Raw genomic sequence first — 71367 nt, 5'->3', positions numbered from 1 at the left:
ACAACCTTCTGAATACCCTGCAAAAAGAGTTTAAAATGAAATAATTAGAGTAGGAAATAAACAAATAGGCTGTTCAGTCCAATTACTCTGCTGTTTTTATGTTTTCCCTTTCATTTCATTCACCTCATCTCAGTTTTCCGACATATTTTTCTAATCCCTTCTTCTCAGACCATTCTCGTTTACTTTTGAATACACTATTTGCTGAATTCCACATTTTAATCATTCCAAGTGAGGAAATTTCACTTGGAAACATTCTCTACATATTGGCCCCGTCCAAAACACTTATCATTTTAAACTGATGACCCTTCCTCAAAGGCCCCAATCTGTTCAGTCTTTCCCAACGGCTGCATTATTTTAAGTTTATAAACCCCCATCTGCGTCGTTGCAGAATGGAGATTGGGAAGAGACAAACATTTCTCCGGATTGCAGTTTGAAGATCCTCCCCTTCTCGCCTCCTACAAAAGGAGTTTATAAAACCCATCTATGTCAGTCCAGTTTCCCCCTTGCAGCTCACTGTCCCCGCTCTTCACAAACTCCGATACCGGGAGTTCCTTCCCCGGCCTTTGCGGCCACACACCCTGTTCCCAAAGGAAGCCGCCCCGTCCAGCTGCCGGTTCCATCGCTCCTTCCGCCCGGACCGCAAACTCAGCATCAGGACTGCGCATACTCCACGCATTCCGTTTGCGCATCACTCGCCTGTGAGATAGATAGGGGACCATTAGCACCGCGAGGGATGGTGGGTAATGATACCGCCATTCATCCCGCCTAATTGTAGTTTGTAACCTGTTTCGAAGTTGTGGGATGGAGACGAGGGGGAGGAGGTACAAATAATAAATGAAACAATTTTTACATAAATCCAACTCCTTGATTTTTTTCATCATCCACCAATAAGGAAGAGAATGTGAATATGCGGAGGAAGAATACACCATCCAAACAGCAGCAATGACAGCAGAATTCAAACCTACAGTCACATCTGAACTCAGCAGTGTCTCAGCGGATTGGATGAACAGCCCATGCAGAGAAGATAGAAACAGCTTCCGTTTGGTGTTATTGCAATGATCATGTAACCTTCCCTGTAAACTTTCAAACAAAGTAAATACTCACATTTGTGGAGAATCTAGAATGAAGAACAAAGAACAATACAGAAAAGGAACAGGCCGTTCGACCCTCCAAGCCTGTGCTGACACATTTTGCCATTGCATATTAAAATTGTCTTTAATTACAGGATCTGTATCTCTCTATTCGCTTCTTATTCATGTATTCATCCAAGTATTTCTTGAATGCTGCTATTGTGTCTGCTTCCAACATCTCCCCTGGCAACACGTTCCAGGCAGTCACCACCCCTTGTGTGAAAACCTCGCCTCTCAAATCTCTTTTAAACTTTCTACTTCGCACCTTGAACCCATATCTCCTCGTAATTCACCCCTCCACCCTGGGAAAAAGCCTCATACTTTTCACTCCATCCATGTAATTTCCAACCATATAAACATCTGGCAGATCGCTCCTCAACCTTCTGCAGTCCAGTGAAGAACCCAGTTTGCCTTTCTTTTCTTCATACACTGTATCTAAAATCCCTCATTCCAGGCAACATCCTAGTAAACATTTTCTATACCCTCTCCAAAGCACCTACATCCTTCTGGCAGTGTGGTCATGTGTTGTACGCAATATTCCAAGTATAGCCTAACTATAAGTTCAATAAGGCTGCACCATAACTTTCCTACTCTCATACTCAGTGTCATAGAGTAATACAGCATGGAAACAAGCTCTTCGGTCCAAACTGGTCCCTGTTGACCATAGTGCTCTCTCAGCTAGTTCCAATTGCCCGTATTTATTCTGTGTCCCCTCTCAACTCTTCTCATCCATGTACCTGTCCAAATGTTTTTTTTTAATGTAGCTATTGTACATGTCTCAACCTTTTTCTCTGGCAGCCCATTCCATATACACACTACTCTCTGCGTGAAGAAGTTGCTCCTCAGGTCCTTCTTAAATCTATCCCCTCTCATGTTAAACCTATGCCCTCCAGTTTTCAATTCCCCATCTCTGGAAAAAAGACTATATGCGTTCATCCTATCTATGCCCCTCATGATTTTTTACACCTTAATAAGGTCACCTCTGTGAGATAGATAGGGGACTTTTAGCACCGCGAGGGATGGTGGGTAATAATACCGCCATTCATCCCGCCTAATTGTAGTTTGTGACCTGTTTCGAAGTTATGGGATGGAGACGAGGGAGAGGAGGTACAAATAATAAATGAATAAAGTCCTATCCTGGCCAACCTCTCACAATCACTCAGTCCCACTAGTCCTGGCAACATCCTCGTAAATCTTCTTTACATACTTTCTAGTTTAAATATGTCTTTCCCATAACAAAGGGAGCAAAACTGTACACAACACAACAAGAGATAGTAGGAACTGCAGATGCTGGAGAATCTGAGACAACAAGGTGCAGAGCTGGATGAACACAGCAGGCCAAGCAGCATCACAGGAGCAGGAAGGCTGACGTTTCGGGCCTAGACCCTTCATCAGGAGTGCGCCCTCGGCATTAACTTATACGACGGTAACATTAATTCCCTACTCTTATACTTAATGCCTCGACCGATGAAGGCCAGCATGCTAAATGCATTCTTCACTGTCCTGTTCACCTGTTACGCTGCTTTCAATGAACTATGTACTTGTACTCCTAGGCCTCTCTGTTCCACAACACTCCTTAGGACCTTACCATTTACTGTATAAGTCCTACCTTAGTTTGACTTTCAAAAATGCAACACCTCACACTTATCTGTAATGAACTGCATTTGTCAATCCTCAGCCCAATTCTCCATTTGATCAAGATCCCCCTGTAAGTTTTGACAACCTTCCTTGCTATCAGCAATATCTCCTAATTTTGTATCATCCGCAAACTTACTAATTATGCCTTGAGCACTCATATCCAGATCACTTATGTAAATAACAAATAACAAATGTCATGACACCGACCCTTGTGGCACATTACGAATTACAGGCCTCCAGTCCGAAAAACAACGTTCATCCATCACCTTTTGCTTTCTACCATTGAGCCAATTTTGAATCCAATTAACTAGCTCTCTCTGGATCCCATGTGACCTAACTCTCATGACTAGCCTGCAATGCGGGACTTTGTCAAAGGCCTTACTAAAGTTCTTATTGACAACATTCACTGCCCTATTATCATCCATCGTCTTGGTTACCTCTTCGAAAAACTCTAAAAGATTTTATCAGACATGACTTCCCGCACACAAATCCATGCTGACCATCCCTAATCAGACCTTGACTATCCAAATGTTGGTTGATCCTGTCCCTCAATATCTTCTCCAATAACTTGCCTACCACTGATATCAGGCTCACTGGCTTGTGGTTCCCTGGCTTGTCTTTGCCACCTTTCTTAAACAATGGAACAACATTAGCCACCTTGCAGCCTTCTAGAACTTCATCAGTGGCTAAAGATGAAGCAAAGATCTCTGCAATTTCTTCCCTAGCCTCCCACAACATCTGAGATGAACTTTATCAGGCCCCAGGGGATTTTTCCACCTTAATACACTTTAGGCTGCAAACACCTCCTCTCTGTTAATGTGTATGTGGTCCAAGATATCCCCACTTGTTTCCCTTATTTCCTCATTATCCATGATTCTGTCCTCAGTAAATAATGAGGGGAAATATTCATTAAAAATCGTCCCCAACTCCTGTGGCTCCACACATAGACGGCCGTGTTGATCTTTAAGGGACCTGTTCTCTCTCCAGCCGCCCTTTTACTCTTAATATAGCTATAGAACCTCTTGCGATTATCGTTAACATTATCGGCCAGATCCATCTCATACCCACTTTTTGCTCTTCTGATTTCCCTCTCAAGTGTTCTCCTACACTTTCAATAGGCATCTAGGGATTCACTTCAGCCTGACAGCTTAAACCCAACGTATGTCTTCTTTTTCCTGGCCATAGCCTCAATATCCCTTGTCAGCCAGGGATTCATAAACCTGCCAGCTTTCCCCTTCACCCTAACAGGGACATACTTTCCCTGGACTCTTGATATGACACTTTAAAAGCATCTATTTGCCAGTTGATCCCTTCCCTTCCAAGTTAAGTAGAGCAACATCACTTCATCAGGGGCCTCGCCGATGATGTTACCTAGCATGGTGACGAAACATCTGAATGAAAGCAAGCCAGTTCGACGAGCAAGTCAGCAATCTCACCCACAACCCGAGCTAAGAATCTTTGCTAAAACCTTGAAGGGTATAAAGATGCTGTCAATGTTCCAGCAATTTGTTATCTTGCCTCACTCAACTTTCTGGGATAGATCCCATCAGGACCTGGTGAGTCTTCTATCTTAATACTTTTGAAGACGCACACCACCTCTCCATTTTTAATAGCAACTTGGCTTCAAAATTCGACACTCCCTTCCCTGAGATAATCCTCCACAAATTCCATGTCTTTGGTGAACACTGACAGAAAGTATTCGTTTAGGACCTTGCCTATCTCTTCTGGTTCCTCACATAGATTCCATTCTTTGTACTTATCTATTCCCTGGCTACTCTTTTCATACATGTATAAAATGTCTTGGGATTCTCCTTAATCCTGTTTTCTAACGACATTTTGTGACCCGTTTTTGACCTTCTAATTCCTTGTTCAAGTTCTTTCATACTTTTCTTAGATATTTCAAGTGCTTTGCCACTTCCCATCCTCCCAGACCTTATGTATGCTTTTATTTTTCTTTTTGCGCAAGGTCATAACATCCCTGGTCATCCAAGGTTCACGTAATGTGATTCACCTATCCTTCACTCTCGCACGAACTTGCTGCTCCTGAACTCTTATCAACTGCTGCACATGTCCAATTTGGATTTACCCTCTAACAACCACCACCAATCAACATTCTCCAGTTCCTGCCTAATATTGTTATGGTTCCCCTTCCCCCAATTTAACACGTTCACCCAAGGGCTGCCGTTATCCCGATGATAAGTATCTTAAAATTTATAGTATTATGGTCACTACTCTCAAAGTGTTCCCCGACTGAAACGTGACTCACCTGGCTGGGCTCATTTCCCAAAACCAGGTCCAATAAAGCCCTTCCCTGGTTGAACTGTTAATGGTCTTTACATATTCTGTGCCATCCAAGACCCTAGAACGAAGTGAGTTTCAGTCAATGTAGGAGAAGTTAAAATCAACCAACACAACAACCCTGTTTTTACATCTTTCCAAAATCTGTCTGCATATTCTGTCGTCTACCTCCTGCTGGCTGTTTGGAGGCCTGTAGTATGTCCCCAGCACTGTGATTTCACCTTTCCAATTCCTGAGTTCTATCCATATTGTCTCACTGCACGAGTCCTCTGATGTATCCTCCCTCAGTACATCTGTGAGATATTCCTTTACCAGCAATGCAATTTCTGCACCGTTTACATCCCTTTCTGTCACACCTGAAACATTGAACACCTGGGACATTCAGCTGTCCCTCTTTCAGCCAAGTCTCCATAATCGCAATGATGCCATAGTTCCAACTACTAACCAAATCTCTGAGTTCATCTATCATGCCCATTATGTTTTTCACATTGAAACACATGCATTTCAAACCACCATCCCTGTTCTTTTTCAGCAACGTTTCCCTGTCTGTTCTTGTTGTTAGATATGTTTGCCTTGGTTTCTACCTCCCCCTCAATTTCTTCATCTACTGCCCTATTCTTCTGGTTCCTCTGCCCCTCCCCAATCAGTCTACAAAGTATCCCCTTGAAGATAGCAATCCGGTCCTGCCCAGGTATAACCCGTCCAGTTTGTACAGGTCCCATCTCCCCCGTCTGAATAAAATGATTGCAGGGTACAGATGCTGTTGGAATTCTGAAATAGAAATTGTGCTGAAGAAGTTCAGCAGGTCTGTGGAAGCTCTGAAGTAGTCAAACTGGATTTGAAATGTTAACTCTGTTTCTCTCTCCACAGATGCTGCCAGACCTTCTCAGTTTCTCCAGCATTCTGTTTCATTCCGAGGAAACAACCACCACCAACCATAGCAGCAACATTCCATGATTTCACAACATCCATTTGCATATTTCCCCTATTATGGGCTGTATCTCTTTTTGTTCTGATTTGCTTATGTATTATATCTAACCTGTGTCGTATGAACAAAAGGATCATGACTTGAACCCCTTTTTAGGTAGTCTGTGACTGCCAGATATATACCTTACATTTATCCAACAGAGGAACCAAAGATCTGAGAACTGAAATAATCTCGAGTAATAATGGGGCCTTAGTCATGGCTCAGTGGTTGCATTCTCATCTCTGAGTCAGGAAGTTGTCAGTTCAGATGATGCACATGAGCACAAGAATTAGGTTGTTATTCTGATGCATCAATGACAGCGCTCTGGACTGTCTCTTTGGACGCAAAGTTCAACTATGACCCTGTCTGTCCTCACAATTGGGTGTAAAAGTTCCCATCATGTTATTCTGAAGAGCAAGGAAGCCCTCTCTGGTGAACTGCTGAATACTCATCCTTCAACAAACACAACAGAACATAACACCTTGTCAGAATCACGGTTCTCTTTGTGGGATGTTGCGATTTTATTGTGAATTATTTTAATTTAGAAAATGCCACAATACTTCAAAAGATGCTCACTGGTTATAAACCACTATAGTGCATTCTGAAGTGTGAAAGGTAATATAAAAAATACATGTCTTCCATTGGAACAGTCGGTAACAGGACACCAATCAGCTTCCTTTTTTTCTTAGAGAAATCAAAGACTCTAGCAGTCTTAATTTAAAAGTGATTTATTTAATCTATTTCTATAATATTAACCAACAGCCCAGCTACAGGGGCTATTAACATCAACTGAAAGAAGATGCAACTATAAAAGTGAACCTGGTTCTCTCCTGGATGTGATTACCAGTTGTAACAACAGCTGAATCCAACACCCGCAGTCACTTGTGAACTCACTGATGCCTCAATAGGGGGTGATGAATGAGTGCACCCCTTCCCACAATGGGAGCAGATGAATGGTTTGTCTCCCAATGTGAACAAGGATGGAAAATTGTGTGAATGTCTTTCCACATTCAGAGCAGGTGAAGGGTTCCTTCCCTGTGTGAACTCTCTGATGTATTATCAGGTTGGAAAACTGAGAGAATCCTTTCCCACTCTCTGAACAGGTGAATGGCCTCTCCCCATTGTGAACCCGCTGGTGCATTAGCAGATTCTCTTTGCTTCTCTTTTTTTTTTTTCTCACTGTTGAAACATTTAAAAGGCCCGTTGCCAGAGTGAACAATTTGGTGTGAAGTGAGGTTGAAAATTGAGTGAATTCCTCCCACACTTGGAACAGGTGAACAGCCTCTGCCCAATGTGACCGTGACAGTGAATTTCCAACTGGGATGGGGATCTGAATCCCTTCCCACACTCCTCACATTTCCACATTTTCACCATAGTACTGATGTCCTTGGCTCTCTCCAGATTGGATGATTTGTTGAGAGTCACGTCTGCATAAAAATACATGAACAGTTTCCTCCTGCTGTTAGTGGTGCAATGTATTTTCAGGTTTTTATCTGGTTAAATCTCTTTCCATAGGCAACGCCCTGGAAGACTCTCACTGCAATGTGTGTGCGTGTCTCAGAGCTTGTCCAATCCCATTTTAAATAGTCACTTTCCACAGACAGAACATTTCTCCCTCTGCAGTCAAAGGATCATGATTTTGAGGTCCTGCAGAAGAGTCATTGTCAGATTTTGATGTGATGTTTATTTCAATCTGGATAATAATCTCGAACCAAACCCTGTAAAAAGAAATGACAGCGTCAGGATCACAAGCAGCATGGCACAAAAACAAACGATTTGAGGTTTTTGTGTGTGTGGAACATTCTTTCCTCTCATTTCCCCAAATGTGACAACAAGTGAAACTAAAAGAAGTTAAAATCAGCATAAGGTTCCCCAGAAAGCTGCCTCTCCAAGGTTACCCGTGCAAAGACATGACCAGGACAGAGAGGCTGATAGGCAGTGCACCTCCATCTTGGGCCCGCGCTTTCTGCTCTACAATTTTCTGTTTGAACCAGGACCAAGAGTTGATCCAGGTGACAAGCTTTTAAGTTACACAGCTTCCTTCCTCCACACTTTATATCCTCCTGGACTCAGCATTGAGTTCAACAATTTAGGAGCTTTAACTTAGCATCCTGTTTTCCTTTGTTTGTTTCATTTTGTTTCTTTCAGTCGGCAGCACATCTGCTCCTAACACATCTTTTGTTTCTTCGTTTCTTTTCCAAGGGACTAACGTTTCTGTCATTTAATTGCTCATGTCTTCCACCCTTTGCCAGACCCACCATTTGTCATGGTCCCACCCATTAGTTGTACAAGGCCCATTCAAGGTCCGTCATTCTCCAGATCTGATGAAAGCACATAGACCTGAACCTTTTACTCTGTTCCTCTCTCTCTGCACAGAAGCTGCCTGACGTAATGTGTGCTTTCCAGCATTTTCTGGTTTTGAAGATTCGAATTTTGCAACAATTAACTCAGTGTTGAAGTTTTCAGCTGATAACAAGCTGTGTATCTAAACTGAGAAAGATGTAATACGACACAAGACAACGTTACAAAACTCCCAATTTGGGCAATTCAATAACAAATAACTCAAACAGAGAATAGGCTAGAGTGCACTTTGGTGTAAACATCACCTGGTCCTTGGAGAAAAAGGAAGTGAATAGAAAAGTAGAAACAAACCTCAACTGTGCTATGACAATCAGACTTCGTAAACTCTACTTTAAACTGTCTGCTCGAACTACAATACCACATTTATGCTTTGTTTATCCATTCACAGGATGTGGAGATTGTTGGTTCGGCCAGCATGTACTGCCCACCCTAATCGCCCAGATAGTCAATTAAACGTCAACCACATTGTTGTGGGTCTGAAATCACATGTAGGCTCGATTAGGTAAGGCCAGCGGATTTCCTTCCCTAAAAGGCATTCATGAACCTGATGGTTTATTAAACAAATTCAAACTTCGCCAGCTACAGAGGTGGGAATTGAACCCATGCCCCCAAAATGCTAAGCTGGGGTTCATAGACTATAAACCTAGTGACATTATCACTACGCCACAACCTCCCAAGCAATTGAGTTAAGGACTGGTAACTTTCATTTTCAAAGTTGACAGGCTGTGAGCTCCAGGAGAATTTCAAAGAGAATAAGTCACAGGATTTAATGATTTTGAATAAACAGCAACAGACTTGACTATTGTAGGTAAGTTTAGACAGAGAGGACTAACTGAAGCTAACATCGCTAAACAAAAAAAAAGGTCCTTTAAGAAGTAACACATGATTTCATGATAATAAAAACCTGATTTAATTTCAATTTAATGCTCGAAGCTATGTATCAAGGCCACAAAGCACTAATGATAAAATATAAGGCTGCCAATAACCATAGCAATATAATTGGATACTAGCTAGGAAAACAAATAAAATGTCACTGCACTCTAAATTCAATTTGACATATATTTCAAAGATAACAATATTCGTTAGTTCCATTATAAAAGACTAAATTTAAACTCACACAAATTTATGTAAAATATATTTTATAAAGTGTTTTGTGTTAAATATTAATCCAGAGCCTCCTTCCAACCTTTGAAGCTAGAAGTCAAGTTAGAATTTGCGAACAATACCACAAATAATATAATTCAATAAACATAATAATCATCTTCAGCAATAAATTAAATGAAGATGTATTCAAACTCAGATTAAGGAAAGGAATTTAACAGCTTATTGTTGTATTATCAGGGATAATTATGCCCAAATGTAAGGCCAATTAACCTCAATTAAACAGATTGCCAGCCAAAGTGTGACAGGATTCCGCTAGTACATGCAGAGGGAAGGTCTTGAACTTTTGTTGAAGGATAAAAGTCTCTGCTGCTTTCCTCCCTTCCCTTGAGCACTGGCCAAACTGCCCCGAATGTTTCCACTTGCCCAAGCCCTCAGTTTCTCTCCCAGCTCTCCCATTCCTCCTCAGGTCTCACCCTGTCCATGAGCCCCACCTCCTGCACCATTGACATTATTCTCACGAAACTGCTGAAACCAAACCTTGTCGAATGCCTTACTGATGTCCACATAGATCATGTCAACTGCTCTGGTCTAATCACTCTTCTTTGTTACTTCTTCAAAAAACTCAATCAAGTTAGTGAGACACAATTTCCCAAGCTCACAGTCATGCTGACTATCCCCAATCGGTTCTTGTCTTTCCAAATACGTGTAAATCCTGTCCCTCAGGAATCCCTTCAATAATGTGCCCACCACGAATGTCAGAATCACTGGCCTATAGTTCTCTGGCTTTTCCTTACCACATTCCTAAAATAGTGGCACCACTTTAGCCAACCTCCAGTCTTCCGACACCTCATCTGTGGCTATCGATGATAAAAATATCTCAGCAAGGGACCCAGCAATCATTCCCCAGCTTCCTACAAAGTTCGAGGGTACACCTGATCAGGTTCTGGGGATTATTCACCTTTATGCATTTTAAGACGTCCAAAACCTCCTCCTCTGTAATAAGGACACTTTTCAAGATATCGTTATTTATTTCCTCAAGTTTTCTAGCTTCCATGTCCTTCACCACAGTAAACACTGATGTAAAATACACGTTTAGTATGTCACCCATCTCCTGTGGTTCCATATATAGGCGGCCTTGCTGATCTTTAAGGGGCCCTATTCTCTCCTTAGTTACCTTTTGGTATTTATATATTTGTAGAATCCCTTTGCAATCTTCCTAACTGTATTTGTCAAAACTATCTCATGTCCCCTTTTTGCCCATCTGCTTTCCCTCTTGAGTATACACCTCATGCCTTTATACTCTTCTAGGGATACACTCAATTGCTGCAGTCTACACCTGAGATATGCTTCTTTCTTTTTCTTGACCATGACCTCAACGTTTCTAGTCATCCAGCATTCCCCGCACCTCCCAGCATTGCTGTTCACCCTTACAGGAACAAACTGTCTCTGGACTCTCGTTATCTTATTTTTGAAGGTTTCCCACATTCCAGCCATCCCTTTACGTGCAAACATCCACCCCAAATCAACTTTTGTAAGCTCTTGCCTAACACTGTCAATATTGGCCTTCCTCTAATTTAGTATTTTAAATTTTATATCTAGTCTATCCTTTTCCATCATAATTTTAAAACGAATAGAATTATGACTACTTGCCCCAAAGTGCTCCCCCACTGACACCTCAGTCACCTGCCCTGCATTATTTCCCATGAAAAGGTCAAGGAATGTTTTGCTCCTTCTCTAGTTGGTACATCCACAAACTAAATCATAAAATTTTCTCATGCACACTTAACAAATTCCTCTCTATCCAAGCCCTTAACACTATGGCAGCCTCAGACTATTGTTTGGAAAGTTAAAATGTCCAACAATTACCACCCTATTATTCTTACAGATAACTGAGATCTCCTTAAAAAAATTTAAACCAAAAGAACGGCGGATGCTGTAAATCAGGAACAAAAACAAAGTTGCTGGAAAAGCTCAGCAGGTCTGGCAGCATCTGTGAAGGAGAAAACAGAGTTAACGTTTCGGGTTCGATGACCCTTCCTCAGAAATAACGGTGGCTGGGAAAACGTCAGTCTATATGCAGAAAATAGGGAGGTGGGTGGGGTAGAGAGGAAACGATAGGATAGAGCCCAAAGAGAGAGAAAGACAGTTGGACAGACAAAGGAGTTGCTAACGATCAGGCTGGGAGGGTGAATAGTTGTTAACGGGGACTGTCGGTGACTAACAACAGGGGGTGTGTAATGGCAGGCTATGTGGTAACAAGGCCTGGTGTGTGGGGTGGGGAGTGGGACATGGGAGAGTTTAGGCCCTAAAATTATTGAACTCAATATTGAGTCCGGAGGGTGCAGGGTCCCCAAGTGGAAAATGAGGTGTTGTCCCTCCAGCTTGTGTTGGGCTTCACTGGAACACTGCAGCAAGCCAGAGACAGAGATGTTGGCCAGGAAGCAGGGTGGCATATTGAAGTGGCAGGCACGGGTAGTTCAGGGTCTTTTTTGCGAGCAGAACGTATATGTTCTGCGAAGTGGTCGCCAAGTCTACACTTTGTATCCCCACTGTAGAGGAGGCCACATTGTGAGCAGCGAATGCAGTAGACTAGATTCTGGGAAGTGCAGATGAAGTGTTGCTTCACCTGGAAGGTATGTTTGAGGGAGGAGGCAAATGGGCAGATGTTGCACCTTCACCAGTTACAGGGGAAGGTGCCGTAGGGCTGTGGGGAGGTGTTGGAGGTGAAGGAAGTGTGGACCAGGGTGTCCCACAGGTAACGATCCCTGCGGAAGGTGGACAAGGGAGGGGAGGGGAATGTGTGTCTAGTAGCGGCATCTTGCTGGAGGTGGCGGAAATGGCGTCTGATGATCTTCTGGATGTAGATGTTGGTGGGATGGTAGGTGGGGATAAAGGGAACCCTATCGCTGTTGCGGGATGGAAGAGAAGGGATGAGAGCGGAAGTGCAGGAGATGGTTCAGACCTGGTTGAGGGCCCCATTGACAACAGAGTTGGGGAATCCTCGGTTGCGGAAGAAGGTGGACATTATTTTTTCTCCTTACAAATTTTTTGTCAATTTTCAGGGAGTCTAAAGTACAATCCCAATAAGGTAAGCATTCCTTTCTTATGTCTCAGTTCCACCCAAATAACTTCCCTGGAATGTTATTGCTAATTAAAAATGCCACTCCGTCTCCTTTCTTGCACCCCTTTCCCTTCCTGTCCTTTCTGTTCCATCTATAGCCTGGAACATTAAGCTGCCAGTCCTGTCAATCCCTGAGCAACATCTCTGTAATAGCTGTGGTATCCCAGTTCAATGTTACCAAACATGCCTTGAGTTCACCTGCTTTACCTGTCAGGCCTCAAGCATTTAAATATGTGCAGTGTAATTTATCAGTGCTACCTCGTTCTCTGCTTTGCTCCTGCCTGCCTTGATTATTTGACATGTTCCTATTTTCAACCCCACCAGGCTCAGACTGATCTCGTTTCTCACTATCTCGCTGGGTCCCACTACCACCCACCCACCAACCCCCAACCACCAACTTACTAATTTAATTCCTCTCAGGTAGCTCTACCAAATCTCCTCGGTCGTATATTAGTGCCCTTCTAATTCAGGTGCAACCCCTCCTCCTTATACAGCTCACTGCCACCCCAGAAGAGATTCCTATGATCCAAAAATGTGAATCCTTCTCCCGTGCACCTGCTCCTCAGCCATACATTCATCTGCTCTGTCCTCCTATTCCTACTCTAACCAGCACACGGCACCGGGAGTAACACAGATATTACTACCCTCAAGGACCTACTTTTTTTTTAAATTCCCGCCTAACTTCCTATATTATCTCTCAAGAATCCCGTCCTTTGCTCTTCCTAGGTTGTCAGTTCCAATGTGTACAATGTCCACTCGCTGCTCTCTCTCCCCTTTGAGAATATTTTGCACCCTCTCCAAGACATCTTGACCGTGGCATCCGGGAGTTAGCATACCATTTCGATACCTCATTGTCGGCCACAGGAATGTCTGTCTGTGTCTGTGACTAGAGAGTCCCCTATCACAATCGATTACTTGGAATTTGACATAACTTTCGTCACAGTGGAGTCAGTCTTGGTACTAGAAACTTGGTTGTCAGTGCCCTGAGAGTCCATCACACCCTACATTTTCCAAAACAGCATTCTTATTTGAGATGGAGATAGCCACAAGTGACTCCTGAACTACCTACCTACCTCTCTACCTTTCCTAGAGGTAACCCATCTACCCAACTGCATCTGCAGTATTTCTACCTTTTTGGAACTGCCATCCATCATATCCCCTAGCTCCTGTAAATTCCTCACTGCTTCTAAGTGCCATTCCAACCTATCCATGCGATCTGATAGGATTCACAACCAAACACACCTTCCTGCAGACATAATCATCAGTAATACTGAAATTCTCGTTAATCTCCCACATCCGACATGGAGAGCACATCAGTCTACTGAAAGCGATCTTTGCACCTTAACAGTCTACAGACACAGAAAATAACAGTCTTACTGCTCTAGGGTAACTTGGTTCCTATGTGTTAAATTTTAAAGAATAGTTTAATCTGGAGACAGTTTGCAATGAAACGTATATTATACTATATATATATATAAATTCATCCTACTCACTATTGTAGATTTACATAGAAAAAAAGGTTAGACTTAAAAGAAATAACTTTTCCTTAACTGTGAGCAGCTCCCTATACTTGAGTTTCTCCAAGGTCAGCTATGAATGTCACTTTGTTTATTTTTTCTGAGACCAAACTCCGATGTTAAAATGACTTTTGATTGATGGGATTTTCCCCAAACTAAAACAAATATTCATTCTTCTAAACCAAAAGTAAGCTAATTGGTTTTCTCCAATCTAAAAAAAAACTTAGTACCCAAACAAATTCATATTATCACTCCACGAAGATTACAATTACTCACACGCCAAATTATGTTCCAAATTATGGTACCAAAAATACTGAGTAGATTATTAAACACCTTCATACTAACAGATCAAAGCGCATGCCACTATTTCAAAATCCAATTTTAAAATAAATTACACGCATATATATAAATCATAGAACTTACATCACAATTGCTATGAGTCATCTGTTTTTCAATTCCTGACAACACAGTTCTGAGAGCATGGGCCTCAGAAACCAACACCTTGGTGCTCCCAGTCAGCTCGAGGTTATTCACTGTATGATTCAAGAGATGTACAAAGGTGCTCACTTATTTCCACACATGTGCATCGAGTTCTGCTTCAAGGAAATATGATCTCACCACAGGCTCAAGGTCACAGAAGTTGCTAAGCACTTCAAGCAATGTTATTTAGCCTGATCAAGCAGTGTGTACTATCTACAAGACGCACTGCAGAAATTCACCAAAGATCCTCAGACAGTACCTTCCAAACCCACAACCAGTTCCACCCAGAAGGACAAGAGCAACAGACATGGAACGCTACCATCTTCAAGTTCCCCTCCACCCACTCACCATCCTGACTTGGAAAGATATTGCCAATCCTTCACTGCCGCTGGGTCAAAATCCTAGAATTCCCTCCCTAATGGCATTGAGGGTCAATCCCCAGCAGGTGGACTGCAACAGTTCAAGAAGGCAGCTCACCGCCACATTCTCAAGGGCAACTAGAGATGGGCAAGAAATGCTGGCCATCCAGTGACGCCCACATCCCACAAAGATGAATAGAAAAAAAAACAACCGATTTCCCTTCATTCTTCATCCTGAACCTGGAGATATGGTGCTGTCAATCTGTGCAATACATGCATGAACAGAGCAGTTGAGCCTGGGAGATTTGTTGGACAAAGCCTTTTTTGATGATCTCCTTTGTCAGCGTTCTGTTTGGAAATTGATGGTTTTGGTGTTTCCCTTTCACAGGATATGTGCTCCTCCCTCCAAACACATTTCTCGAATTCAGGATCACCGTTGGTGCTTTTAAAAAAAGGACATTGCAGTCTCAAAAATCAGTGTCACATCCAGAAATATCAAACTCCAGCCAGTTATAGCTGTGTTAACATCAGGACAAACAAATCTAATACTCTCAGATTGTCAATCTTGGAAGTGACAAACAGCAACAACTCCAATTCTTTTCGAGGAAATGAAAATCACTGGCTGGACCATCATTAGTCACCGTGGACAATATGGTAGTGAGTTTCTTCCTTAAACTGCTGCAGTGTACAGGTCATTGAGGTTCACTTATGAACTCGATCATGTGTCACTAGGTTGAAGGACCGAGTAAATCCCTTCGCGCAAATGGAACAGATGAATAGCCTCTCTGCAGTGTGAACTCGCTGCTAAGCAAGGAGAGAAGATGTACACCTGAAACTGTGCCCACAGGAAGTACAGCTGAATGGATTCTCCTCCATGTGAATCAGCTGGTGAGACTCGAGTGCAGATGATACAGTGAATTCCTTTCCACACACAGAACAAGTGAATGATTTATCCTCCATGTGAATTCGCTGGTGTGCAATGAGGGTGGATGACTCCAGGAAATCTTTCCCACATGAAGTGTTGCTGAACGATTTCTCTCCAGTGTGAACTCAGCGGTGTCTCAACAAACTGGATGACTGAGTGCACCCCTGCCCACACACAGAGCAGGTGAATTGTTTTTCCCCAGAGTGAACTCACTGGTGTTCAACAAGGGCAGATGAATGTGCGAACTTCTTTCTACAGGACGTGCAGCTGAATTGTTTCTGCTCAGTGTGAATGCACTGGTGTGATCGAAGGCCAGATGAATGAGGGGATCTCTTACCACGCACAGAACTGGTAAATACCTTCTCCCCAGTGCGAAGTCGCTGGTGGTATATTCAGGTCAGATGAAGACATGAACGTCTTTGCACAGTAATTGCAGCTAAACGGCCTCTCAGTGTGAATCCGCTGGTGTAACATGAGGCAGGTTGTCTATGTAAATCCCTTCCCACACTCTGAACAGCTAAACTGACTCTCCGCAGTGTGAATTCGTCGGTGTGACACAAGTTTTGTTGCCTGAGTGAATCGCTTCACACACACAGAACAGGTAAACAGCTTCTCCCCAGTGTGAGTTCATCGATGGATTTCCAGTTGGGATGGATAATTGAATCTTTTACCACAGTCCTCACATTTCCACTGGTTCTCCATGGTGATGTTGTCTTTGTATCTCTTCAGGATGGGCAATCAGTTGAAGCCTTGACCACACACTGATTGATCACAGTGTCTCCCCACTGCAAATGTTTTTTGTTTCCAATCTTCTTGACTGGTTAAAGTTCTTTCCACAGGAAATTCACTAGAATGCCCTCACGTGGGACGTGAGCCAGAGTAAAGCTCTTTCAATAGACTTCTCACTGGAAGGCAATCACTCAGGTGTGCGTATCTATCACTGGGTTCTCTTCACTCACATCGATGTTTAAAATCATTTCCCACAGACAGAACAAACATTTCCCCTTCACATCAGAGGCTGAAGGTACTCAGGTCGAGATGAATTGTATGAGTCAACCAGACCTTGGCAGGAAATTTGATTTGTGTTTAATATCTCTGAAGCCTTTTCTTCAAATATCCTACACAAGGAATTCACAAAAGTCATCATGGGTAATGCAGGATAGAAATTTAGAATACAGTTCATGTTTGTAAAGAACATTATTTTCCTTTCTTGCTCCCCAGATCAGTAAATCCCGGCTCCACCGCCCGTCCTTTCTCTTTGGACTGAAATCCAAACCCATTTCCCCATCTCTTTCCTCCACTCCCAGTTTTCTCCCTCCCTCCCCTCTCTCTGAATTCAGTCCTCCAGCTCCTGTCTGCAGACGGATAATCAAATCAATGAGTTTGATTCGGGGTCGGGGTGTCTCCAGTGGGTGGTGGTGGTGAATCCTCTCCACCCACCTCTCCCAGACTTTTCTTCCTGATCAGAGCTTCATTGATTTCCCCCCAAAATGATGTTGTGGAAGCATCGGTGTTGGACTGAGGTGGGCAATGTCAGAAATCACACGACACGAGGTTATTGTCCAACACGTTTATTTGAAAACACAAGCTATCGGAGTCTCAGTCCCTCTTCAGGTGTGAGTTAGACATGTAGTATCAGATACAGAATTTATAAGTGAAAGAGCAAAGGTTCACACCATTGATGGGGATGTATTAAACAAACCTAAGATGTTGTTAAATCTTTAATCAGTTAAAAAGTTTTAATTGATTAATGTGTATACGTAAATCCCCAAATTCCTTTCAAGTCACAGTCCTGAGAGAACCTGACGATCAACAATCAAAGATAGTAGGAACTGCAGATGCTGGAGAATCCGAGACAACAAGGTGCAGGGCTGGATGAACACAGCAGGCCAAGCAGCATCATAGGAGCAGAGAGGCTGACGTTTCGGGCCTAGACCCTTCATCAGAAAAGGGGGAGGGGAAGGGGGTTTTGAAATAAATAGGGAGAGAGTGGGAGGCGGATAGAAGAGGGATAGAGGAGAGGATAGGTGGAGAGGAAACAAACAGGTCGAAGAGGCGGGGTTGGAGCCAGTAAAGGTGAGTGTAGGTAGGGGATAGGTCAGTCCAGGGAGGACGGACAGGTCAAGGGGGCGGGATGAGGTTGGTCGGTAGGAGATGGAGGTGCGGCTTGAGGTGGGAGGAAGAATAGGTTAGGGAGGCAGGGACGAGCTGGACTGGTTTTGGGATGCGGTGGGGGGAGGGGAGATTTTGAAACTTGTGAAATCAACAATGGATTCATGGACATCATTTGACCCTTGATTCCGGATTTTCTTTATTTTTATTGAATTCAAATTCCACCATCTGCTATGGCCGGATTTGAAGCCAGGTCCCCAAATCATTACATTAACAGCCCAGTGATAATACCACTAGGCCATTGCCTCTCTATTATTTCCATACATGTCAAATTAAAACTGAAAAATACGAAATATTTGTTCAGATGATGTGAAGTCTTCAAGATCTGAGACCTTTCACAAACAAAAACAGACTGCATGGTGTACATGTGCAGGAAATATTTGTGAGGGGGAGGGCAGTTTCTGTCGGCCTTGAGGTAGGGGTTGTTAGACCTCACCTCATGGGGATATTGGTATAATTAATGAGATTTAAGATGGTCATATTGCACTTTACGTAAGCTCAGTGATGGAATTTCGTAAATTGATGTTGTTTTAAGTGTCAGATATTTTAATGTAGCTATAAGAAAAATAAACCTGGATTTCTGGTCAGGAAGAGATTAAAGCACCAGGTCAACCTATTTAGATGCAAACTATGTTTAGCTGTTATCAGGGACACAAAGCTGGTTGACTCAAAGGAAGAGATGAACAACAGATTGTCGTGGATATCAAAAATTCACAGATATAGACTAGATTTTTACGTAAAAAATCCATATGAATGATTCGGGATTGCCATAAAATAGCTGGATTAGTATTGTAACGGGAAAACCCAGCATGCATGCTAAATTTAACAGTTGTTCATTGTCTTAAGAAAGGAGGAACAGTGAAAACTTTCTGTTGGGAATCTGTTTTCAGAAGATAGAAATGCAGACAGAGAAAAAGAGCATGAGCAGTTGTACAGTGTGCAGATCGAGCTGTTCATTTAGATTAGAATGGTTAGCTTTTCAGAAAGACTGAAAAATTAATCTGAATCTGCAAAGGAATTGGTGTATGTGTGAAAGTATAGTCAAACATTGAAGGAGGTAGTGATCCAGAAAAACACGGATCAGAAAACAAAAAGAGAAGACTCCAAAAATGGTAGGATCCGCAGAAATCACATCAAGGTGCACTGGAATATTAAATATTAATCATTGTTGTCAAATAAGCCAGTTGGCTCACCTTCCAAATCAGTGATTGCTCTCTCAACCTGAATGGTTATTGTCAACAAGAATTTTCTCACTCTGGGGTTTAGTGTTCAGTCCAAATCTGGTCATCACTTTCTGAACCTTATTGGTTTTTGCAGTCTATGGACATTCTCATTGACCAACACTGCCCACTTCTCTCCCTGAGTAGCAAGGTAGGTCATTATGATCGCAGGGCTGTGAAGATTTAAGGAGAAAATACTCAGTAAGCATCTTGAAGATTCACACACCACATTCCAAAACAAATTTCTCTGTAGGCAATTGAAAAAGAAATGAAAGTAAGCCCTCTGACACTGACCATAACAGTATATATCGAGTCGTGCCTTGACTCCAGTTTTACTGTTATTCAACAACAGTTCCCTCATTTTCAAAATATCTTGAAGGTCCATTCATTTCATTTAGAGACTAATCGAAAGGTATGCCACAGCCCTCTGGCATTTACTTTGATCTCTCTTGCAGTTTCTGAGTTTGGCACCTAGACTTCCAGAATTCTTTTGCTTGGAGAATATCTGAAAATTTGTGCTGTTGGAACCAACTTGAAAAAGTATTTGGTTTGCCTTAAAGACCAACAACTCAATCCTTCCTTGGTTACAATCTTCTTTGGTCACATTATCAAATTCCTTCTTCATGTTCAAGAGCATATTCGTGGTTGGTCTGATCTTTAAACAATTTGTAATCTTTTAGTTTTTCTTGATCACATTCAGAAGGACATTTCTTTCCCTCTTTGTGAGTGCCACCAACACCTTTGGCAAATTGGACTTTCATTTTTCTTTGTGCTTTGAGACTTCCACACACAATTCACTGTGAGTTGGTCATTGCTGAACTCCTTACTGTTGTATTCTGTATTGTTTCAGCACTGGCAAACATGTCCAATTCAACAACAAAAACAGAAATTGCTCGAAAATGTCAGGTCAGGCAGCATTTATGGAGAACAGCCAGAGTTACCTGCTCAGGTGCAGTTCCATTCTGAAGAAGCGTCACTGTACTCAAAACATTCACTGTACTCTCTCTCCACAGATGCTACCAGATTTGCTGAGTTTCTCTAGCAATTTTTGTTTTCGTTTCAGATTTCCAGCATCCACACTTCATTGTTTTATTTTACATTTAATTCAATCTTAAGTGTTATGGTCAGTTCAAGGTCACTGAGGCCTTTATATATTCCATTGAAAGTACATAATTTGTGATTCTGCAGACACTATTGCTGCCTGAGTACAGTCCATAACTGGAGTAGATACATCAGTATTTTCATTTGAATCTTTGCTCAGCTGGATTACAAATAGGCAAGGAATGTTTACTCACAGAGATATCTCCTAAACTGTGGGAAACCATCACAGGTTGTGGAAACGCTATACACCCCATTATAACAATTCCAATGTATCATCTTCATGACTCATTTGTAATTTGGAAACAACACCAAAAATAACACTCATTTACCAAAGCACAATCTAAATTCATTCTGATAAATGGGATATACATACAGTTACTAACAATACATTGTATTAATACAATAAACATCTTGAAGAAAAGTCAATCTTTTTCTAATAATAACATCTGTGCTGAGCTAGTAGCTCTCAGGATTACAATCTTTCTTACCTCCATCAGAGAAAAAAATGATGTTACTTCCCTTCAAATATTAATCTCCCAAAATCCCTGCTGTGTCTATTTTCCCCAATAGTGACTATTAGAAAGAACAGATTGCTCACACATTTACCTTTTTAGTACAACTTTCTCTGGCGAAACACCAGCCATTTTCACTGGATTACTTAATAATCTCTGACACTTTGCCTATAAATGTTCACCCCTAAGACAGGGAAAACACATCAGTCCTTTTGACGCACTTCCATCTTCTGCACTATCTTTCTCAGCACCTCAGTGAGAATCTGTTCTTTCACTTCTGCTGCCTTTTCTACAATAATATGATTCCTGTTCACCCCTGCACCCCATGATTTCACTTTCCAGCTCCTGCGTGAGTTTCTAACTAATGGTTTGCTGCCATCGAGATGCCTAAGAGAACTGAAGAATGCTCACTGGACCTGAAACATTAACTCTGTTTTCTCTCCACAGATGCTGCCAGATCTGCTGAATTTCTCCGTCAACTTCTGTTCCTGTTTCTGATTTCCAGCATCTGCAGCTCTTCGGTTTGTTGTTAACTATTGAACTGGCTACTTCCTGCCACAAGGCTCACTGCCCTCACTAAGGTCACCTCTCGGGCTTTCTTCCCCTCAACCTGAGCTAGGCAAATTGCCCGGCTTTATTTCTCCTCAAAAAGTCCACCAAGCAAGCTACAGATTACCCATGAGCAAACACAATACATGCACAGTCTTTCCCCAGTGTTAATGGTGTGCAGTTTGTTGTGGCTGTTTAGCTGGTTGAAGCCCTTTCCACAGAACTCCCACTGGAACACTCTCAATGAGGACCATAGGTCATGTTGTTTTCTGGTGACAATGAAATTTGAAAAAAAAAACTTATGAAGCATCAGAACTGTCAAATATTTCTCCTTCTAGATTCACAGGCCAATGAATTTCAGGTCCCAAGGAATCAAATGGCTATGCATAACAAAATCATAAAAGTCATAATCACTGTCAGTCCAGGATAGAGAGTCAAAACACACAATTCTAGTTGCAATCAAGTATTTTTTCCTCTCTTGTTCCCCAAAAATCTTGCGTGTTCCAACACATTTTCTCCATTTTCACACTGCTGTATCTGATATGCACTCTCTAAATTCTCCTCAAGGTGATGATTCATGCTGAGTGACAGACCCATGTTTCCTGTAAATATGAAGATATTCAGTGGACTAAAATGAGCAATATACAGAGTTGTAATGAATGATGAGAGATGCACGATGAACGTGAAAAATAATTTTATTTTGACAGCAAGAGACTGTGACCTGGACCACTGCCTTTTTTATACTCATTCACTCAAAGGATGTGGGTATCATTGTCTAGGCCAGCATTTATTACCCAGCTGCTCCTGACAAGGTGGCTGTGAGTTACCTACGGTTGAAACAAAAACAATCAACGATTTGAAATCGAAATTTGATGGGCACCTAATGCATGTAAACTTGCAGGGCTACAAACATATAGAGGAACAAATGAGACTGAGTGGATTGCTTTGGTATTGGTGTGGACTCGAGATACGAATGGTGTCCTGTGTCATAATGGCTTTCAGACTGTAAATGTATTATGTAGCTACATTATTGTATTACAAGAATAGAAACAAAGCTAATCGCACTATGTTTATAGATCTGGAAACAATGTTGAATATCTGTCACAATAACACAAGAAATATCTACAAGTTATGGTTCCCTTAAATATCAGCTTTTCCCTGAGTAAATCATTCTTTTAATTGTGAATATTCAGGAGAATGCCATCTTTTTAGCCAGACAAGAAAATGTGTCAAACTTAGAGAGCAAAAGATGTCAGTGTCTGTAAGAAAGACAGGAATAGGAACTAAACTAAAATCTGCACCTCCTGGATTCACTTTCTTTCCCTTCGGTTGCTGCTCGTGAACAGCTGCCCCCTTCCCTCCCAAGACGGTGCACAGAGGAGATAGTTTCAGTCTGAAGCTTATTGTTTTCCAGTCACAGTAATGTCTGGAGCAGAGAAGATCGTTAATACGTTCAGATTCAAAGTTCAATGATATTCATATCCACTGGGTCGAGTGACTCTGTCAGATCTACAGATCAAGCTTGTTTTGAGAGCTACAGCTGCAGATCCTACAGTGCCCTGTACGGGATATTTGCCTAAGTCACGGCTAGAAGTGGAGGCGATGGATTATTTCAAAATTTGTTGGAAGGGGCACTTGAAGGAAATAAACTTGCAAGGCTGTAGGGCTTTAGAGGGTGGATGCTACTAACTGGGTTATTCTAAATTTACAGCTCCTTAAATCCTGACCATCTCTGACAAAAATCCTTTCATTGTGAACATTTAGAAAGAGGCCAGCCTTATCGCCAGGCAAATATATGTGGGAAGCTGAGAGAACAAATAATGACAATAACTTCAAGAGACACATACATACTTTAATTAATCTTTCCAGTGTCTGTTGCCTCACTGGTTTCACTTCCTGTACCTTCAATTGCTGTTAGTAAACAATTTCCTCCATCTCACTACCTCCAGAATGAGAAAAGAAACAGACAAGAAAAATGAAAAGAAAAAGACATTGCTTTGCTCCCAGATGTTGCACACAGGAGGGAGTCTCACTCGCAACCTCACTGGACAGCCGCTGCGTTGTGACACCAGCGCCCGGGACGGGGAAAGCCTGAAGCAGCCAACAGGAATCGGGAGATAACAAGGTGTAGAGCTGGATGAACACAGCAGGCCAAGCAGCATCAGAGGAGCAGGAAGGCTGACGTTTCGGGCCTAGACCCTTCTTCTGAAGAAGCCGCTCGGGGAGCCGCCCCTCCCCGTTCTTCTGCGGTTGCTGCTCCAAAAAAGAGACAGGATCGAGCCCGACGCCGTTTCTCGAGTGAGAGAGTACAATTCCAACGGGTTGAATGGCCACCAGCCGCAAGCTCATCTCAGGGCAGAGAGAGGGTGGATCCCGCCATTCACCTCACAATGGGGCCTGACTGATTGACGGCAGCTCACCTACCAATAGGAGGTGAATGGGTGGGACTGGCGGACCACCGGACGCGGCTGGTCCTCCAACCAATCGGAGTGAACGAGGGGCGGGTACAGCAGGACGGCACGTGATCATTAATGTCTCCAGCGCCTGGGCAGTGCTGTGACTGGTCCCTCAATGAATGCGGGAGAATTAGAAGACACTGTGAGAGAAAATGGAGTTAATCTGAACTGGGTGGCTTTAAACATAGATAACAAGGTGTAGAGCTGGATGAACACAGCAGGCTAAGCAGCATCATAGGAGCAGGAAGGCTGACGTTTCGGGCCTAGACCTTTAAACGTACCCCGTGTAAGCTACCATACCTGAATTAGAAATTCCCGATCCCGCGTTTGCATCAAATGGGAAAACGGCTGCGGGTCTCAGGCGGTGATAGGCCTTGGGTTAACGGTGCCATCTTTATTGGGGGCAAGATGCAGCTGTGAGCATGCGTAATTTTCCTCAAGGGTTGGGGCGAGGTGTTTCGAAGAGGTGCTTTTACACAGCAAACTGAAATCAAAAGAAATGTTTGTCTTTTCTGGATTTCTATCCTGAACTGATAGTGACTTTTCTTCTGTGAATTCGTTTTACAGGATATTAATTGAGAGGAATTTGCAGACCGGGATCTCAAAACAATTTGATAATCAGCAGAGTCATCAGGATCTGAATATCGTTGGCATTTAACTGTTGAAGTAAGAAGGTTTGTCTGTTCTGTCTGTGAGGAAATATCTCTGATATGTTTGTAAATCGAAAAGGAGCAATATATTCAAACTTGTGGTTGGATCACTGTTTGGGGTAGATGTTCAGTTCTGGGTCCTGCAACTGAGAGATATGTGCCTGAGAGGGGTACAGATTTACCCAAATAACACCGGCTGTTTGAAAGAACTGTCGTATTTCGTCCCAATCACCCACTTCATGATTTTAACCGATACATTCCTCATTCTCAAATACCTGCAAACCTCTCTTTAAAATTCATACATACTTAAATTCTGGCACCCTATCAGGTGGAACATTCCAGAACCTGACAACTTTCTGTTGGCCCTGAACCTACTGAAATCTATGTTGAGGGTTATCATGTGCTGAATTGAAAGATGAGCTGCAATGGAACAGGACAGGAGGTTGAAGTCTGAGTAGGTGTGAGCAGACAATTAAAATGACAAGGCTGCACTGTGAGTGCTGTAGAGTTGAGTGCTTTGATTCAAAAAGTTTTGTGAGACAGGGAGAAGGTGAAGCTGAGAGATTGAGTGCGGTGCTCAGTCTCAGTTCAGAAGGTAATTCGGTCCCCCTGGAAACAGCTAATTAGAAAGTCATACATGCAGAGAATTTTCTTACAGTTTTAAAAGTATAACATTTAGCTTAAATACAGATAGAGCTTTCAATTATGATGGAAGTGTTTGAAGTGAAGCAAGATCCATATCTCAATTAAATTCTCTCAAAGGAAGTGACTAGCTTAAATTGGGAAGAAGTCTTGACAGGAGACCTTAGACCTGTGGTGTGCTCCTCTTGCACAACGTGGGAAATAAGGGATGCCTCCAATGTCCCTGACAGGTTTGCATGCAGAAGGTGTGTCCATCTGCAGCTGCTGGCTAACCACGTTTTGAGCTGGAGCTGTGGATGACTAATTAAGGAGCATCCATGACACTGAGAATGTTGTGGACAGCAAGGCTAGAATAGAATCCCTGCAGTGTGGAAACAGGCCATCAGCCCAACAAGTCACACTGGTCCTCCAAAGAGCATCCCACCCTGACACAGCCCCCTACACTATCCCTGTAACCCTGCATTTCCCATGACTAATGCACCTAACCTTCACATCCCTGAACACTATGGATAATTTAGCAGGGCCAATCCATCTAACTTGCACATATTTGGATTGTGGGAGGAAACCAGAGCAAATCGGTGGAAACAAACACAGACATGGGGAGGACTTGCAAAATCCACACAGACGCTTGTTTCAGTGTGGAATTGAACCCAGGTCCCTGGCGCTGTGAGGCAATAGTGCTATTCACTGAGCAACCATGATCACGCTGTTTTTCAAGGTGGTGAGAATTACATAGGCAGAAAGGGAATGGGTGACCATCAGACAAAGTAAAAAGGCTAATGAAGGAAGCGCAGGAGACTTCAGTGGTTTCAAACAGCTATAATGCTTTGGATAGCAAGAACTGCAGATGCTGGAGTCAGAGATCAGCGTGCAGCTGGAGGAACCCAGCAGGTCAGGCAGCATCAGAGGAGCAGGAAAGTTGATGCTGTCTGGCTTGATGTGTTTCTCCAGCTCACTCTGTGTTATAATGCTTTAGATACTGTTAGGAGTAGTCACAGGTGGCCTTTCAAGGCAAATCTGTAAGAGCCAAGCTCATGACACCACGTGGTCTGCTGCATAAAAGGGGAGGAAAACGAATGTCAGGGCTGGAGTGACAGGATTCAAAATAGTAAGTGCTACAGTCTGACGTGAATCCAGGATGATACTTTGCCTCCCTGGTGCCAGAATGAAGGATGTCATGGAGTGCCTGCAGGACATTCTGAGCTGGAGAGTGAAAAGTTAGTGGTCTTGGTTCACATAGGTACCAATGATATAGCTAAACAAAAGAATGAGGGCCTGAAAGCTGAATATCAGATGATAGGAGATACATTAAAATGCAGAACCTCAAATGTAATAATGTCAGACTTACTCCCAGTCACACATGCTAGTGAAAGCAGGAATAAGAGGATAGGTCAGATAAATGTGTGGCTGAAGAAATGGTGTACCTGAGAAGGGTTTAGATTCTTGAGGCACTGGGACCGTTTCTGTGGGAGTTGGGACCTGTATAAGCCAGAGCTGTGACACATCTCCTCTTGGATCATGTGCTAGTTACGTTGATGATTTTAAAATTAGTATGGGAAGGGAATGGGAACCAAAGTGTAGTCTTACATGGATTAGATTCAAATCAGGAAATGAGAGGTGGAATATTAGTTAGTGATGCAGTCAGCGGATCAGAAAGACAAAACAAAGGAGGATTAATTGAGCATGGGGTCTCTCTTCATACATCAGTCCTAACATCGCAGGAATCAATCTGGTGAACCTTCTTTCAGGGCATCCTTCCTTGGGAGAGGAGAACAAAGATGCACACAATTCTCCAGTTGTGGGCTCACCAAAGCCCTTAGAGAAAGATATCCCTGCTCCTGTACTTGAATCCTCTCTCGATGAAGGCCAACATATCATTTGCATTCTTCCCTGCCTGCCTCTCGTGACTGCTTACGTATAGTCACAGAGAAACACGGAACAAAATGGGGTCAGAGTCTCGGATGTAAAATTGTTGAACACAATGTTCCCATCGTGTTCTTGCAGGTCATCAAGCAACTATTTGCTCTAGTCCCATTTTCCAGCCTCAACATGTAACCTATATTGTGGTGCTTTGTATGATCATCAAAACATTTCTTCAAGGTTGCACTGGTTTCTGCATCTGTCACCGTTTCAGATGCTGCAAGTCCTGCTGAATGTCTCCAGCATTTTCTGATTTTATTTTGGATTTCCACCATTTTGCTTTAGACAGCGTGGTAACCAGATCGATCAATCCAACTTGTCAGTGCTGACCAGATATTGAAAATAAATCAAGTCCCATTTGCCTCATATCTCTCTAAACACTTCCTATTCATGTATCCATGCAGATGCCTTTTAAATGCTGTAATTGTCCCTGTCTCCACTACCTCCTCTGGTAGCTTGTTTCATACACACATCACCCTCTGTGTGAAATGGTTGCCGCTCAGGTTCCTTTTAAATGTTTCGCCTCTCAACTTGGACCTATATCCACTAGTTCTGAACTTCCCTATCCTGGGAAAAAGACATTGGCTACTCAGCCTATCCATATTCCTCATGATTTTATAAACCTCAGTAAGATCATTCCTCAGCTTCCAACACTCCAGGGAAGAAAAGCCCTAGCCTGTTCAGCCTCCCCGTGTGGCTCAACTCTCCAATCCCAGCAACAACTTTGTAAATCTTTTCTAAGTACTTTTCAAGTTTAACAGCATCTTTCCTACAACAGGGAGACGAGAACTGAATACAGTCTTCCAAAGTTGGCCTAACCAATGTCTAATACAGCTGCAACATGACTTCCCACCTCTCCTGTACTCAATGTGCTGACCAATAACGGCAGGAATTCCAAATGCCTTCTTCACCACCCTGTCTACCTGCAACTCCACTTTAAAGGAACTATGCACTTGTTCTTACCCTTTAATCTCTCCACAGGGCTATGGGCAGAAAAGAGGAACAGGATTGAGTTCTAGATCTATAAAATGCCTCTGCTTCATGCCAGTCTCTTCCACCTCTATCTCTTTCTGTGGTTTTGTGCAAACACTGACTGGTTCCCTTCTCTGAAGGAGATTTATCAACCAGTTCGGTTTTGATGATAATCCAACAGTTTCTTTCAGTGTCATCTCCACAACTGACCAGATTAATTGCTCTCAGTTTCACAACCTGTGAGTCCTTCTGGTTTCTTCTAATACATCTGTTTTCTGTTTGAAAGGTTGAGTTGCAATCAGGAAGAGACTTAAAACGAAACTACATCCAGATCTGACAGTCACTCTGTTTACATAACCTAATCATCTCAGGATTTTGAACGTCCAGGGAAAAAGCACTGTTCACACTAAGAAACACATATCGTCTGTGTGTGGAAAAGTCTGTGAAGATTCATCTGAAATGTCCAAACGCCAGCACAGTCACCCTGGGGAGAGACTATGGAAATGTGGGGATTGTGGGAAGGGATTTCTTTACCCATGCGAGCTGAAAACTCACCAACGCAGCCACACTGGGGAGAAGCCATTCACCTGCTCTGATTGTGGGATAGCATTTACTCGGTCATCCAATTTGCGGATACACCAGCGGGTTCACACTGGAGAGAGGCCTTTCACCTGCTCAGTTTGTGGGAAAGCATTCGCTCAGTCAGCCAGCCTGCTGATACACCAGCGAGTTCACACTGGGGAGAGACCATTTACCTGTTCTCAGTGTGGGAAAGGATTCACTCGCTGTTCTAAACTACTGGAACACCAGCGTGTTCACAATGGAGAGAGACCATTCACCTGCTCTGATTGTGGGAAAAGATTCACTCACTCATCTAAACTACTGGAACACCGGGTAATTCACACTGGAGAGAGACCATTCACCTGCTCTGCTTGTGGGAAAGGATTCACTCGGTCATCTAACCTGCAGATACACCAGCGAGTTCACACCGGGGAGAGACCGTTCAGCTGCTCCATGTGTGGGAAGGCATTCACTCGATCATCCAAACTGCTGGAACACCAGCGAGTTCACACTGGAGAGAGACCATTCGCCTGCCCAGTGTGTGGGAAACGATTCACTCAGTCATCCAGCCTGCGGATACACCAGCGAGTACACACTGGGGAGAGAGCATTCGCATGCTCCATGTGTGGGAAGGGATTCACTCACTTATCTAAACTGCTGGAACACCGACAAGTTCACACTGGGGAGAGACCATTCACCTGCTCAATGTGTGGGAAAGCTTTCGCTCAGTCAGCCAGCCTGCGGATACACCAGCGAGTACACACTGGGGAGAGAGCATTCACCCATTCTGAATGTGGAAAAGCATTTGTTTGCCCGTCTGAACTGCTGGAACACCAAGGAGCTCACACTGGGAAGAAACCATTCACTTGTTCTGAATGTGGAAAAGGATTTACTCACTCATGTCGACTGCTGGAACACCAGCGACTTCACACTGGAGAGAGACCATTCATCTGTACTGAATGTGGAAAAGGATTTAATCGCTCCTCTAATCTGCTGCGACATCAGCGAGTTCACACTGGGGAGAGACCATTCGCCTGTTCTGAATGTGGAAAAGCGTTCAATTGCTCATCTAAACTGCTGAAACACCAGCGAGTTCATACTGGGGAGAGACCATTTCCCTGTTCTGAATGTGGAAAAGCATTCAATTGCTCATCTAAACTGCTGATACACCAGAGAGTACATACTGGAGAGAAACCATTCACCTGCTCCGATTGTGGGAAGGGATTTACTCAATCGTCCAACCTGCTGAGACACCAGCGAGTTCACACTGGGGAGAAACCATTCACCTGCTCTGATTGTGGGAAAGCGTTCGCTCAGTCAACAATCCTGCTAATACACCAGCGAATTCACATGAGCGAGAAACCATTCAATTGCTCCAATTGTGGCAAGGGATTTACTCAATTATCTGACCTGCGCAGACACGATCGAGTTCATGCTGGGGAGAAGCATTCACTCAGTTAACTCACCTGCTGATACACCAGCCTATTCACTCTGTGGAGAGACTTTTCGCTTGTTCTGTCCATGGGAAGGAATTTCAAACTGTTAGCACACCAGTGAAATGACAATGGATGGATCCCGTTCACCTGCTCTGTTTGTGAAAAAAGGCTTTGCTCTTTGTTAACACACCAGCAAATTCACAAAGAACCACTGGTGAAGGGTTTTGCTCTTACTCACACCAAGAAAGGAACCTTGGTCACTGGGCTGTTGTATTGATGTTATTAGACCTTGCTGTGTTAAAGGTGCCGATACAGAGAATAAAATGTTGATACATTGTGTATCGGTAGGATAGGTTTTGAAAATATCACAATGTCAATGTTTATGAACACATTAACGTTGGATAAAGAGTGTCCACCTGCACATTGTTTGTAAAGTGATTTTGTGGCTCATCAGGATTGGTTAAACAACAATGAGTTCTCAGTAACTGTCAGCGTTGCATTTTGATGCGATTGTTATCTATGTCCAAACCGTGCTTTCTGGCCCTATTTATGATGTTTGCAAACACCACAGGTTCAGTTACCTACTTAGAATAAAAATAATACAAATGAGCTTTTTGTTCAAACTAAATTGCATCAAGTCTTTTTCTTATCTCTAAGGCACTCAGAATGAGGCAATCAGAACCCTTCACATGAGCAGTTGAGAGAAGGCACATCCAGAGAGAAACTGAAATGCTGGAAATTTAGTCACAAGTGCTGATGCGGCACTTGGTTTGACATGGTTGAATGGCATTGATATTAATTCGAAGAATTTGAGCAAGGCGGATGAGTTGAGGATACAAATTGACAATGGGATATGATAACATTGCTGTCACTGACACACGGTTGAGAGAGAGGCAGGATTGGAAGCTCAATACTCCAGGATACAGGATCTTCACGCAAGACAGCGAAGGAGGCGAAAGAAGAGGAGGTGTCATAATAATGTTTTGGGAACTGATGACAGCAGTAAGGAGAGATCACATCTTAGAAAACTCCTTCAATAAACTAGTATGCATAGAACAAGTAGCACTGGTAAGAAGGCAAATTTTAAGGAAGCGTATAATAAATAGGGTTGTGATAGTGGGGATTTCAACTTCCCCAATATCGACTGTGGTTGATGTTGTGTGAAAGGTTTAGGGGAACATTTAAAATAGATCCAGGTCAGCTTTTGAAACCAGTATGTCAAAGTCCCAACAGGAAGGGGGCAGGGGGGGTGCTGGACTTAACTTTCAGTGACAAAGGCTGACAAGTGGTGAAGGATCAATGGGGGAGGATTTTGTAGACAATTAACAAGATTCAACATTATTATGGAAAAGGACAAGGATGGGTCTCACCCATGCCCTCCACCTCCTCTAAGACTTCCAATTTCCTGGTCCCCAACACCTCTTCACTATGGACATCCAATCCCTGTACACTTGTATCCCCCACGCAGATGGCATAAAAGCCCTCTGCTTCTTCCACTCCCGCAAGCCCAACCGGTTCCCCCTCCACCGACACCCTCATCCGCTTCACTGAACTCGTCCTTATCCTTAACAACTTCTCCCTTAACTCCTCCCACTTCCTACAGACTAAGGGGGTGGCCATGGGCCTAAGTTATGCCTGCCTCTTCGTAGGGTATGTGGAACAGTCCCTTTTCCGTTACTACACTGGCACTATACCCCACTTCTTCCTCTGCTACATCGATGACTGTATCGGTGCTGCCTTGTGCTCCCACAAGGAGCTTGAACCGTTCATCAACTTTACTAATACCTTTCACCCCAACCTCAAATTCACCTGGATGATCTCCGATACCTCCCTCTCCTTCCTGGACCTCTCTGTCTCCATCTCTGGTGATCGCCTCAAAACTGACATCTATTTCAAGCCCACTGACTCCCACAGCTACCTACACACCTCCTCTCACCCACCTTCCTGCAAGAATGTGATCTCCTACTCCCAATTCCTCTGCCTCCACCATGTCTGCTCCCAAGATGGGGTATTCCACTCCCGCATATTGCAAATGTTCTCCTATTTTAAGGACCGTAACTTCCCCCTTCCGGTGATCAAAAATGCCCTCAACCACATCTCTTGCATTTCCCACACCTCTGCCCTCACATCCCCTCCCCCTAACAAAAATAAAGACAGAATCCCCTTTGTCCTCATAAATCACTCCACCAACCTCATCCAATGTATCATTCTCCGCCACTTCTGCCACCTACAATCCGACCCCACAACCAAACATATATTTCCCTCCCCACCCCCATCTGCTCTCTCCATGATTCCCTCGTCCGCTCCATGCTCCCCACTAACGCCACCACACCCAGCACCTTTTCCTGCAACCGCAGGAGGTGCTACACCTGTCCTTACACCTCTTCGCCCACCCCACCTCATGTGGCCTCCTCTACATCAGTGAGACCAAGCGGAGACTCAGAGACTGTTTTGTACAGCATCTGTGCTCTGTTTGCAACAAATGACAACACCTTCCGGTCGCGAACCATTTTAACTACCCTCCCACTCCCTGGGTGGCACATCCATCCTGGGCCTCCTCCAATGTCACAATAACGCCACCCGGAAACTGCAGGAGCAGCACCTCATATTCTGCCTTGGGAGCAGACAGCCCAAAGGCCTAAACATGGATTTCATCAGTTTTAAAATCTCCCGACCCACCCCTGGCCTCATCCCATGACCAACCCTCCCTAAGGTTTTGGAGCAGATCTGTAGCTCAGGTTGTGGCTGATACCCTCCCTCTCATCTCTGCCTCCTTGACCTGACACAACGTGTCCATCTTCTCTCCTGCCTATCTGCCCCTCCCACCTCACTGATCAATCCCCACAACTCCTTGCCTGCACTCACTTGTCACCATCCCACCTAACTTCCCCAGCCGCACCTCTCCTCTCTCTATTTATTTCTGAGCTCCCTTCCCCCTCCCCATTTCTGAAGAAGGGTCCTGACCCGAAACATCAACGTTCCTGCTCATCTGATACTGCCTGGCCCGCTGTGTTCCTCCAGCTCCACACTGTGTTACCTCCCTTTTTCTGCCCTGTGAAACTTATTTCAAAGAGAAAAACAGGAATGAGAGGGAGAACTCACAAAGAAAACACAAATAAAAGTTATGAAATTGAGCTGAATGAATCTGGTCATTTGTGGGGACAGCTGGAGGAGAAAGTGACCACAAAAGTTGCCAAACTGTTGTAAAAACCCAACTGCTTCATTAATGTCCTTCAGGGAGGAGAACCTGCCACCGAGCCTGGTCCTACACAAGTCTCTGGCCTCTTTGAAGAAGGGAACAAGAGAGAGAGAGATGGAGATAGGAGCAGCAGGGAACAATGGAATGGGACTTTATATCTCCAGAACACAACCAGAGCTTTGAAAGAATACCCAGATCCTCACCTTCCACCTCCTGGAAGGGCTAAAGCAACAGCTGGATGTGAACACCATCCCCTCCAGGTTCCATTTACCTCACACACCATCCCCACTTGTCAGACATCAAGATTAGATGAACAGACCCTTCATCCAATCAAATACTAAGGAAAACTGGCGTCATTGTCTTCAGTCCCAGCCACAACTCCACTCCCTCACCACCAACTCAATCCCTCTCGCCTGATGACTGAGGTTCTTCACGACCAGGACATTATATTTCACTGGAAGATGAGCTTCCAACTCCCCACTCGACCCCACCTCACAATGCGCCGAGATCTCTGTTCCCCTCTAATTCTGGCTCACGGAGAGTCCTGATTTTATATCCCTCCATATTTGCTGACTATGCCTTCAGCTGACAAGGCCAGAAGCTCTGGAATTTCCTCGCTAACCCTTTCTGCCCCTCAACCTCACTTTCCTCTTTTAGGATATTTGTTAGCATCTAGCTCTTTGAACAATTGCTTAGTTTCTGCCCAAACATCTCGTTATGTGGCCATATGTCAAACGTTGCTTCTAACATTCCTCTGAAGTACCATATAATAGTCTGATGTTTGACAAGCACTATGATAAATACAAGTTATTATTGATTGTTGTTCATTTATCATTGGTGCATGAATAAGCTGCAACTCCTCACCTCATAGCACTGGACTGTCTGTGATCCTAGACTCAGCTCTTTGTGCAACTCCTACATTTCCATATTTCCCCATGGTGTATGTGCCCTGTCTCTCTCCAGGTTGCATCTTTGGTTGAAGTTTCATCCACACAGACCGTGAATGATGTGATGTAGTAATTGGTTAAAGCTCTTTCCACAGTCAGTTCACCGGAACACTCAGATACGTTCATGTCCCAGTACTTTTCCAGACACCCTGATGTTTGAAATCTTTTCCCACAGACAGAACACCCAGAAAAACATTTCTCCTTCCACATTCAAAGGCTGGTGGTATTCTGATAAATCAATGAACCTGTCAGATCTTAATTAATGTTTGGTTTGAAATTCCTGTCTCCTAATCATAGCCCTCCAAAACATATCTCATTCTGAACCTTGGAAAATAATTGTCAGCATTAGTCTCACTATCAGTCCAGGATACATATCAAGAAATTACTATTCTAGTTTCGACGGAAAATTCTTGCCCCTGTCAAAATTGTCAAACTTGCTGTTCAATTAAACTCGGGCAAAATCAGCAACAATGACTCAACAAAAGTAACAGGAATTTTTCCAAATAAGTCAGAAAGTTGGCCCCAGTGTCTGTGCTCTGCAGTGCCCATTAGTTATGGAAGGTGCTGTTAGAATTGTAGAATTATGGAATCATACGAGTAGACACTGCATGCTCTCTCTGCTGAGAGAGGCACAGACCTGAAAGGAGGCTGGCAGCTAGAGTGAGCCCCACTTTCTTGGAAATCATCTATCCTAAATTGACGGACTGAAGCTTCAGGTAGAGGATCGTCTGACTTGCGCAGACCCCTCCGCACTGGGCTATCAAAGATCATGAGTGTGGGGCTGAGATGCAGCCAATGCTGATCCAAGCAGCAATGCTCACATCCCATGAATGAACATATGGAGAAATCTGAACCCCGTTCAGCCACGCCTCAATTTTAAAATCCCCATCCTTGGTTTCAAACTCCTCCCAAGGTCTTCCCTCTCTATTTCCACATGCTCCATCTAACCCCACAGTCAGAACAAACCTCAATCCTCCCACAGTCAAGGGCTGATCATATTCACCTTCTGATTCATGAAATGACTCTTTTAGATCATGGCCCAGTTCTTCTCTCGAAACATAATTCACAAACCCTGGGTTATTGCATTACCTGGAGGAAAATGAAGGGTTACAAAATGTTGTCCCCTTCTCCCAAGTGCTTCCAGAGCAGGAGCAGTGCAGGAGAAGGCATAGAACAGCTGTCGCCAGCAGTAAGGTCGATCAGTCTCTTCTTGGAGCAGCAGCCACCAGAGGGAGGGGGAGCTAACCGAGCAGCTTCGTGGTCTGTACTGAGCCGACAGCCGCTTGCCCTGGAAACCCTGACTCAATGGGCGGGGGGAGGGGAACAATGGGTGAGGGAGGGGGCTCTGGTGACCGCGCTCCTGGTTCTCAGCCTGGAACCTGAGGCTGTCACCGCCGAGCACAGCGATTCCTATTGGCTGTCTCACGGTCCCCCACCCCCCACCCAGCGATGGTGGACATCACAATGCAGAAGAGAGTGCAAGAACTACAGATGGTGGAGTCAGAGACAACAGAGTGCGGAGCTGGAGGAACACAGCAGGCCAGGCAGCACCAGAGGAGCAGGAAAGTTGATGTTTCGGGTCGGAACCCTTCTTCATTCCATCAGTGCATTTCTAAAGGTCCCGACCCGAAACGTCAACTTTCCTGCTGCTCTGGTGCTGCCTGGATTGCTGTGTTCCTCCAGCTCCACACTGTGTCATCACAATGCAGAAGTTGTCCAACGAACTTAAGAATGAAACTTCCTCCTTTGTGCAACAGTTGGGAGTAATGTCTCCCCCCTTTCCATTTCTTTTCTCATCCTGGGAGGAAGGGGGGAATGCTTTTCAACATGCAGCAACTGAAGGGAAAGGAACTGAATCCAGGGAGGGAGCATGCTCTGGAAATGTTGGTTCAGGTATGTTTTGAACTCTCAGCTTCAAACATTTGTTTGCCTGCCTCAAAGGGTGGCCTTTTTCCTCATGTTCACAATTACAGGATTTCTATCACAGATGGTCAGAAAATTATAAATATTGCACCATATATAAAACAGGTAATGTTTTATATAACATTTATACATGCATATACATTTAGGCTCGGGCCAGCATGAAAATTTTCATGTCTGTGTGTCCTGGACAGCAAGCACTCAGCAGTAAAACTGAAAAAAAAACTGCAGATGCAGGACATCAGAAACAAAAACAGAAATTGCTGGAAAAGCTCAGCAGGTCTGGCAGCATCTGTAGAGAGAAATCAGAGTTAACGTTTTGGATCCAGTGACCACTCCTCACAACTGAGCAGTGACCTGTTGAACAACAAGACTTTTCATCTTGAGGAGAATGAGTTACAGTAGTGTTAGAAGGAAGGCAGAGTACCTGGTAAGGTGACTTCCAACTTTTGGAATCAAAAGAAAATCTCACATTGAACCTGGAATTTGTCTATTTTGAATAATTACTCTGCACTGGTAGCAACAGCTTTTTACAACTCCTTTCAGATGACATTACAAGGGAAGGAATTGCAGGCAGAAATCTCAAAGCTATTATATTTTGCACCTTGTAAAATAGGATTTGAATACTTGCTACAGGAGGCCATGTTAACTGAGTTCGTAGAAAATGCACTGTTTAATTAGCAATTAAGTCTAAACTTCATTTTCTTTTCTTCATAAATTGGAGCACCATGCATTAGAAGCTGTCTGTTCAGGGATCATGGGATAACTGTGAAACGAGCAGCATTTGGGCAAAATTGTTCTGCATCCAAAATCCCTATTTACAATCTAGGACTGTGTTGCCAAGTATGCTGCTGGGGAAAAAAAGGAATAGGCTTCCTTCCTTGGCTGGTTTTCCAACCACTAACCTTTTAGCAAACAGCCAAATGCAATGACCAATTATCCTGTTCAAGCATGTCACTTCTTACTGATCCAGATTGAATTTCATTCAACACTGATCAGCCCATTTGACCAGCTTGTGTATATCCTCCAATGTAGGCTAAGGCTATCCTCCCGTTGATCACCCATTTCTTTTGTATCATCTGCAAACTAACTGATAATCCTATGACATTCAAGTCCAAGTCATTTATATAAACCATAAACAGCAAGGGTCCAACATTGACCACTACGGGACACCGCTGCCCACAGAATTCTAGTCAGGAAAAATAAAACACCCCTTAACCATCATCATCTATTTCACTTATGGATCTAATTTGCCAATTTTCAATAGATTCCATGGTCTCTTCCTTTTGTTATCAGTCTCCTGTGCAGGACTTGTCAAAAGGCTGGCTGACATCTGAAGAGACTACGTCAAAAATATTGCCCTCATTGACACTTCTGGACATCTCAACAAAAAACTGAATCAACCTTAAAAAATGCCATCTGACTCTTCGTGATTAACCCCTGCCTCTCGACATGCAAATTATTTCTGTCCCTCACAATTACTTCCAATTACCACCAAGGTGAGACTGACTGGCTAGTTGTTTCTTGGTTTATTCTTTGCTCCATTCGAGAATAAAAGTACCACGGGATGTGGGGCAGACGGGCCAATGGACCGAGAACTGGCAGATGGAGTTTAATTTAGATAAACATGAGGTGCTGCATTTTGGAAAGACAAATCAGGGCAGGACTTATGCACTTAATGGTAAGGTGCCGCGGTGTGTTGCTGAACAAAGAGACCTTGGAGTGTAGGTTCATAGTTCCTTGAATATAGAGTCGCAGGTAGATAGGATAGTGAAGAAGGCTTTTAGTATGCTTGCTTTTATTGGTCAGTGCATTGAATATAGGAGTTCAGAGGTGATGTTGCAGCTGTAGATGACATTGGTTCGGCCACTTTGGATTATTGCATGCAGTTCTGGTCTCCCTCCTACAGGAAGAATGTTGTGAAACTTGAAAGGATTCGGGAAAGATTTACTTGGATGTTGCCCATTTTGGAGAGTTTGAACTATAGGAAATGTCTGAATAGGTTGTTTTCCCCTGGAGTGTCAGAGTCTGAGGGGTGACCTTATAGAGATTTATAAAATCATGAAGGGCATCGATAGGGTAAATAGGCAAGGTCTTTTTCCTGGGGTGGGGGAGTCCAAAACTAGAGGGCATAGGTTTAAGGTGAAAGGGGAACATATAAAAGGGACCTAAGGGGCAACTTTTTCCATGCAGAGGGTGGTGTGCGTATAATGAGCTGCCAGAGGAAGTGGTGGAGGCTCGTATGATTACAACATTTGAAAGGCATCTGGATGGGTATATGAATAGCAAAGGTTTAGAGGGATGTGTGCCAAATACTGGCAAATGGGACTAGATTTATATACAACATCTGGTCAGGATGGACAAGTTGGCTCGAGGGGTCTGTTTTTGTGCTGTAGGACTCTATGACTATCCTTCACTTCTCTAGCACCTTTCCTGTCATCAGAGGGAAACTGAAAATTTTTTGCAAGCGCCCCTAATATTTCATCCCAACGACATCAGATACATTTCACCTCACACAGGAGGTTTGTCTATATTTAAGCCTGCTATACTTGTCAAAACCTGCTCCCTCTCTATGTTAATTTCTTTAAATTCTATCACAGACGTTCACCTTGATTCATCTCTCTCACTAGTGAACACAGACACAAAGCATTCATTTAGAACTGGGCCTAGATCATCCACTTCCACACATTACCGCTGTGGTCCTTAATGGGCCTTCTTCTCTGCCCCGTTATCCTTTAACCATCCTTTATCCTTTATCTGTAAAAAGTTGAATCAAGTTGGTCAGGCATGAACTCCCCTTACAAATATGCGTGCCAACTGTTCTTGATTAATCCCTGCCTCTCCAATATAAATTAATTCTGACTCTCAGACTACTCAAAACCTCCCCTCTGTCCATTTTTTAAAATTCGATGACAGATTGTCTCCCTGAATCATCTCTCACTAATGAACACTGACACAAAGTATTCATTTAGAACCAGGCCAACGTCCTCTGGCTCCACACACAGATTACTGCTGTGGCCCTTAATGGGCCTCACTCATTCCCCCTTTGTGCTTTAAAGATTAATGTAGCTGTAAAACAATTGAGCATTTTTCTTTATTTTACCTGGCTGCATCAATTCATTTTCCCCTTATAGCGCTCCACATCTACCCATTTAAATTCCCTCTTGCACATTTACCTGAAAGAATCTGCTCCCTGCACACTCTGGCCAAATCATTATCTGGTCTTATTAAAAATCAAACAATTTAGAACTTTCATTTGAGGCCTATCCTTGTCCTTTTCCAGAAAAATCCCAAATATTTTTAAAAGAGTTACGGAAACTATCTTCAAAATGCTCTCCAATTGATCCTTCAACGTTAGGCAACAAAAGGTGACAAGTAGTTAAGTACAGGACCTACCCATTCCTTGTTGGGACTTCTATACACTGGCTTCGAAAGCTGTGCTGGATCTATTTTAGAAGTTCCTTGAAACCTTTCACACTGTGATAACCACTGTGAATTTTGGGGAAGTTGAGATACCCCGCTATCATGACCTTAATACTTCTACAATTCCCGAAAGTTGCCTCCTTACCTGTGCTTCTAGTTTTACCCATCCAGGTTTATTTAAGGAGTTTTCTAAGATGTCATCTTTCCTTATTGCCGTAATAAATTCCCTAAACATACTGTCACACCTCCTCTTCTTTTGTCTCCTTTGCTCTATCGCATGAAGACCCTGCATGAAGACTATCGTTGGTACCTATGTGTTCCAATCCTGCCTTTCTCTCAAACATGTGTCAGTGACAGCAATATCATCATACCCCATTTTCAATTTGTATTCTGAACTCATCTGTCTTCTCCATCAAACTCTTAGCATTATTATCAATGCCATTCAATCATGTCAAACTCCCTTGTACCTGAACTGGCCTGTCATGTCGATGCCTTCCTGACGCATTTGTTGATTCTTCTCTTTTCTCTCTGGATCCCACCCTCTTGCCAAGTTAATTTGCACACGTCCCAACAGCACTTGGAACTAAATTCCCGGCATTTCTGGCTATATCTCACTCTGGATGTGCCTTCTCCCAGTAAAGGATACTGATTATCTTATCTCTAAGGCATTCAGGATTAGACAAAGACTTGATGCAACACAGTTTTAACAAAAAGCTGATTTATATTTTTTGGTGGACAGGTGGACAGTCTTTACCCAGTGTAAGTGTGATGTACAGCAATATTGTGATCATTTCCACAACCTATTCTTCTGATACACAATTGTATCACCATTTTATCTACAATATCAGCCCCTGTCATGGACCAGGGTTTAATAACGTCAATACAAATGGCAAAATGACCAAGGCTCCTTCCTTGGTGGGAGTAAAAACAAAACCCTCCACCTGTGGTTCTTTATGAAGTTGCTGGTGTATTAGCAAACAGCAAAGCCTTTTCCACAAACACAACAGGTGAACGGGATCCACCCAGTGTCATTTTACTGATGTGTTAACAGCTTCGATGACAGAGTAAATCCCTTCCCACATACCGAACAAGTGAAAGGTCTCTCCATGGAATGAACAGGCTGTTGTATCAGCATGTAAGTTGACTGAGTGAATCTTTCTCCCCAATGTGAACTCGCTGGTGTCTCCGCAGATTGTACAATTTGGTAAATCCCTTCCCACAATCAAAGCAGGTGAATGGTTTCTCCCTGGTATGAACTCGCTGGTGCTCCAGCAGTCTGCTTGAGTGAATGAATCCTTTTCCACATTCAGAGCAGGTGTATGGTATCTCCCCAGTGTGAACTTGCTGGTGTTTCAGCAGGTTGGATGACAAATTGAATCCTTTTCCACATTCAGAGCAGGTGAATGCTTTCTCCCCAGTGTGAATCCGCTGGTGTCTCAGCAGGTTGTATAATTTGGTAAATCCCTTCCCACAATCAGAGCAGGTGAATGGTTTCTCCCCAGTTTGAACTTGCTGGTGTCTCAGCAGGTTGTATAATTTGGCAAATCCCTTCCCACAATCGGAGCAGGTGAATGGTTTCTCTTTGGTATGAACTCGCTGGTGCTCCAGCAATCTACAAGAGTGTGTGAATCCTTTCCCACATTCAGAACAGGTGAATGGTCTCTCTCCAGTGTGAATTCCCTGGTGTTCCAGCAGTCTAGATGACTGAGTGAATCCTGTCCCACACACTGAGCAGGTGAATCGTCTCTCCCCAGTGTGAACGCGTTGGTGTATCCGTAGGCTAGATGATGAAGTGAATGCCTTCCCACAATTGGAGCAGATGAATGGTTTCTCTTCAGCGTGAATTCCCTGGTGTTCCAACAGTTTAGATGACTGAGTGAATCCCTTCCCACACACTGAGCAGGTGAATGGTCTCTCCCCAGTGTGAACACATTGGTGTATCCGCAGGCTGGATGACGAAGTGAATCCCTGTCCACAACTGGAGCAGGTGAATGGTCTCTCCCCAGTGTGAAGTCGTTGGTGTCTCAGCAGGCTGGATGACTGAGTAAATCCCATCCCACAATCAGAGCAGATGAATGGTCTGTCCCCAGTGTGACTGCGTTGGTGATTTTCCAGCTGGGATGGGTAAAAAAATCCCTTCCCACAATCCACACATTTCCACATTCTCTCCCCAGTGTGTCTGCGCTGGCGTTTGGACATTTCAGGTGAATTTCACAGACTCTCCCACGTACAGAAGATATATGCTTCTTCCTTCAATGTTCAAAATTCTGAGATGATTAGGTTGTGATAAACAGTGACTGTCAGATCTGGGTGTGGTTTCATTTGAAGTCTCTAATTGCAGATCACCCTTTCAAACACAAAACAAACATATTTGGAGAAACCAGAGGAACACACAGGTTGTGAAACTGTGACAAATTAATCTGGTCAGTTGTGGAGATTGCACTGAGGGGAACTGCTGAATTATAATTAAAACTGAACTGGTTTATAAATGTCCTTCAGAGAAGGGAACCAGTCAGTGTTTGCACAAAACTGCAGACAGAGAGGTAGGAGAGACAGGCATGAAGGAGAGGCATTTCGTAGATGTATAACTCAATCCTGTTCCTGTTTTCTCCCCTTCAATCCCTCTGAGGAGCTAAGAACATGTATATAGTTTCTTTAAAGTGGAGTTGCAGGGAGACAGGGTGGTGAAGGCAGCATTTGGCATGCTTGCCTTTATTGGTTATGCTGTGGCTCTATAGGACATTGGCCTAAAGAATCTCAGAAAATTGCATTCAATCTTGGTCTTGGTGTCCCTGCTATAGGAAAACTTGAAAGGCTTTAGAAAAGATTTACAAGGTTGTGTGCTGGGAAAGTTTGAGCTATAGGGAAAGGATGAATGGGCTGGGGCTTTGTTCACTAGAGTGTTAGAGACTAAGGGGTGACCATATAGAGGTTTATAAAATCATGAGGATATGGATCAGGTGAATAGCGAAGGTCTATTTCCCAGCATAGGGGAGTCCGAAATTAGAGGACATAGGTTCAAAGTGAGAAGGGAAAGGTCCTCAGGGACCATCTTTTCACAGATGGTGGTGCATGTATGAAATGAACTGCCAAAGGAGGTGGTTGGAGGCAGGTACATGTACAACATTTAAAAGGTATCTGGAAGGGTACATGATTAGGAAGTATTTAGAGGGATATGGGTGAAATGCTGGAAAATGGGATGAGATCAGTCTGGGATGTCTGTTTGGCATGGATGAGCTGGACTGAAGGGTCTGTTTTCGTGCTGTATAACTCCATGATTGAATGATTAAGCAAAATGTTGGAAATCTGAAATAAAAACAGAAAATGCAGGTGCTATTCAACAGGGTCAGCAGCATCTGAAATGGTGACAGATGCAGGAACCATTGCAACCTTGAAGTATTTTCGATGATCATACAAGGCATTACAACATAGGTTACATTCGGAGTGCTGGAAAATGGGACTAGAGTAAATAGGTGCTTGATATGGATATGACGGGGGTCATTGTGATCGACAGTTTTGTGCCTGAGACTCTGACCCCACTTTGTTCCGTGTTTATCTGTGATTCTCTCTTTTAGTAAGCAGGCAGGGATGGCAGGCAGTGAAGAATACAAATTGGCCTTCTTAGTGAGAGGATTCGAGTATAGGAGCAGGGATAATGTTTCTGTAGGGGTTGTGGTGAGCCCACACCTGGGGTATTGTGTGCACCGTTGTTCTCCATTCCCGACAAAGGTTGCTGTGGCTATCGAGAGATTGTACAGAAACTTTGCCCACCTCATTCCTGGAATGTTAGGACTGATGTATGAAGAGAAAAACAAAAAAAATCTATCCTTGTTTCATCCTCCTTTCTTTTGTTTCTCTGAACCGCTGACTGCATTACTAACTAATATTCTACCTCCCAATTCCCAATTTGTATCTGATCCATTTAAGCCTACATTTTAGATCCCATTCACCTGCTATTCTAATTTAAAACCTCACCAATGGAATGAGCAAAAGCACCCCCCCACCTCCCCACCGCCAAGAGGTTTGTCCCAGCTCTGCCCAGGGGCAAATGCACAGGTCCAAACTCACACAGAAACGGTCCCAATACCTCAAGAATCTAAACTCTTCTCTGGTACACCATTTCTCCAGACTCATCGGATCTGTCCTCTTGTCCCTGCTCTCGTTAGCACATTGCACTGGGAGTAAGTCTGACATTCTTATTTTTCAGATCCTGTAGTTTAATGTATCTCCTATCTGCCTACATTCAGCTTTCAGGCCCTCATCCCTTTGTTTAGCTGTGTCACGGAACCCATGTGTTCCACGACCATTGGGTGTTCACCCTCCAGCTCCAGTATGTCCTGCAGCCGCTCTGTGATATCCCTGATTCTGGCACCAGGCAGGTCAGATACCATCCAGGATTCATGTCTACCGCCTGTCTGTATCCCCGACTATTGAATCTCCTATCACAATAGCCCTGGCGCTCGTTTTGCTCTCCTTCTGTGCAGCAGAGCCACCTGTGGTGCCACAAACGTGGCTGTTGCCGATTTCCACTGAGACCAGCCCAGACTATCCCCAACAGCATGAAAAGTACAATATCTGTTTGAAAAGGGGATGACCACTGGGGACGCCTGCACTTCCTTCATGTGCCTTTTCCATTATCTGCTGGTCACCCATTTACTTTCTGCCTGTGCAATTCTCACCTGCCTTGTGATCAACTCACTACAGGTGCTGTCCAGTATATTCTCAGTGTTGCGGATGGTTCAAAGTGAGTCCCACTCACAGCACCAGCTCGGAAAAGTGGTTCGCCAATTGGTGGAGATGGACAGACTTCCTCCACATGTAGTTGTCAGGGACACTGGAAGCTTCCCTTATTTCCCACATTGTGAAGAGGAGCACACCAGGAGTCTGATGCCTCCTGTCATGACTTCTTTTGTAATTTAAGCTAGTTACTCCCTTTAAAAGAATTTAATGGACCTAAGGATATTCCTTCCTTTCAAACATGTCTGTTTTGATTGAAAGCCCCTGCCTTTACATAAGCTGATACATTATACTTCAAAACTACAAGAAAATACTCTGCAGGTATCACTTACCAATTGGCTCTTTCCATTGTGACCGTATCACTTTCTGAACTGCCCAAACTTTGACTGAGCACCACACTCAATCTTTCAGCTTTACCTTTCCGTGTCTCACCTCCCTCTCTAGTTTCACCCAACTCCAAAGCACTCACATTGAGCCAAACAACACATGCAATTCAGCACTTTATAACCCTCCCAACTGAACATGGACTTCAGTTTCTGCATCAACAAAGATTTGTCAGGATCTGGAATGTTCCATCTGAAAAAGAGTGCTAGAATTTCAGTCCGTAAGGAATTTTAAAAGTAAGTTTGCAGGTATTTGAGAATGAGGAAATTATATGTTTAAATCATGAAGTTGGTGACTGGGACTAAATATGTTAGTTCTTTCAAAAAGACGAGGTGTAATTTGGATAAGTCTGTGCTCCCTCTCTCAGGCTAATATGTCCTTCCTCAGCTGCAGGGCCCAGAACCGAGCACATACCTCACGGGTGATCTAACCACGAACTGGAACATCTTGCTGCTTTTAGAGTTACAAACGTATGGGAGATATTTTCCCACAGACAGAACAGACAAACCTTTATCCTTTCACAATTAAATGCCAATGATATTCAGATCCTGATGATTCCTCTGACTGTCAGGACTTATTTTGAGATCCCGGTCTGCAAATTATTCTCCATTAATATCCTGTGAAACGAATTCATAGAAAAAAAAAAACTGTCAGTCCAGGATACAAATCTAGAAAAGATAAACATTTCTCTTGAGTTGTTTGCAGTATAAACGCTCTCTTCAAATCGCCCCGCCTGCACCCTGGAAGCACGCGCGTGCGCGTTGGTGAACCTCGCCCCCAATAAAGATGGCGGCGGTTACCGGGACCTGTCACTGCCGGAGACCCGCAGTTGTTATCACGTTTGCTACAAACGCAGGTCCGAGAGTCTCTAATTCGGGTCTAGCGGCCTTCGCCAGGTGTTCATAAAACCTCCTACTCCAAACTGACTCCGTTTTTCTCCGGTACCCGCTTTTCTGTCTCTGTCTCCAGAATTTACTGAGGCGCCTGTCACAGCGGCACTGGGCCCGCGTAAATGATCACGTGTTCTCCGGCCCCTCGTCCACTTCTATTGGTTGGAAGACCAGCCGCAGCCGCTTGGTCCTCCCGCCCCGCCCTCCCCTCTCCTATTGGTCGGTGAGCTGTCGTCAATCAGCCCAGCCACTTTGTGACGTTATGGTGGGATCCGCCCTCTGTCTCAGAGATGATAAGAATTGCCGATATTGGAGTCAGAGATAACCCAGTTTGGAGCTGGAGGAACACAGCAGGCCAGGCAGCATTAAAAGAGCAGGAAAGCTTTGTTCCTCTAGCTCCACACTGCGTTATCTTCTCCCTCTCATTGCCCTGGAATTAGCTTCATCATTCACAGTGAATATGCCAGTGTCAGACAGCAAAAGTGCTGGTGACCATTCACACCCACAATGTCATGAGCAGTTAGACAAAGGCAATAAATGCTGGCCTAGCCAATGATGTTCACATCCTTTGAGTGAAGAAAGGCAGCGGTCCAGGTCATGGTGGCTTACTGCTCAAATCAAATTATTTTTTGCATTACTGATTTTAGTTCACCAAAATCCATATATTACAGCAAACATGGGTCTGTCACTCAGCAGGAATCATCACCTTTAGGAGAATTTAGAGAGTGCATATCAGGTGCGATTGGAGACAATGCAAAAGCTAAAAGAACTGCGGATGCTGTCCATCAGGAGCAAAAACAGAAGTTGCTGGGAAAACTCAGCAGGTCTGGCAGCATCTGTGAAGACAGAATCAGAGTTAACGTTGGGTCCAGTGACCCTTCCTCAGAACTGGAACTTCTGATTTTGTCTTCATAGATGCTGCCAGACCTGCTGAGCTTTTCCAGCAACTTCTGTTTTTGTTGGAGACAATGTGTTGGGACACGAGATTTTTCAGAAACAAGAGAGTAAAGAATGTTTGATTAAAAGTGGAATTGTATTTTCTGACTCTCTATCCTGGACTGACAATGATGATGATTTTTATGATTTTGTTTTGCACAGCAATTTGATTCTTTAGGACCTGAAATTCATTGGCCTGTGAATCGAGAAGCAGAAATGTTTGACAGTTCTGGCTGCTTCAAAAGTTTTAAGTCACCAGATAAACAATATGTCCTATGCACAGTAGTGAGAGTGTTCCAGTGTAGGTCCTTTGGAAAGGGCTCTAACCAGCTAAACAGTCACCACAAAATCACACCATTAAGAGCATGGAGAGACTGTACATGCGCTCTGTGTGTCAATGAGGCTCGAACTGATTATCGAACCTTGAAGGATACAAGACAGATTGAATGAGTGCTTTGAAGTATGCAGCATTTAATTTGCATTTCTCTTTGGAACCACATTCAGCACATTATACTGCCATAGATATGGGTTGTGGGACTTACTAGGTTCTTTTGCTGAACATATTTTGGGTTTCCCATGGCAAGCTATTGCAGATTTGCTTTTGAGTAATCTATAGCTTACTTGGTGGAGTTTTTGAGGGGAAATAAAGCAGGGCAATTTGCCTAGCTCTGCTTGAGGGGAAGAAATCCCCAGAGGTGACCTCTGTGAGAGGCAGTGAGCTTTGTGGCAGCAAGTAGCAAATTGAATAGTTAACAGCAAACCAAACAAATGCAGATGCTGGAAATCAGAAAGAAGAACAGAAATTGCTGGAGAAAAGTCAGCAGATCTGGCAGCATCTGTGGAGAGAATGCAGAGTTAACGTTTCGGGTCCACTGACCCTTCTTCAGTTCTCACAGACATCTCGATGGCAGCAAACTATTAGTTACAAACCCAGAAGGGAAAGTGGAACCAGTGGAGGGTGAACAGGAATCAAACTAGCATGGAAAAGCAGCTGAAGTGAAAGCACAGATTGATTGATTTGATTTATTGTCAGGAGTACCTAAGTACAGTCAAAAACTTTGTTTGTGCACAGTACAGGCAGATCATAGTAATCAAGGACATACAGATTATAGGGTGAGAAAAAAAATACTTGGACAGAGCAAGGCATACAGGTTACACTGCACAGGGTGTGCATGAAGCAAGATCAACGAGTCCATTCAGGAGAGAAGAAATTGTTCGTGAACCTGTTGGTACATGTTCAAGCTTCTGTATCTTCCGCCTGATGGAAAAAATTGCAGGAGAGCATTACCAGGGTGGGATGGGTTTTTAATGATGTTGGCAGCCTTTCTGCAGCACTGAGAGGTGTAAATGGAGTCTATGGATGGGAAGTTGGCTTCCGTGATTGTCTGGGCTGCGTACACAACCTTCTGCCATTTCTTGCGGTCCTGAGTAGAACAGCTGCCACACCAGGCTGTCATGCACCCAGACGGTATGTTTTCTGTGGTGCATCTATAAAAGTTGGTAAGAGTCCTTATGGACATGCTGAATTTCCTAAGCCTCCTGAGGAAGGAGTGGAATTGTTGTGCCTTCTTCACTGTTGCATCTACGTTGGAAGTCTAGGACAGGTCATCGGTTATCGTCACTTCTGGGAACTTAATGGTCTCAACCTTCTCAATCTCTGCTCTGTTGATGTACGTGGGCACGTGTTCTCCTCTTTTCTTTCTGAAGTCAATAATCTGTTCTCACTGAGGTGCTGAGAAAGTGTTGAAGATGGAAGTGAATCAAAAGGACTGATGTGTTTTCCCTGTCTTGGACTGATGGGTTTTCCCTGTCTTAGGGATGAATATTTCAAGGCAAATTGCCAGAGATTGAAAAGTTAACCAGCAGTGTTAGAGAAAATGGCTAGTGTTTCTCCAGAGAAAGTTGTACCAAAGAGGTATACTTGTGATCAATCTTACCTTCTTATGGATTCACCATAGGCAAAAATAGAGACAGAAGGGAGTCTGGTGGATTACTGTTTGAAGGGAAGTTTCTCCATTTTTCTCAAAGATGGAAGTGAGAAAGATTTTAATCCCGGGAGTTACAGACTCGGCACAAATTTTGTTATGAGAAATAGATTGACTTTTCTTCAAGACGTTTGTTGTATTAATACAGTGAATTTTTAGTAATTGTGTGTACCTCATTTTTTAGAATGATTTTAGATTGTGTTCTGGTAAATGAGTGTTATTTCTGGTGTTGTTTCCAACTTACAAATGAATCAGTGGATGATACATTGGAATTGATATAATGGGGTGCATAGTGTTTCCACAACTTGTGATGGTGAGCCACAGTATTTTTTTTATTCATTCACAGGATGAGGGCATCGCTAGCAAGGTAGCATTTATTGCCCATCCCTAATTGCCCAGAGGGCAATTAAGCGTCAACCACATTGTTGTGGGTCTGGAGTCACGTGTAGGCCAGATAAGGATAGCAGTTTCCCTCCCTAAAGGGCATTCATGAACCAGATGTTTTTTTTTTCCTGACAATTGACAATGGACAATTGACACACAGTCATCATTAGATTCTTGATTCTTAATTCCAGATATTTTGTTGAATTCAAATTCCACTTTCTGTTGCGGCTGGATTTGAACTGGGTCCCCAGAATGTTGTCTGGTCTCTGGCTTAATAGTCCAGCAATAATGCCAATAGGCCATCACCTCCCCTCCTAGTTCAGGAGCTATGTCGGTGAGTAAACATTCCTTGCCTATTTGTAATCCATCTGAGCGAAGAACTGATTCAAATAAAAATACTGATGTATCTACTTCAGTTATGGACTGTACTCAGGCAGCAAAAGTGTCTGCAGAATCACAAATTATATATGTTCAATGGCATAGACAAAGGCCTCAGTGACCTTGAACTGACCATAACACTTAAGATTGAATTAAATGTAAAATAAAACAATGAAGTGTGGACGCTGGAAAAAACATAAATTGCTAGAGAAACTCAGCAAATCTGGTAGCATCTGTGGAGAGAAAGTAGAGTTAATGCTTTGAGTCCAATGACCCTTCCTCAGAATGGATCTTAACTCAAAATGTCTCTGGTCTCTCTCTAAAGATGCTGCCTGACCTGCTGAGTTTCTCCAGCAATTTCTGTTTTTGTTGTTGAATTAGGGATGTATTCCAGTGCTGAAACATTACAGAATACAACAGTAAGGAGTTCAGCAATGAACAACTCACAACGAATTGTGTGGAAGGCTCGAAGTACAAAGAAAAATGAAAGTCCAACTTATGAATGTGTTGATGACACTCACAAAGAGTGAAATAAATGTTCTTTTCAATGGGATCAAGGAGAACTGAAGGTCAGACCAACCAAAAATATGAAACCCTGCTCTTGAACATAAAATGGATTTTGATAATGTGACCAAGGAAGATGGTAACCAATGAAGTATTAAGTTGTTGGTCTTTATGGTGAACCAAATGCTTTTTCCAATTGGTTCTGACAGTGCAGATATTTGAATCTTCTCCGAGCAAAAGAATTCTGGACAACTATTAGAGGGTGGTACAGTGGCTCAGTGATTAGCACTGCTGCCTCACAGTGCCAGGGACCCAGGTTCAATTCCACCCTCAGGTGACTGTCTGCATGGAGTTTGCACATTCTCCCTGTGTCTGCATGGGTTTCCGCCGGGTACTCCAGCTTCCTCCCACAGTCCAAAGATGTGCAGGTTAGGTGGATTGGCCATGCTAAATTGCCCTCTAGTGTCCATGGATGTGTAGCTTAGGTGGGTTATAGGGGGGATGGGTCTGGGTGGGATGCTGCAAGTGTCAATGTGGACTTGTTGGGCCGAAGGGCCTGTTTCCACACTGTAGGGATTCTATGACTACATGCCCAACTGAGAAATCAGAGCGAATATCAGAGGCCTGTGTCATAACTTTCTGGTTTGTCCCCAAATAAATGAATGGACCTTCAAGATTTTTTGGAAATGAGGAAACTCTTAGGGAATAAAAGTAAAACTGGGGTCAAAGCATCCATAGATGTATAGGGTCATGGTGAATGTCAGAGGGCTTATTTTGTTTTTTTTGATTATGTATGGTGGAGTTTGTTTTGGGAAGTGGTGCCTAAATCTCTGAAATGCTTACTGAGTATTCATATTTCCCCTTAAATGTTCACAGCCCTGGGATCATAATGACCTAGCTTGCTGCTCAGGGAGAAAAGTGAGCAGAGTTGGTCAATGAGAATCTCCAAAGACAGTGAGGCTGGAGAAACCAATCAGAAAGTGATGACCAGATTTGGACTGAATTCTCAACCCTAGAATGCGAACATTCTTGTTGACAATAACCATTCTGATGGTAAGAACAATCACTGAATTTGAAAGTGAACCAACAGGCTTATTTTGCAACAACAATTAGTATTCAATATTCCAGTAGTTGAGACATGAGGTCAGTGCACATCGCTGTGATTTCTGTGGGTCATAGCACTTCTGGAGTCTCTTTTTTTTTTACCTTAGTTTTTTTGGATCACTGTCTCCTTCAATGTTTACCTGAACTTTCACAGATACACCAATTCCTTTGCAGGCTCAACATTTCTAAATTACTTTTTCAGCCTTCCTGAAAAGTTGAATGTTCTAATCTACCTGAACTGCTCGATCTGCACACTGTTCAACTGTTGTTGCTTTCTTTTTTCTCTGCCTGCATTTCCATCCCCTGAAAATAGATTCCTAACCAAAACTTATCACTTTCACTGTTTTTAAGAGAATGAACTTTAGCGCACGTACTGGGTTTTACTGATCTAATACTAATCCAGCTATTTTATGGCAAATCTCTAATCATACATATGGATTTATTACAGACAAATCTAACCTAAATCTGTGTATTTTTGACTTCCACAACAATATGATGCTCAGATCTCTTCCCATGAGTCATCCAGCTTTGTGTCCTTGCCAATAGCTAAATATAGTTTGTATCTAAACAGGGTGACCCAGTGCTTTGACCTCTTTCTGACAAGAAATTCAGTTTTTTTTTCTCTTACAGCCACACTACAGCATCTGACCCTTAAAATGACAACAATTTATGAATTTTTATCACTGAGTTTACACAAAGTGCAATATGGCAATCTTAAATCTCATTAATTACACCAATATTCCAGTGAGGTGAGGTCTAACAACTCCATCTCAAGGTTGAGAGAAACTGCCCCTTCCCCTCCACCCCCACCACAAATACTTCCTGCAGATGTACATCTCAGTCTGTTTTTGTGTGTGAAAAGTCTTGTAAAAGATATATATTTGGGGAAGAGATTTGCTATTTTTTAAATGAACTGAAATTATTGAAATTACTGGGTCCCAGTCATTCAGTAAAAGCATTATCACTGATCAACTAGAGAGCTGTTTTATCATGGAAGTCTGGCAGCATCTGTGGAGAGAAAAACACGAGTTAATGTTTCAAGGAACAACTTCACGCCTCCCCGAAGAGCACCCCATCTAGACCCACTGTGGGAAGGGATTCCATTCCCTGTCAACAGGGAGAAGGCCATTCACCTGCTTGGATTGTGGGAAAGAATTTCTTGACCTGTCTACCCTGCACAAACACCAGTTTGCTGCCACTGGAGAGAGGCCATTCATCTGCTCTGAGTGTGGGAAGAAATTGAGTGAATATTTCACCCTGTTGAGACACCAGTGAGCTCACACTGGTGAGACTCCATCTACCTACTTGGACTGCAGAAAAGTATTCATACAGTTATGCAGTCTGCAGATGCAGATGCAGACTCACAATACCGAGAGTCCATTTACCTGCTCTGATTGTGGAAAAGAATGCACTCAGTCATCAAACTTGCTGAGACACCAGTGAATTCACACTGGGAAGAAACCATTTAAATGCTCCATCTGGGAAGCAATTCAGGGATTTATCTGATCTACAGAAACACCAGCGAGTTCATACTGGGGACTGACTATTCATCTGTTCTGAGTGCGGGAAGCAATTCACTCAGTCATCAAATCTGCAAAAACATGAGTGAATTCACAAGTGAGTACAGGGGTTGGATCTGCTGTTAATCAGCAACAACATTAATGCTTAACCTCTAAAATGTAGAAGAACAAGGGCAGCAGTTACATGAGACCATAACCACCTGCAAGCTCCCCTCCATGTTGGGCACCATCCTCACTTGGAATAATATTGGCTGTTCCTTCACTGTCACTGGGCAAAATCCTGGAACTCCCCTCTAACAGCATTGTGGCTATCCCAGGAGGCAGAACACCAGCACCTTCTCAAGCAGGACAATTTGGGATTGGCAATAAATGCAGACCTAAACATTGATACTGTATCCATGAATGTACTTTAAAATGAGGGAAAATCATGTCCAAGACTGATCCATGTTCATTTGGACAGTGGGTGAAGTGGGAGTGTCAGAGGGTTTCTTTCTGCTGGACTGGCCACTTTCAACACTTTGCTTCCAGTGAGGCTGATGCTGTTTGAGTCTGGGACTGCACATTCCCATTGAAATGATCCCCAAAAGCTGATGAAAGATATTTATTTCATCCTCAACTGTAAATAATATTTCTTCCCACTACAAAATATGAAACAAATACATGTCTCTGTCCCAGTGAATCTGCAGCACAAGGCCAAGCCAGTTGATCCAATTGGTCCCTGTTAGTATTTATACCCCACGTGCACCTCCACCTTCCCTCCTTCATCGCCCCCATCAGCACATCCTCTATTCCTTTCTCCCTCACGTATGTATCTAGCTTCTCCTTAAATATATTCCTGGTGTTCACCTCAACCACTTGTTGTCTCTTTGTTCTTTATTCTTTCATGGGGCAAGGGCATCAATAGCTAGGCAGCATTTATTGCCCATTCCCTGATTGCCCAAAGTGGGGGGTTAAGTTTCAACTACATTGCCGTGGGTCTGGAATCATATGTAGGTAATATGTAGGCAGCAAATAAGACCGTGACAACAAGGTGCAGGGCTGGATGAACACAGCAGGCCAAGCAGCATCATAGGAGCAGAAAGGCTGCTGTTTCGGGCCGAGACCCTTCATCAGAAAAGGGGGAGGGGAAGGGGGTTCTGAAATAAATAGGGAGAGAGTGGGAGGCGGATAGAAGATGGATAGAGGAGAGGATAGGTGGAGAGGAAACAAACAGGTCAAAGAGGCGGGGATGGGGCCAGTACAGGTGAGTGTAGGTGGGGAGTTAGGGAGGGGATAGGTCAGTCCAGGGAGGACGGACAGGTCAAGGGGGCGGGATGAGGTTAGGAGGTAGGAGATGGGGGTGCGGCTTGAGATGGGAGGAGGGGATAGGTGGGAGGAAGAACAGGTTAGGGAGGCAGGGACGAGCTGGACTGGTTTTGGGATGCGGTAGGGGGAGGGGAGATTTTGAAGCCTGTGAAATCCACATTGATTCCATTGGGCTGCAGGGTTCCCAAGCGGAATATGAGTTGCTGTTTCTGCAACCTTCGGGTGGCATCGTTGTGGCACTGCAGGAGGCCCAGGGGAATGGGAGGGGGAGTTGAAATGGTTCGCGACTGGGAGGTGCAGTTGTTTATTGCGAACCGAGCATAGGTGTTCTGCAAAGCAGTCCCCGAGCCTCCGCTTGGTTTCCCCGATGTAAAGGAAGCCACACCGGGTACAGCAGATGCAGTATACCAAATTGGCAGATATGCAGGTGAACATCTGCTTGATGTGGAAAGTCTTCTTGGGGCCTGGGATGGAGGTGAGGGAGGAGGTATGGGGGCAGGTGTAGCACTTCCTGCGATTGCAGGGAAAAGTGCCGGGTGTGGTGGGGCTGGAGGGGAGTGTGGAGCGGACAAGGGAGTCATGGAGAGAATGGTCCCTCCGGAAAGCAGATAAGGGTGGGGAAGGAAAGATGTCTTTGGTGGCGGGGTTGGATTGCAGATGGCGGAAGTGTCGGAGGATGATGCGTTGGATCCGGAGGTTGGTGGGGTGGTTTGTGAGGACGAGGGGGATTCTTTTTTGGTTCTTATTGCGTGGACGGGGTGTGAGGGATGAGTTGCGGGAGATGTGGGAGACAGGGTTGAGGGCGTTCTCGACCACTGAGGGGGGGAAGTTACGGTCCTTGAAAAACGAGGACAACTGAGATGTACGGGAGTGGAATGCCTCATCCTGGGAGCAGATTGTCACACCGAAGACTGGGGTTTAATTCCCCACCGGGGAGGGTACAGCATTTTTATAGGCCTTTTGTCGTGCAATGGTAGTGTCCCTGACCCTGGACCGGGAGGCCCGGGTATAAGACCTAGCTGCCCCAGAAGTTTGGAATAGCATCTCTGAACAAATTCATCAGAAACAACGGGTCAACTGGAAACAATTCAGGTTCCTGGGTGTGGTCCGCAACATCACCCCGCCCCTCATTGTCTCCGATTGGCTGGAGGACCATCCGTTCCAGTAACGGACCTCCAGCCGTACCTACTTCCTTTTGATCCGGAACTGACATCAGGCACCCAGGACAATCTGTCTCAGAGAGGTTTGGAGTCGGGGAAGCCCAGTATGGGAGGTGGGATATCGCGAAGGCTTCAGCGATGTCCTGGGGAGGTGACCAGGCCCGAGAGACAAGATCCCGCTCCGGTCTCCGACGGAGGAGATTGTGAGACATGGTAGGAATTGAAACGACGAGTGAAGGGGTCCTGGGGAGTTTATAAAATAGTGGGGGAGGCCTGAAGTCGCCGGGTGGGGTTACTGGCCGCCATCTTTGTGAAGGCGGCGCTTGACACTGGTTACCCGGGTAACCGGCCGCCATCTTGGTAAAGGAAAGGCGCGCCGCACTTTGCGGGGAAATCAATGAGAGTCTCTGATCAGGAAGGAAACCCTGGCAGAGGTGGGCGGGGAGGATTCACCACCACCCACTGGAAAACCCCCGTCTCTGCAACCCCAAATCAAACTCGTTGATTTGATTCTCAGTCTGCAGACCGAGGCTGGAGAATTGAAACTCGACGGAGGGAGAAAACTGGGACTGGAGGAAAGCGATGGGGAGATGGATTTGGATTTCAGTCCAAAGAGAAAGGAGGGGCTGTGGAACTGAGATTTACTGATTTGGGGAACAAGAGAGGAAAATAATGTTCCTTACAAACTTGAACTGACTTCTGAGTTTCTATCCGACGCTGACCGTGATGACTTTAGTAAACTCCTTATGCAGGATAAATGAAGAGAAGTCTTCGGGGATATGAAACACAAATCAAATTTCCCGCCAGGGTCTGGTTGACTCATGCAAATCATCACGACCTGAGTACCTACAGCCTCTGAATGTGGAAGGAGAAATGTTTGTCCTGTCTGTGGGAAATGATTTCAAACATTGGTGTGAGTGAAGAGAACCCAGTGATAGACACGCACACCTGAGTGTGTTCCAGCGAGCAGTCTGGGGGAAGAACATTCCACATGAGGGCATTCAAATGAATTTCCTGTGGAAAGAACTTTAACCAGTCAAGAAGAATGGGAAAACATTTGCAGTGGGGAGATACTATGATCAATCTGTGTGCGGTCAAGACTTCAATTGATCGCCCATCCTGAAGAGATACAAAGATGACATCCCCATGGAGAAACAGTGGAAATATGAGGATTGTGGTAAAAGATTCAATTATTCATCGCAGCTGGAAGTCCATGGACAAATTCACACTGGGGAGAAGCCATTTACCTGTTCCGTGTTTACAGGAAGGTATTCAAGCAGGCAATGAAACTCACGTCATATTAAAGAATTCACATTGATGAGAGACATTTACCTGTTCAGAGTGTGGGAAGAGATTTACACAGACATCCTGCCTCGTGTTACACCAGCGGATTCACACTGTGGAGAGGCCATTAGCTGTACTTTATGGTACGAAAAGATTCATGTCTTTATCTGACCTGAATATACACCTATGAGTTCACAGTGGGGAGAAGCTATTTACCTGTTCTGTGTGTGGAAAGAGATTCCCTCATTTGTGTGGCCTTCAATCACACTGAGCAGCAACCATTCAGCTGCATGTCCTGTGGAAAGAAGTTCAGACATTCATCTGCCCTTGTTGAACACCAGGAGTTCACTCTGGGGAAAAGCCATTCACCTGCTCTCTGTGTGGGCAGTGCTTCACTCAGTCATCCAGTTTGCTGAGACACCAGTGAGTTCACACTGGAAGTAAGCCTGCACTTTCTGTGGGAAAGATTTCCGGCAGTCATCCACCCTCATTGCACACCAGCAAATTCACATGGGGGAGAAACCATTCACTTGCCCTGTGTGTGGAAATTAGTCTCGCCAACTAATTCACACGAGGAAAAGCCATTCAGTTCTACTTCCTGTGGGAAGCATTTCAGGCGTTCATCCTTTCTACTTGCTCAGCAATGAGTTCAATCCGGAGAGAGGCTGTTCATCTGCTCTGTGTGTGGGGGAAGCGAATCACTTGGTCCTTTCAACCTATTGACACTTAAGCGAGTTCACAAGTGAACCTGAATAACTAGTATACTGCAGCAGTTTGAGGAAACTCACCACCGTATTGTCCAGGGCAACTAATGGTGGCCCAGCCAGTGATTTCCATATCCTCTGAAAGAATTGGATTCTGCTGTTGTTGTTGTTGATCACTTCCAGGATTGGCAGTCTGAGAATGTTAGATTTGTTTCTCCCGATGTGAACACACCTTTAACTGGATGGATTTTGGTATTCTGGATTTGTTCCTGATTTTTGAGACTGCAGTGTCCCTTTTTAAAAGTGCCAACTGTGATCCTGAATTCGAGAAATGTGTTTGGAGGTGGGGAGGGAATCGCATGTCCTGTGGAAGGGAAACACAAAAATCATCAATTTCCAAATAGAAAGCTGACAAAGGAGATAATCAAAAAAGCTTTGTCCAACAAATCTCCTCGGCTCAACTGTTTCATTCATGCTGTTTATTGCACAGATTGACAGCATCACATCTGACAGCTTTAGGATGAAGAACGAAGTAAAATCAGTTGGTGTCGGGGTCCCTGCTTAGTTTGGCATTTTCTTCTTCATTCTGTCAACCTTCGCTTTCCCCACTGATACAAGAGAGTTTCCCTGTATCCCGGGTCAGACAGTGAGTTCTACAATCAATCCAGACTGAAAACGAAGACAGAACCAAACCTGTCTTTGACCAGAGGATTCTCCTGTCCTATACTGATGACAGTGCGCTAGTCGCTTTCACAAACTGGTCGACAAAGGCTCGTGGACTCTCTGCCCTATGTCGCTTGCTGTCCCTGGCCATAAGTATCAACGCATCCATGCCATGATTGGGCTAAAGAACATCCTGTTTGAAGTGGTTAACAACTTCTGTGATCTTGAGCCTGTGATGAGGTCATGTCTCCTTGAAGCAGAGCTCAGTACACATGTACGGAAAGGAGTGAGCACCTTTGGACATCTCTTGAATTGCACAGCAAATAACCTCGAGCTAACTTGGAGCACCAAAATGTTGGTTTCTGAGGCCTACGCTCTCAAAACCTTGTTGTCAGGAATTGAAAAAAACAGATGACTCATAGCAATTGTCATGTAAGGTCTGTGATTTATTTTTATATGTATATATGTACATAATTTATTCTGAAGTTGATTTTGAACTAGTGGTATGTGCTTTGATCTGTTATTATGAAGGGGTTTAATAATCCACTCAGTATTTCTGGTGCTGTAATTTGGAACCTGTATGTCTCAGAGTGTGGGTAACTGGGATTTTTCAGAAGCGATAATATGAATTTGTCTGGATGCTATGTTTTTTTTCTGATTGGAGAGAGCCAATTAGCTTACTTTTGGTTTAGAAAAATGAATGTTTGTTTTAGTTTAGGAAAAATCCCATCAATCAATCAAGTGTCTTTGGAAATCGGAGTTCGGCCTAAGAGAAATAAACAAATAGTGAAATTCACCACTGGCCTTGGAGAACCTCCGTATCGGGAGCTGCTGACAGCAGGGGAACAGCTTTTTTTTAAAGTCTAACCATATTCTGTTGTTGTGTAAATCTACAGTAGTGAGTAGAGTGAATTTTTCTCATGTATGTTTCATTAAACTCTTCTTTAAAATATAAAACATATACCCCCAAGTTACCCTTAGCAAGTGTTTTTAGAGCAGTAAGACCATTCTATTTTATGGGTCTGTAAGTTGTTCAGGTACAAAGATGGCCTTAAGTGGAGTGATATACTCTTCCTGTCAGATGTAGGAGATTAGGAAGAATTTCAATGTTACTGATGATTACTTCTGTAGGAAGTGTGTTTGGGTGCAAATCCTATTGGATCACATGGAAGGGTTGGAATGGCAGTTAGAGGCAGTGAGGAATTTACAGGAGCTGGGGGTATGATGAATGGCATTTCCAGGAAGGTAGAAAAACTGCAAAAGCAGTTGGGTAGATGGGTTACCTCTAGGAAAGGTAGGAGAGGTAGGTAGGTAGTTCAGGAGTCTCTTATGGCTATTTCTATCTCAAACAAGTATGCTGTTTTGGAGAATGTAGGCGATGATGAACTCTCAGGAGAATGTAGCACTGACAGCCAGGTTTCTGGTTCCGAGACTGGGTCTAATGTAATGAGGGGAATGGCAGGTTCCAAGTGAAATATTGTGATAGGGGACTCGGTGGTCAGAGGCACAGCCAGATGTTTCTGCAGCCGATAGCAAGACATCAGAATGGTGTGTTCCCTCCTGGGTGCCAGGGTCAAGGATGTCTTGGAGAGGGTGCAAAATATTTTCAAAGTGGGGAGAGAGCAGTGGGAGGTCATTGCACACATTGGAACTGACAACATGCGAAGAGAAAAGGATGAGATTCTGACGAGAGAATATAGGAAATTAGGCAGGAATTTGAAAGAAAGAAGTAGGTCCTTGAGAGTAGTAATATCTGGATTATTCCTGGTGTCATGTGCTAGTGAGAGTAGGAATAGGAGGATAGAGCAGATGACAGCATGGCTGAGTAGCTGACACAGGGGAGAAGGATACATATTTTTGGATCATTGGAATCTCTTCTGGAGTAGCAGTGACCTGTATAAGGAGGAGGAGTTGCACCTGAATTGGAAGGGGGCTAGTATACTGGCAGGGAGATTTGCAAGAGCCACCCAGGAGGATTTAAATCAGTAAGTTGGAGGGTGGGAGGGAAGGAGGTGGGACCCAGAGAAACAGTGAGAAAAGAGATCAGTCTGAGGCTGGTGCTGTTGGGAATAGGCCAAGTCAAATACTCAAGGCAGGCAGGAGCAAAGCAGAGAACAAGGTAGGACGGATTAAATTACACTGCATTTATTTCAATGCATGCAGCCTGACAGGTAAAGCACGTGAACTCAGGGCATGGTTGGTAATGTGGAACTGGGATGTCACATGTATAACAGAGACGTGGCTCAGGGATAGACAGGACTGACAGCTTAATATTCCAGGGTGTAGATGGAACAGGCAGGATTGGGGGGGGGGGGGGGGGGGGGGGGTGGGGGGGGGGTGGGGGGAAGCAGGGGCGGTGGCACAATGGAGGTGGGGGTGTGGCATTTTCAATTACGGATAACGTTCCGGGGAGTACATCCAGGGAAGTTATTTGGGTGGAACTGAGACATAAGAAAGGAATGATCACCTGATTGGGATTGTACTGTCGACACCCAGGAAATTGAGAAGCAAACTTGTAAGGAGATCTCAGTTATCTGTAAGAATAATAAGGTGGTCATGGTAGGATGTTTTAACTTCACAAACATAATCTCGGACTGCCATGGTGTTAAGGGCTTGGATGGAAAGGAGTTTGTTAAGTGTGTATAAGAAAATTTTCTGATTCGGTATGTGGATGTACCAACTAGAAAAGGAACAAAACACCCCTTCATCTTCTCATGGGAAATAAGGCAGGGCATGTGACTGAGGTGTCAGTGGGGGAGCACTTTGGGCCAAGTAATCATAATTCTATTAGTTTTAAATAGTGATGGAATTGGATAGACAGGATCTAAAAGTTAAAATGCTAAAGTCAAGGAAGGCCAATTTTGACGGTATTAGGCAAGAACTTCCAAACGTTGATTGGGGGTGAATATTCGCAGGTAAAGAGATGGCAGGAAAGTGGGAAGCCTTCAAAAATGAGATAACGAGAGTCCAGAGACAATATGTTCCTGTTAGGGTGAAGGACAAAACTGGTAGGTGCAGGGAATGCTGTATGTCTCAAAATTGATGTTTTGGTCAAGAAAAAGAAGGAAGCATATCTCGGGTGTGGATTGCAGCAATCAAATGAATCCCTCGAAGAGTATAAAGGCATTAGGAGTTTACTTAGGAGGGAAATCAGGAGGGCAAAAAGGTGGCAAGATGGCTTTGGCAAATACAGTTAGGAAGAATGCAAAGGGATTGTACTGATGCATTAATGACAAAAGGGTAACTAGGGAGAGAAAAGGGCCCCTTAAAGATCAACAAGGCTGCCTATGTATGGAACCACAGGAGATGGGTGACATACTAAACGAGTATTTCGCATCTGTTTACTGAGATGAAGGATATGGAAGCCCCTTGGGGAAATAAATAGCGATATCTTGAAAAGTGTTCATATTGCAAAGAAAGAGGTGCTGGACGTCTTAAAATGAGTAAAGGTGGGATAAATCCCTGGGACCTGATCAGGTGTACATAGAACTCTGTGGGAAGCTAGGGAAGTGATTGGTGGGCCCCTGGCTGAGCTATTTGGATCATCGATAACCACAGCTGGAAGTCTGCAGGTTGGCTAATGTGGTGCCACTATTTTAGAAACGTGGTAAGGAAAGGCCAGAGAACAATAGACTGGTAAGCCTGACATTGATGGTGGCACATTATTAGAGGGGATCCCAAGAGACAGGATTTACATTTGTTTGGAAAGGCAGGAACTTATTCAGAATAGTCAACATGACTTTGACAGTGGGAAATTGTGTCTCACTAACTTGGCTGAGTTTTTTGGAGAACTAATGAAGAGGAGTGATTAGAGAAGAGCGGTTTAATTTAGATAAAATGTGAGGTGTTACATTTTGGAAAGGCAAATCAGGACAGGACTTATACACTTATGCTAAGGTCTTTGTGAGTGTTGCTAAACAAAGACACCTTGGAGTGCAGGTCCACATTTCCTTGAAAATAGTGTTGTAGGTATACAGGATAGTGAAGAAGGCATTTGCTATGAATGCCTTTATTGGTCAGTGCAAGGAGTATAGGAGTTGGGATGTCATGTTGCAGTTGTACAGGACATTGGTTAGGCGACTATTGGAATACTGCATGCATTTCTGGTCTCCCTGCTATAGGAAGGATGTTGTGAAACTTTAAAGAGTTCAGAATACTTAGAAGGATGTTGCCAGGGTTGGAGGGTTTGTACTATAGGGAGAGGTTGAATAAGCTGGGCTACTTTCTCTGGAGTGTCAGATGCTGAGGGGTGACCTTAGAAGTTCATAAAATCATGAGGTGCATGGATAGGGTGAATAGACAAGGTGTTTTCCTCAGGGTAGGGGGTTGAAAACTAGAAGACATAGATTTAAAGTGAGATGGGAAAGATTTAAAAGGGACTTAAGGAGCAACATTTTCACACAGAGGATGGTGTACGTATGGAATGAGCTGCCAGAGGAAGTGATGGAGAATGGTAGAATTACAACATTTAAAAGGCAATTGGATGGGTATATGAATAGGAAGGGTTTAGAGGGAAATGGGTCAAATGGGACTAGACTAATTTAGGATATCTGGTTGGTATGGACAAGTTGGACCCAAGGGTTTATTTCTGTGCTGTGTGACTCGAGGATGCTATCATCCAAATGCAAGTCAGAGCACTGAAACTGCTAGAAGATGCCTTCCAACCAGATTAGGAGCAGTGCTGGTGTAAATGCAAGCTGAGGGCCTGAGAGCTATTGCCTCTAAGAGCAGGTCTCTGACAGATGTAGAGAGGACAGATTCTCAATCGGAGAAAGAAGCCCTGGAATTTGTGTCGGCATGAGAAAGATTCCATGTAGACCTGTTCAGCATTGAGTTAGAATTAGAGATGGACCACAAGCCATGAGGAGCGACTCCCTCTCCCAGATCATTGTGCCAGAATTGAAAGCTGTGGTTTGGAGATTCTGGGAGGACATCTACGAGATGGTTCAAGTTTTTACTGTCATGACATCATGTGTTACTTCTAAAAGGATTTTGTTTTTTGTTTAGAGATTTTAGCTTCAGCCAGTCCTCTCTGTCTAAGCTTACCTACAACAGTAAAGTCTGTTGCTGTTTGTTCGAAATCATTAAATCCTGTGGCTTATTCTCTTTGAAAGTCTCCTGGATTTCATTCTCTGTCAACTTTGAAAAGTTACTGGTCCTTAACCAGGTTGTCTGGGAGGTTGTGCTGTAGTGATCGTGTCATGGGGTTTGTTGTCCAGAATCGCAGCTTAGCATTTTGGAGACATGCTTTCAATTCCCACCTCTGCAGACAGTGAAGTTTGAATTTGTGAAAATTGAATTTTTTTTAATAAACCATCAGGTTCATGAATGCCTTTTTAGGGAAGGAAATCCTCTGCCCTTACCTACGTGTGACTTCAGACCCACAACAATGTGGTTGACATTTAACTGCCCCTCTGGGCTATTTGTGATGGGCAGTAAATGCTGGTCAAGCCAACAATCTCCACATCCTATGAATGGATAAACAAAGCATAAATTTGGTATTCTGGTCCAAGCAGACAGTTTAAAGTAAAGGAGTTTACAAAGTCAGGTTGTCATAGCACAGTTTAGGTTTGTTTCTGCTTTTCTGTTCACTTCTTTTTTCTCCAAGGACCAGGTGATATTTACACTCCTCCCACCAAAGTGCACCCTGGTCTATTCTCTTCCTCAGTTATTTGTTATTGAATTGCCCAAATTGCGAGTTTTGTAATGTTGCCTTGTGTCATTGTCATATTCTTCTTCAGTTTAGATACATAGCTTGTTGTGAACAGCAAATGTCACCAAAGAGTTAATTGTTCCCAAATTCAAATCTTCATAACCAGAAAATGCTGAAAAGCAGTCTGTACATCGGGCAGCTTTTATGCAGAGAGAGGGGAACAGAGTGAAATGTTCAGGTCTGTGAGCTTTTTAGATCTGGGGAATGTGAGACATTGAATGGGCCTTATGCAAAGAGTGGGTGGGACCATGACAAAAGGAAGACCTGGCATAGGGTGGAAGACAGGAGCAATTGAGTGACAGAAACATTAGTCTGTTGGAAAAGAAACAAAGAAACAAAAGATGTGCCAGGAGCAGATGTGTAACCGACTGAAGAAAACAAAATGAAACAAAACAGGGGACTGTTTAAGTGGAGGGAGGAAGATTGTAAGTCAGAAACATGTCATCTGAATCCACTCGTGGTCCTGGTTCAAACAGAAAATTGTAGAGCACATGGGTCCAAGTTGGAGGTGATCACTGCCTATTGACCTTTCTTTGCTGATCATGTCTGTACACGGGCAACCTTGGAGAGGCAGCTTTCTGGGGAACCTTACATTAATTTTAGCTTCTTTAAGTTTGATTTGTTCTCACATTTGGGGAAGTGAGAGCAAAGAATGTTCCACAAAAAAAAAGATTCAATTGTTAATTTCTGTGCCGTGCTGCTTGTGATCCTGATGCTGTCATTTTTTTGTACAGGGATTGAATCGAGGTTATTGTACGGGTTGAAATAAACATCGCATCAAAATCTGACACTGACTCTTCTGCAGGGCCTCAAAATCGCGAGCCTTTGACTGCAAAAGGAGAAATGTTGTGGCTGTGGAACGTGATTGAACAAACTCTGCGACACACGCACACACTGCAGTGAGAGTGTTCCAGTGCATCGTCTGTGGAAAGAAATTTAACCATTCAGTCAGCCTGAAAATACAGTGCATCACTTACAGCAGGGAGAAACTGTTCATATATTCTGTATGCAGACATGACTGGATAATTTGTTGGCAATCTGGAGAGAGACAAGGACAACAGCACTATGGTGAAAACATGGAAATGTGAGGAGTGTGGGAAGTGATTCAAATTTCCAACCCAGTCAGAAACCCATCAATGCAGTCACACTGGGCAGAGGCTGTTCACCTGCTTCAAGTGTGGGAAGGGATTCACTCAACTATTCAACACCTCACATGAACTCATTCACTCCTGCAAGAGGCCTTTTAAATGTTCCAACTGAGAAAAGCTTTAAAAGCAAAGAGAATCTGCTACCGCACCAATGAGTTCACAATGGGGAGAGGCCATTCCCCTGCTCTGAGTGTGGGAAAAGAATCACTCAGTTAACCAATCTGGTAATACATCAGAGGGTTCACACTGGGGAGAAACCCTTCACTTGCTCTGAATGTGGAAAGACATTAACTCAGTTTTCCATCCTTGTTACACACAAGCTCGTTCACACTGGAGAGAAACCATTCATCTGCTCCAGTTGTGGGAAGTGATTCACTCATTCACTCCTCCTGATTGAGGCATGAGCAAATTCACAAGTGACTCCAGGTATTGGATTCTGCTGTTGTTACAGCTGGTAATCACATCCAGGAGTGAACCAGGTTCACTCTGATAGTTGCAGCTTATTTCAGTTCATGTTAATAACCTCTGTAGCTGGGCTGGTGGTTAATAATATGGAGAAAGATTAAATAAATCAGTTTTACACTAAACACAGTGTTACTCTTTCATTTCTCTAAGAAAAAGTAAGCTATTTGGTGTCCTGTTACTGACTGCTTTAATGGAAGATTTGTATTTTTATATTATCTTTCACGTTTCAGAATGCACTATAATGCTTTATAGCCAGTGAGGATCATTTGAAGTACAGTGACTGTTTTTAATTTTGAAAATACTGCAATCAAATCACAACATCCTGCAATGAGAACTGTGATTCTGACAATATATTATGTTCTGTTGTGTTTGTTCAGGGATGAATATTGAGCAGCTCACCAGAGAGGAATTACTTGCTCTTCAGAATAACATTTTGGGAACTTATACACCCAATTGAGAGGGCAGATGAGGCCACAGTTGAACGTTGCATCCAAAATGTGAGTACAATGCTGCATCAGAATAGCAACCTAGTTCTTGTGCCCATGTGTATCGTCTGAACTGACCTCCTGGATCAGTGATGAGAATGCAACACTGAGCCATGACTAAGACCCCATTATTACTCTAGATTATTTCAGTTCTCAGATCTTCGGTTCCTCTCTCAGCTAAGTGTAAGTTATGTGTCTGGGAGTCACAGATGAACTAAGAAAGGGGTTCACATCATGATCCTTTTGTTCAAATGATACAGTTAGATAGGATACATAAGCAAATCAGAACAAAAAGAAATCCAGCGCATAAGAGGGGGAAATTGTTCTGTACTTGGACAAATGGATGTTGTGAAATCATGGAATGCTGTCTCTATGGTTGGTGGTGGTTGTTTCCTTGGAATCAAACACAATGCTGGGGAAACCCCTCAGAAGGTCTGGCAGCACCTGTGGAGAGAGAAACAGAGTTAGCATTTCAAATCCAGTATGACATCTTCAGAACTTCCAGAGACTTGCTGAACGTCTTCAATAGAATTTCTATTTCAGATTGCCAACAGCATCTGTACCCTGCAATTGTTTCATTCAGCCGGGGGGAGGTGGAACCTGTACAAACTGGATGAGTTATACATGGGCAGGACTGGGACTGATGCCTTTGAGGGGGATACTTGGTAGACTGATTGGGGAGGGTTTAAACTAGTGTGGCAGGGGAATGGGAGCCAGAGGAGTAGGGCAATAGATGCAGAAAATGTGGGAGAGGTAGAAACCAAGGCAAACATGACTAAGAACAAGAACAGGCAGGGAAACGCTGCTGAGAAGAGCAGGGAGGTCATCTGAAATGCAAGTGTTTCAGTGCAAGAAGTATAATAGGCAAGGGCGATGAACTTCGAGTTTTGATTAGTACTTGGAAAGAGGCACTGAAAGAGGGACAGGTTGGCAGCTGAATGTCCCAGGAGTTCAATCTTTCAGGTGTGATAGAAAGGCATGTAAAAGGGGTGGGGGAGTTGCATTACTGGAAAAGGAGATTCTCACAGCTATACTGAGGGAGGATACATCAGAGGACTTGTGCAGTGAGGCAATATTGGTAGAACTCAGGTATAGGAAAGGTGAAATCACAGTGCTGGGGGGCAATAGTACAGCCCTCCCCACAGCTAACAGGAGGTAGATGACAGAATATGAAGACAAACATAAAGATATATAAAAAGTGCAGGGTTGTTATGGTGGGTGATTTTTATCTCCCCTACTTGACTGGGACTCATTTCATACGAGGGGCTTAAATGGGGCAGAATTTGTAAGGACCATTCAGGAGGGTTTCTTGACACAGTACATAAACAGTCCAACCAGGGAAGGGGTTGTACTGGACCTGGTTTTGGGAAATGAGCCCAGCTCATTTTCACTGGAGTTTCACTGGGGGAGCATTTCAGGAGTAGTGACTAGACTGTCAGTGTTAAGATACTCATGGACAGGGATTACAGCATTTGGGTGAATGTGTTAAATTGGAGGAAGGCGGACTACAACAATATTAGACAGGAACTGGAGAACGTTGATTGGAGGTGGCTGTTTGAGGGTAAATCCACATTAGACATGTGCAGCATTTGATAAGAGTTCAGGAGTGGCACGTTCATGTGAGAATGAAGGATAGATATGGTAAGTTACATGAACCTTGGTTGACCAGGGATGTTATGACCTTGCTCAAAAAGATAAAAAAAAGCATACATAATGTAATGAAGGGGAGGCCAAACCCTTATGATAATTAAAAATGAAACACAAGCCCCAATCTGTTACGGCAGGATTAGAGGACGCCTTCTAATAATTAAACTCGAAACACTCAATGAAGCTTGCCTCACCTCCCCTTCTCCGTAACAGTTTAACAGATTAGGCAAGGATAAATGAAAGAAAATCCCTAATTTTACTTATAAAGTGAATAAGTATCAATTTATTTATTTAACCCTAACAGTGAACAAATTAACAGGACTACTAACAAACTGAACGATTCCCCCCAACTCCTAACTACACCCTAACTGAACAAAATTCTACTGGTATGCTATTCCAATAAACAAGTCCCACTTATGCAACCCAAGTAGTAAGAAAAAAATAAGTTATACCTTGGTCTCCCAAAGTTCACACAGGATGTGTCTTCCAGAATGCTCTGCCTTCTCCACTGTCTTTCAGTCATAAACACTTTTCTTCTGCTGTTCTCAAGTCATGAATGCATTTCTTCTGCTGATGCAGCTGTCAGGGATATTTTCTTTGTGAGGACTCTTAGCTAAAAGTGCCGTGATGGTGTCTTTTATGGATGATGGCATTTTTTTAGAGACCTTAGTGATTTCTTGTGAGAGCCCAATACTTATTTCTCAGAAGGAAATTCGCCCTCAGCCTGATTTTCAGCCTAACCCTAACCCTTACATTCCTTGGATGACATATCAATTTTCTTACAGTCGCATTGGTCTGAAGTTGTCAAAACCATCAGATTTAAATTCAATTGGCCTTCAATCGCTAAGTGCTTGGTTTCAATTAATTGGTTGTTCCAGCTCATTGCCAAAACATCAAAACATGCCTAAGGTCTCCAATCACACAGCCAAGTGATACATGTTTCCATTTTAGAACTGGCTGTACATCTTCAGCTACATACATTTGTTTCTCTCTCTGTATAAATCTCTAAGCTTAGAAAAGCACTTTGCTTCTTAAAGAGCCCACACATTCCATTCAACTTTGTAAGACCTCCCCCACTTAAGTAAAAAAAGAACCATCATTATGAAAAGATGGCTTCTTTGTTTTTAAATCTTAACATGAGATACATAGGTCAGTAATCTAAATTTACACCCTTCATACATATGTAACATTGGACCCTACTGTGCCTGTCTATCTACACATTTTCTTTCAAACCTGTGATAATGCAACTGCAATAACATTTTTACAACCCGCATAATGTACAATCAGTAAATTAAAAGCCTGTAACATAAGACTCCAATGAAATTGTCTTGTATTCTTATCCTTAAATCTTTCCAAAAAGAGGGTTGTGGTCTGCATACGCAATCGTCTCTGAAACACTGTTTGTAACATAAACATTAAAATGTCATAAGGCCAGCACCAAACTCCATAATTCTTTTTTAATGGTGGAGTATTTTTCAGGTGGATATTGAGTTTCTTTGAAAAATAACGAATTGGCCTTTCAATTCCGCCAGCATCGAAGCTCCAACTCCTACAGTACTAACATAGGCAGTGACTTAACAGGGTTCAAGAAATCTGGTGTGGCTAAAACTGGTGTGGTGGTTAATTCCTAATTGGATAATATGTTCAAAGCATTCCATAGTTACTGATTACAATTGCTAAGAATTACACTAACAATTACACTTCTTATTTCTGAAGAAGGGTCTAGGCCCAAAACGTCAGCTTTCCTGCTCCTCTGATGCTGCTTGGCCTGCAGTGTTCATCCAGCTCCACACCTTGTTATCTCACACTAACAAGCAGTTTAGAGTTGTGATGCATTTGCATGTATTGCAAGCTATGTGTGTTCGTACACAAGGCTCTGTTACTTACAAACAAAGAACATGTACACACACTGCATGTCGTTCAACTCAACAAAATTGTCAGCCATTCGGTCGTTAGTTTCTCAGGGCAATGCCAATCACAGGTAACTGGCCTGGTTTAAATTTAAACAGCACTGTGAAATGTCTGCTCCAGCCCCACAGGGCTGTATCTGTTTAAAGCCACAAACAGAAAGTTCCACTTTTCTCCTGGAGTCTGAGAAAAACCAGGTTGCCAAATAAGGCAGAGTTTCATTCAATTGGAGAGCTCCGGGCCCAGTCCCGCCTCTCGGTTATTCCGATTGGTTGGAGGACCTGCCATTCACGCACCGTCCTCCAACCAACAGGAACGTCATTAACATCTGCTGTGGTCGGGGGGAGGGGGGGATGAAAAAGATTAGTAAATTAATTGGAAAATCAATCAGTTGTCAGAGTTTTCTCCACTATTTTTTAAATTCTCCCATCTCTTAAAAGAGCTTTAGTACTCCACCGTCTACAAAAAATTGAAATCAGTTTTTATAACTTTTCACTTCTTCCCATTGTGATCAGTGCTGAAGGGTTGACTCTTGCTGCGTGCAATCCAACAACGACTGATTCATTTCTCGTTCTCTATCTCGATCCTAAATATTCAATTTAATGGAGTGATGCAGTGAGATGAAATCATTCAGCCCAACAAATGGACACTTAGGAATTCATAACCAATTCATTCCACAGCTCCACTGACAGAGTCAGAGGAACCTTTATCTGCTGTAGAAATGTAAAGGGTAACTTTCCAATTTGTTACTTCTCACATGCATTTATCCCTGTACAAAGACTGATTACTCAGTGTAGTTCGCAAATATTAAGAATTCACTCGATAGTTAAGTACTGTTTGGTGTTTCATTCAACAATTCTGATTTTTTTTTAGTCTTTCATGAGCTGTTTGCTCAAGCTGGGGACATCTTACTTTCCAGGTGTTTACATCACCGTGGTCTCTGTCATTCTTAGTGGTTATGTTTTTTTTTCCACTATGTGGTAATTCCTCACTTTTAAAAATACAGATTTTATTCACTTAGTTGGATGAATTCATGTTAAAATGTTATAGGGATAAAATAGCAGAAAGATGTAAAAGATCAAGAGGAAAATTTGTTCTTTTTTCAGTGGAGACTGCTAAATCAATAATAAATGCTTGTTGGATGATTGACATTTTCACTCAGCAACGTTTAAACAGATTAACAACTAATTCCTATGGTTAAGTTGTTCAGTCAGCAGACATATGGAGAGAATGATGTTGTAAACGCAAATAGCCCAAACTGAAATCCCTCAGATAAGAAACATTTCTGCTGTTGTCATAATTCACAAGGACAAGGAAAGTAAATATTCAAAACAAATATCAAATGAAGGGATAGCTTGTAATCACCAGGAAAGCCTGAAGCTCTTTTCCTCAGAAAAGAGAAGGCTGAGAAATGACTTCTTAGCAATGGAAAGCTTTGTTTCTATTTTGTAGTGGAACCTGCTGATTTACTTCCAGTCAGAAAAGGTCATATTTCTACACTAATCTCTGATTTGACAGCACACTTCCAGCCTTTATCATTGCTACTTCTGACTCTAAACATGGTTGTAAAGGATCTTCTGTTCTATGTCTGGGAGACCTGAACTATGGAAGAAAGTGGCTGGAACATTTCTTGCACTGCTCAGAAGTAACTTGCTAGTTCAGACCTGGCCATGATGAACGGCTGTAATATCATCAAATCAAACCCCTACAGTCAGTGGTGAACTCGCTGATATTGCAGCAGGTTGGACGACTGAGTGAATCTCTTCCCACAAACACAGCGGGTGAAAAGCCTCTCCTCGATGTGAATGTGTTGGTGTTTCAGACGGTGGGATGCGCAAGTGAATTCCCCTACACACATGGAGCAGGTGAATGGTCTCTCTCCAGTGTAAACTCACTGGTGGATCAGAAGATCAGATGAATCAACAAATTCCTGTTTGCAGTCAGCACAGGAGAATGGCCTCTCCCCAGTGTGAACTCAATGGTGTCTATGCCAGTTTCATGGAGTGTTTCTGTCTGTGAGCTCTAGTGAGTTCTCACACAATTCTCTGTTCACCTCCTCAAAAAACTCAATCAAGTTGTTGAGGCATAACCTCCTGCACACAATGGGATGAGGTAACTGCACAATGAACACATCAGCATCTCCTTTGACGGGAGGACTTACGGAGGGAGGGCCATCAGCAGAAAGGAAGCAACATCACAGCAGAGGAAGAGCATTCCTCAACATGAAAACGCCAGACGTCATGCTGGGCCCTGCGAAACCCAACCTCCAGAACTGGATCTCTGAGCATTAGTCCAGCTCTTACTCCTGTGGTTGTTCTCATGGACGTGTTGATCCATTGGTATAGTGATCAAAGCCAAGTTTTTGCGTGTGTGTGTGTGTTTGTTTAAACAGGTGATAACGGTTTCCAGAGCAACATGGGAGCTGATACAGCAGCAGGAACTGTAAAATTTTTAATGAATTCATGAACCGATCGACCGAGATG

The 71367-nt window shown here is 43.5% G+C and overlaps 4 protein-coding genes and 2 long non-coding RNA genes across 15 annotated transcripts in view; 2 read left to right on the top strand and 4 right to left on the bottom strand.

The window, feature by feature from the left end:
* LOC109916309 (gastrula zinc finger protein XlCGF8.2DB-like) overlaps positions 1-638 on the bottom strand; it is a 13643-nt gene extending 13005 nt beyond the window's left edge. Inside the window, exons 1-2 of the mRNA XM_048619133.1 lie at positions 124-638; positions 1-17 (exon numbers count right to left, since the gene is read on the bottom strand). The exon at positions 1-17 is cut by the window's left edge and continues 1788 nt beyond it. The gene's annotated coding sequence lies outside the window, so the exon portion shown is untranslated. The remainder of the gene's footprint in view (positions 18-123) is intronic.
* Positions 639-22174: 21536 nt separating this feature from the next.
* On the bottom strand, positions 22175-24313 carry LOC125487512. Of its 2 annotated transcripts, XR_007265920.1 has the most exons (3): positions 24211-24228; positions 23306-24050; positions 22175-22281 (listed from the first exon to the last, which is right to left on the bottom strand). It is a non-coding gene; the product is annotated as an uncharacterized LOC125487512 (long non-coding RNA). The 2 variants fall into 2 exon arrangements; XR_007265919.1 differs by lacking the exon at positions 22175-22281 and having other exon boundaries at positions 23286-24050; positions 24211-24313.
* On the top strand, positions 23964-30712 carry LOC109923437 (zinc finger protein 585A-like). Of its 3 annotated transcripts, none has more exons than XM_048619128.1 (3): positions 23964-24196; positions 24478-24576; positions 28381-30712. In XM_048619128.1, the coding sequence occupies exon 3, from the start codon at positions 28554-28556 to the stop codon at positions 30114-30116; it is 1563 nt and encodes a 520-aa protein (XP_048475085.1). In that variant the 5' UTR covers positions 23964-24196; positions 24478-24576; positions 28381-28553; the 3' UTR covers positions 30117-30712. The 3 variants fall into 3 exon arrangements, with proteins under 3 accessions (XP_048475085.1, XP_048475087.1, XP_048475086.1); XM_048619130.1 differs by having other exon boundaries at positions 24034-24052; XM_048619129.1 differs by lacking the exon at positions 23964-24196 and adding an exon at positions 24319-24376.
* Positions 30713-40281: 9569 nt separating this feature from the next.
* LOC109924761 (gastrula zinc finger protein XlCGF8.2DB-like) lies at positions 40282-45767 on the bottom strand. 5 transcript variants are annotated; one of them, XM_048619138.1, is made up of 3 exons: positions 45647-45767; positions 45210-45318; positions 40282-41927 (listed from the first exon to the last, which is right to left on the bottom strand). In XM_048619138.1, the coding sequence occupies exon 3, from the start codon at positions 41777-41779 to the stop codon at positions 40709-40711; it is 1071 nt and encodes a 356-aa protein (XP_048475095.1). In that variant the 5' UTR covers positions 41780-41927; positions 45210-45318; positions 45647-45767; the 3' UTR covers positions 40282-40708. The 5 variants fall into 5 exon arrangements, with proteins under 5 accessions (XP_048475095.1, XP_048475092.1, XP_020380342.2 ...); XM_048619135.1 differs by having other exon boundaries at positions 45629-45739; XM_020524753.2 differs by having other exon boundaries at positions 45502-45731.
* Positions 45768-54931: 9164 nt separating this feature from the next.
* The window catches only part of LOC109933957 (zinc finger protein 420-like), a 34609-nt gene continuing 18173 nt past the window's right edge, over positions 54932-71367 (top strand). Inside the window, exons 1-3 of one of the 3 annotated variants that reach the window (XM_048619127.1) lie at positions 54932-55080; positions 63966-64805; positions 65222-65341. The gene's annotated coding sequence lies outside the window, so the exon portion shown is untranslated. Of the gene's footprint in view, positions 57956-63965; positions 64806-65221; positions 65342-71367 lie in introns of all 3 variants that reach the window. The other 2 variants (XM_048619124.1, XM_048619126.1) reach the window with 2 other exon arrangements.
* On the bottom strand, positions 65127-69067 carry LOC125487513. Its single transcript, XR_007265921.1, has 3 exons — positions 68864-69067; positions 67429-67555; positions 65127-65773 (listed from the first exon to the last, which is right to left on the bottom strand). It is a non-coding gene; the product is annotated as an uncharacterized LOC125487513 (long non-coding RNA).

This window comes from Rhincodon typus, chromosome 42, assembly GCF_021869965.1.
Source record: "Rhincodon typus isolate 14 chromosome 42, sRhiTyp1.1, whole genome shotgun sequence".
Taxonomy (NCBI): domain Eukaryota; kingdom Metazoa; phylum Chordata; class Chondrichthyes; order Orectolobiformes; family Rhincodontidae; genus Rhincodon; species Rhincodon typus.
This window is presented reverse-complemented; position numbering and strand designations above follow the sequence as displayed.

What these genes read in the sequence shown, in the direction of transcription:
- LOC109923437 (XM_048619128.1), top strand. Translation starts at nt 28,554, where the DNA reads ATGTCCAAACGCCAGCACAGTCACCCTGGGGAGAGACTATGGAAATGT.
- LOC109924761 (XM_048619138.1), bottom strand. Translation starts at nt 41,779, where the DNA reads ATGTCCAAACGCCAGCGCAGACACACTGGGGAGAGAATGTGGAAATGT.